Source organism: Hemitrygon akajei, chromosome 7 (assembly GCF_048418815.1).
Source record: "Hemitrygon akajei chromosome 7, sHemAka1.3, whole genome shotgun sequence".
In the NCBI taxonomy this organism is placed as follows: Eukaryota; Metazoa; Chordata; class Chondrichthyes; order Myliobatiformes; family Dasyatidae; genus Hemitrygon; species Hemitrygon akajei.
The window spans coordinates 9,390,238-9,462,326 of NC_133130.1; the positions used below are offsets into that span (position 1 = coordinate 9,390,238).

The following is a 72,089-nucleotide window of genomic DNA, read 5'->3' on the forward strand; positions in this document are numbered from 1 at the left end:
GACTGCTGAACAAGGACAGTCAATTCCCCTGCCACACCACCTGTGGCTTAACTTCATAAGGAGCTCGGGGAAATTTACCATGTCACCAGACTCTCGCAAATTTCTGAGAGCATTCTAACTGGTTGCATCACCGACTGGTATGGAGGGGCCAATGCACAGGATTGCTTTAAGTCGAAAACAGTTGTAGACTCAGTCTATCTGCACTACTTATTTTGTAACTCATAGTAATTTTATGTCTTTGCACTGCACTAATGACACAGAAGGTTAGAGAGCTATGGGTAACCGTAGGTAATTTCTTAAGTACATGTTTGACACAGCATTGTGGGCCGAAGGGCCTGTATTATGCTGTAGATTTTCTATGCTTAACAGGAAGGAGTCAATAACCCGACTGGATGTTTTTTATAGACCACCAAATAGAAACAGAGACATCGAGGAACAGAAAAAGAGAAACAGATTCTGGAAAGGTGTAATAATAACAGAGTTGTTGTTGTGGGAGATTTTAATGCATAAATATGACCTTCATGGAAGAGTCATCAGAAGAAAACCCTTCCTGCGTCCTCACCAGAAAATTCAGGGTTAGAAGTAAGCAAAGAACATCTAAACAAGCCTGATGCATTGTGGAAACAAGTCCTGTGGACTGATGAAGTTAAAACAGAACTTTTTAGCCGCAATGAGCTGTGTTCTCCTCTGGTCCATGTGCCTCGCCCAGCCCAGGAGTACTTTGCCCAGCCCGGTGCTGGGGTTCCCTCATCCGGTGCTGGGGTTCCCTTGTCCCATCCAGGAGTCTCTCATCCTGTCCTGTGCCTCTCCTCGTCCTGTAGCCATGTCTTGTCCTCGCTGGGTTGTGGAGTCCGAGCCCGAGTCAAGTCCCAGGTTCTGGGTCCTTGTCCAGTCTCTGGCTTGGAGTCCAAATCCAGGCTCCTAGTTCCCAGTTCCGTGTCCTGGTTCCGCTAGCCTTGTCAAGTCCAAGCCCAGGGCTGGAATCCTTGTCTCGTCCAGAACCTGTGTCGTGTCCAGCGTCCTTTCTTCCCCAATTTCCTTGCTTCCTTCTCACATCTAGTCCTGTTCCTGGTAGTTCAGTGTCTGTGTCGTGCATTTGGGTCCACTCCCAATGCCCCTCCATATGACAGAACAGTCCAACCAGACTTGGACCCAGCGACACAGACACTGTTGTTTAACTCTCGCTATCCTCTCTCCTGTTGAATGACCCCCAATCACCTGTGTCGCCCATAGTCTTGGGAAGCATTTTGGGTTGCCAGGAGGCTCCCATAGAGCGGGGATACTGCCATGGTCCGGCTCATGAACTCCGCATTCTGGTTCACGGTCCGGTCCGTGTTCCTTAATCCCGGTTTTCCGGCTTTCCCCAGTTTCTGTTGAGGCAGCTGATTCTCGTTTGGACTGGCTTCATAAATAGCATCAGGATTCAGCCTCTGGCTGCAGGATTGTTCCTGTCCTAACTCCCTGTCTGTATCGCTTCCCTTCATCTTCCTCCTGGAGCTTTGCCTCGCCTCACCTTGCTTTCCCTTGCCTCACCTTGCTTTCCCTTGCCTGGAGCCTTGCCTCGCCTCACCTCGCCTGTGTTTGGAGCCTCACCCTGTTTGGAACTGTCTGTCTGTGTCCATGCCTTCGCTAGGTAGAGCCAGCCATTTTGCCTCTACCCAGTGTTGGTACCCAGTGCTATCGTGTTTGCTGTTGTGTGCTGGGGCAGCAGGCTGAGGGTAGCAGACACCAACAGAATCAACAAACTCATTTGTAAGGCCAGTGATGTTGTGGGGGTGGAAATGGACTCTCTGACGGTGGTGTCTGAAAAGAGGATGCTGTCCAAGTTGCATGCCATCTTGGACAATAACTCCCATCCACTCCATAATGTATTGGTTAGGCACAGGAGTACATTCGGCCAGAGACTCATTCCACCGAGATGTAACACTGAGCATCATAGGAAGTCATTCCTACCTGTGGCCATCAAACTTCACAACTCTTCCCTTGGAGTGTCAGACACCCTGAGCCAATAGGCTGTTGCTGGACTTATTTCCACTTGTCACAATTAACTTAATATTATTTAATTATTTATGGTTTTATATTGCTATATTTCTTCACTATTCTTGGTTGGTGTGGCTGTAAAGAAACCCAATTTCCTGAGGGATCAATAAAGTATGTCTATCTGTCTGTCTGTCTGTCCATGTGCCTCGCCCAGCCCAGGAGTAGATGTGAGAAGGCTTAATAGAGATGGTGATAGCCCCCTGACTAACCAAACTTAAGAAATTTCATTTGGGTAGATGCTGCACTATATGTCCCGTTACAAATCAGTACCCTGAAATAACAAACGGTACACAACATATGATTAACAAAATGCTGGTGGAACACAGCAGGCCAGGCGGCATCTATAGGGAGAAGCACTGTCGACGTTTCGGGCCGAGACCCTTCATCAGGACTAACCGAAAGGAAAGATAGTAAGAGATTTGAAAGTAGTGGGGGGAGGGGGAAATGCGAAATGATAGGATTTCATCATTTCAGAAACTGTCTGTGCACACAAAGTTGGAGCTCACGCAGTTCAACGGTTCTTCTTCTACCAGCGATCTCCCCTGAGCATCGCCAACCTTCAGACTCCTGCTCCGAGTCCACCCTGTCCGGCGGCCTACCAAATTTCTCCATTAGTGTCTTCTCTCTTCATCTCTCTCTCTCTCCCTGTGGCAAAAACCCATGAAATCAACTGCTTCCAGAATCACAAGACACAGCCACATTTCTCCCATTGGATAGCCACTGAATTCCAAAGTCCCGTTATCTCTACTAATAACACAGACGTTGCTGCTACAGAGAAACCATGACCTTAACAGTGGAACATTACATAGAAGGCCATAGTAGTGAAACCTTACAGCATGTTACAGTCAGATCTATCAGTATTACAGTGGAGTAAAGGGGATTACAGAGGCATCTGAGAGGATTTGTTTAAAGTTGAGTAGAAGGTGCAGGAAAGATACATTCCAAAGATGAAAATGGGAGGACAAGACAACCATAGCTGACAAGGGAATCACAATGACAGCATAAAAGCAAAAGAGATTGGCACATAATGAAGAAGAATTGACCATTCTCAGAACTCGCAACCAATCTTCGTTAACAAAAGTTCTCTCTCCCAACCTTGTTTAATCTTTAGTGAGAAGTTATCTTCTTGTAGTAAAAGTAAATTATAAATTATACCAATAGAACCTCTTACTAAAAGATTCATATTCAAAATAGTATCCAACTGATCATATATGGAAACTTAGATAAGTATTTTTGTAAAAAAAATTCTAACCTGAAAATATTGCAAATAGTGTGTATGAGAGAGAGAATATTTGCTAATTAACTCTTCAAAAGTCATCAATCGACCATTACAAAATAAATCTGCAAAAAAGATCCCCTTATTTCTCTATAGTAGAAAAATAGGATCAGTTTTTGAAGGTTTAAATACAAAAATCGATATAGAGAGCTAGACAATTTAAATTGTTTAAAATTTTTTAAAAATTGTGAAACTGAAACCAAATCCATAAGGACTGTTTAATAACAGGGTAGAGAATTAAATTTGGAATTTTAGAGAGTTGTAAAGGTAATGGAGCTTCTAATAATGAGGTTAAATGAAATTGTTTAATAGCTTTTAATTCCAAATCAATCCAAGCTGGTTTTTGGCTCTTGTTGAGCCAATATAGCCAAAAACATAATTGTCGAATATTAACAGCCCAATAATACAATCTTAAATTAGGAAGTGCACGTCCACCATCTTTTTTAGATTTTTGTAAATGATACTTATTAATTCCTGGTCTTTTATTGTTCCGAATAAAGGACAAAATAATAGTCAATTTGATCAAACATTTTTTTTGTTAAAAATATAGGTATATTTTGAAAAATATATAAAAATCTAGGTAAAATCATCATTTTCATGGCATGGATACTACCAATGAAAGAAAGTGTAAGTGAGTTCCATCTAGAAAATAATTGTTTCATAAAGGCCATTAAAGGAACTACATTAGCCTTATAAAGATCTTTATATTTTTTAGTAATTATAATACCTAAATATTCAAAAGAATTAACAATTATAAATGGAATATCGTTATATATGAAACAGGAGCATTTATTGGAAACAATTCACTTTTATTTAAGTTAAGTTTATATCCTGAAAATTTTCCAAAATCATTTAGTATTTCCAGAAGATTAGGAATAGATTCTTCAGGGTTTGAAATATAAAACAAAAGATCATCTGCATAAAGGGTGTTACGTACCCGTGGGTATTTTGTACTTGTCACGTGACAGTGGTGTTGAAGCTATACTGGACTTAAGGTAGTGGTCTTGTGATGGTGGAGTGACGTCATTTTCCTGCCAGTAGAGGTCATGTGATAGGTATTTTTACAGGGTATAAAAGGAGGACCCCTCCCTGTGAGGAGGAGCAGTTCGTGGCTGGATTTGCCATTTTGATTCCATGCCACTGCGTGGTCCAATATTATGACGCAGTTTGGTTGTACAATGGAGTTTTATTTAATGCCTACAGTTGAAAAGGTCATTGCCGGCAGTTTCTTTATAATACGGCCAGTTAAAAATCAGTGGAGAGTGAAGATCGGAGTTTGGCAGCTAAAAGATCGAGGGAAGTCGATTTCGACGGTGAAACCGGTTCGACCTTGTTTGATCCTCATTCGGAAGGAATTCGTTGGCTGTCCCTATGTTAATCCCTGCAAAATGTAGCAGAAAGGGTTTGGGTACAGTTCTGTCAAGGAAAGGTCAGTGCCTTTAAGCCGTTTCATTTTCATCTTCATAAAGTCTCCGGGGAAAAGTATAGTTCAATTGGGAACCACAACAACACGACGTGAAAGAGAATTTAAATCATCTAAGAAGTCTCTCCTTTAATGGACTGTAAGCATTTTGAACTTTTGCAGTACTACTTTGAAGAACTGTTTTCGCAACATCGCTTTAAGAACTGTTTTCGCTTTATTCCTTTAAGAACTGTTTAAGCTGCTGCACAGCAGCTGATTTCCGGTTACAATAGTGTTTGTTTACTTTTGGGGGTTTGTTTTTCAGTGTTTAATAAACGTTTTGTTTGTTATAAAAACACCTGCTTCACTTATATATTTATTGTTGCTGAATCCGTCACAAGGGAAATCTGATATATAGTCCCATTTATAGAGATACCATGAATATTTTTAGCTTCATGAAGTGTTCTGGCCAAAGGCTCCAGTACAAGATTAAATAATAAAGGGCTTGATGGACATCGCTGTCTAGTACCTGGTGAAAGTGAAAAATAAGAGTACCTAAGATTATTCATAATAGCAGTAGCAGTAGGATTCTTATAGATCATTTGAATCCATCTGTTAAAATTATTACCAAAACCAATCTTTTTGAATACCTTTAACAGATATGTCCACTCTATCAAAAGCCTTTTCTGCGTCGAGAAATAACACATTGGGTTTTCTTAGATAGTGAAGAATATAGAAAGTTCATCAGTCTCCAAACATTGGAGAGAGAATTACGGCCTTTAATAAAGCCTGTTTGATGCATAGAAATAATTGTAGTTAAAAAGTAATTCCAAAACTGTTAGCCGTAATCTTAGAAAGAATTGTGCATCCACATTTAGTAATGAAATAGATCTATATGATGAACATCCAGTAGGATCTTTCTCTTTCTGAAGGATTAAGGAAACAGAAGCTTCATAAAAAGAAGAAGGTAAATTACCCTTCTCAAAAGATTCATGAAATATTTCCAAAAGATAAGAAGAAAGTAATTTTTCAAAATTTTTGTAAAAGCCTACTGAATAGCCATCAAGTCCAGGAGCATTACCTGATTGCATTGACAACATAGCTTTCTGAATTTCATGCTCAATAATTGGAGCATCAAGCATCTGTTGATATTCAGCAGTAATTTGGGGAAATTTAATCTTATGTAAAAAACATTTAATACAAAAAATCTACGAAACTGGAACCAAATTTTTAAAGTATGTTTAACAAAAGTGTTCAGAGCTTGTCTACCTATTCTGGAGAGCAAAAACAGAAGGGGAGCTCCTAATAAAGAAGCTAACAAAAACCCCATTACTGAATTTTCCTTCAACTGTAACCATGAAGGGCAAATTTGATCATCTATATCATAAATCCAAAAAGTAATATAACAAATATTAATTGCCCAATAATAAAGTCTAAAGTTTGGTAAGACCAGTCCTCCATCTTTTTTTAGTTTTTGCAATAAAAGTTAATTCACTCTAGAGCTCTTATTATTCCAAACATAAGACAAAATCAGAGAATCTATTTTATCAAAAAATGTTTCTTTTTTAAACCATCAACTTTGGATAAGGATTTTTTAACATGGAAAACTAAGGAAATAAAAACCTTTTTAGATTTGTTTTTACAGGACTGTTTAATGTCCTTTTTGCAGTTAATGGATAAATATGACATCTCTAATACACATTTTTTCAGATCATTACAGGTTAGGAATTTTTTACGCGATTTTTTACCGAATTACCCCTTGGCCTGCTCTTTAAATTTGGCTTATGCTATTTTTCAGCTTAAGCCTTTTCAAAAACGATTAATAGCTATCATTTATAAACAGTTAATGAATGCTCGCATGATGCCTGATGATAGGGTTCAACACATCTGGGAAATAGAACTACAACATTCACTTTCAGATAATCAATGGAGTAAAATTTATTACCTAGTCAATAATTCATCTATCTGTGCACGCCATACCTTAACTTAGATTAAGATAGTACACAGGGCCTATATGTCCCAAGATAAATTGGTGCATAGTTTTCCTAATATAAGCCCTATTTGTGACAGATGTAACACAGAAGTGACTACTCTAACTCATATGTTTTGGTCATGTATAAGCTTAAATAATTTTTGGAGGGATGTGTTTGGAATATGATCTAAAGCTATAGATATGGATGTTCAACCCAATTCACTTACAGCAATTTTTGGAATTATTCCAGAGGAAGCAAGCAAAGTGTCTGCTTCCACTCAACATGTGATAGGCCTTTTCAATTTTACTGGCTAGGAGAGCTATCTTGCTATACTGGAAAGACTCTAACCCACCTACTGTTTATTATTGGCCATCCTCCATTATCTCATGTCTAAGCTTGTAGAAAAGTCGAAGCCGGACATTTGATACATCTTTTAATTTTGAACAAGTCTGGCGAACCTTTATTCAATATTTTCACATGATTTAAATTATTTTTTATTTATTTATTTTTCCTTATTCTCTTTAGGGAAAATCCTTCTGTGTGAAGGTTTGGAGATGACTGGAAGGATGCTTTACTTTTCTCTTTCTCTTTTTTCTAATTTTATCCTCAAATGGACTGCCCAATCTTTCTTTTCCTTTTCTTTTGTTTTAGTTTAGTTAGTGGTGTTTTTTTCCCCTATTATCAAATAAAATTTCCAATTTTTTTTATGAGTGTTATGAGGAGTTGCAGTTTTTTGACTATATTGTATATATAACAGCGTACCATTTTACCTATCTGATTTTGACAATATATACTTTCTGTTTCTTTATTGCTGTTTATATGTCTTTTGTATTATCTGTTTGCTAAACTTCTCTTCTGATTTGTATATTTTTTATTGGAAAATCAATAAAAAGATTGAAATGAAAAAGTCATTCATTTTAGAGGAATCTGCAGGAAATTGAGATTTACAAAAATCAGAATAAAAATCCTGAAAAAATATTATTAATGTCTTCATGTTTACTTACTGAATCCCCATTATCTTTACAAATCTTTAAAATTTGTCTTTTAGCCCTAGCTGCCCTTAACTGGGAAGCTAAGAGCTTATTATTTTTATCCCCAAAAATATAAAACTGACTTTTCAAGTTAAGCAAATATCCTTCAATAGGATAAGTTAATAATAAATTACGTTGTGATTGTAATTCCACTCTTTTAAACAAATCAATATTTGGAAAGGTTGCATTGATGTTATCTAAATCTTTAATTTTTTTAGAAATTTTATCTAATTCCATTCTTGTCTGTTTCTTCAGTTTAGCTATATATGAAATCATCTGAGCATGTAAATAAGCTTTTAATGTATCCCAAATCACTAACTTTGAAATGTTTCCTGTATTATTAAGGAGATAAAACTCCGTTAACTGAGTTTCAATAAACTCAACAAATTCTGAACTTTGTAACCGATGTTCTGGGAAGCACCAAAGTGGTCTTGTAGAAGCATCATCTTTCAGTTCAAATACTAGGTTTAAAGGAGCATGATCAGAGATAACAATTGCATCATTTTCATATTTCTGAACATTAAATAGAAGTCGAGGGTCACTGTCCCCTAGATGCTCACCCTCTGAGAGATCTGTGACCTGACCTGGTTTGTTACCTAATACTAGTTCTAGTACCCTAGTTGGCCTGTCAACATACTGTGACAGGAATCCATCCTGGACACACTTAAACTCTGCCCCATCTAAACCACTGAAACTAATCAGGTACCAATCAGTATTAGGGAAGTTAAAGTCACCCATGATAACAACCATGATAGCACCGTTCCAAAATCTGCCTCCAGATCTGCTCCTCAGTATCTCTGCTACTACCAGGGGGCCTATAGAATACTCCCAATAGAGTACCTTCTCTGTTCCTGTTCCTGACTTCCACCCATACGGACTCAAAAGGGGATCCTGCTACATTACCCACCCTTTCTGTTGCTGTAATAGTATCCCTGATCAGTAATGCCACCCCTCCTCCCCTCCCCCCATCTCTTTTAAGCACTGAAATCCAGGAATATTGAGAATCCATTCCTGCCCTGCTGCTAGCCAAGTCTCTGTAATGACCATTACATCATAATTCCATGTATGTATCCAAGATCTCAGTTCATCACCTTTGTTACTGATGCTTCTTGGATTGAAGTAATGCACTTTAACCCTTCTACCTTACTCCCTTTACACCCTTTATTCTGCTGCTCTTTCCTCAAAGCCTCTTTATGTTAGATCTGGCTTTACTCCATGCACTATACTTTCAGTTCTCACATGACCTTTATCCTCCTCCAGCTCACTATCTGCTCTAACACTCTGGTTCCCCTCCCCCTGCAAATCTAGTTGAAACCCCCGGAGCATCACTAGCAAACCTTCCTGCAAGGATATTAGTGCCCCTCCAGTTCAGGTGCAACCCGTCCCTTCGGAATCGGTCCCACCTTCCCTGGAACAAGGCCCAATTTTCCAGAAATGTGAAGCCCTCCCTCCTGCACCCTTAGCCATGTATTTAGCTGCATTATCTTACTATTTCTAGCCTCAGTAGCATGTGTCACCGGTAGCAATCCTGAGATTGCAACCTTGGAGGTCCTGTCCTTCAACTTTGCACCTAACTCCCCTTGTAGGACCTCCTCCTTCTTCCTATCCATGTCATTGGTCCCTACATGGACCACGACATCTGGCTGTTCACCCTCCTTCCTGAGAATACTGAGAATTCGATCTGAGATATCATGGACCCTGGCACCAGGGAGGCAACAGACCATCTGGGATTCTCAATCTCTCCCACAGAACCTCTTATCTGTCCCCCTAACTATTGAATCTTCTATTACTATTGCTCTCCTCTTTTCCCTCCTTGCCTTCTGAGCTGAGGGTCCAGTCTTGGTGCCAGAGACGTGACCACTGCAACTTTCCCCTGGTAGGTCATCCCACCAATGGTATCCAAAATAGTAATCTTATTATTGATGGGAATGGTCATAAGAATGCTCTTCCTGTCTAGTCCCCTTCCCTCTCCTGACAATCACCCAGCTACATATCTCCTGACTTTTGGGGGTGACTATCTCCCTGAAACTCCTGTCTATTTCTATTTCTGCCTCATGAATGATCCAAAATTCATCCAGCTCCGGCTCGAGTTCCCTAACTTAGTTTGTCAGGAGCTGCACCTTTTACAGGTATAGTCATCAGGGACAATTGTACTCGCCCTGACTTCCCACATACTGCAAACAGAGCTCCCAACTGCCCTAACTGCTGCCCCCATTACCTACTTCTAAGTTAATTAGATTAATTAAAGGAGCTTACCTGACCTTTTGAGGATATTTAAGGAGTAAAAGTGAGGATATCGGACTGCTAGAAAATAATAGTGCAGAGGAAGTAATGAGGGACAAAGAAATGGCAGATAAACTTATTAAGTATTTTGTGTCAGTCTTCACTGTGGAAGACACTGCCATGATGCCAGAAATGTGAGTGTCAAGGGGAAGAAGCAAGTGTCACTGCTATTAGGAGAAGATGCTTGGGAAGCTGAAAAGCCTGAAGGTTGACAAGTCACATGGCCAGATGGATACACCCCAGGCTTCTGAAAGAAGTAGCTGAAGAGATTGTGACAATATTAGTAAAGATCTTTCAAGAATCTCTAGATTCTGGAATGGTTGCTGAGGATTGGAAAATTGCAGATGCCACTCCACTCTTTCAAAAGGGAGGGAGGAGGATGAAAGAAAAAAAAAAAACTCAGTTCACCTCACTTGGGTGGTTGGAAAGGTGCTGGAATCTATTACTAAGGACGAGGTTTATAATCCTTAATTGTGAACCTCATCCTGAATAACTGGCACTGGATAAAATAGAGAAATGTGAGCATGGATTTCTAGAGAAATCATTCCTGATAAATCTGTGGAATTCTTTGAGGAAATAGCATTCAAGATGAACAAAAGGGTATCGACTGATGTCATGCAGTTGATTTTTCAGAAGTCCTGTGACAAGGTGCCACACATGAAGCTGCTGAACAAGTTAAGACCCCATGATATTACAGGAAAGATTTCAGCATGGATAAAGCATTGGCTGTTGGCAGGAGGCAGAGAGTTGGAATAAAGGGAGTCTTTACTGGATAGCTGCTGGTGACTAGTGGTGTTCCACAGAGGACTGTGTTGGGACTGATTCGTTTCACATTATATGTCAATGAATTGAATGATGAAATTGATGGCTTTGTGGCTAAATTTGCTGGTGATACAAAGATACATGGAGGCAGGTAGTGTTGAAAAAGCCAGGTGTCTGTAGAAGGACTTAGATAACTGGGGAATTGGGGAAAGAAGTGGCAGGTGGAATACATTTTTCAGGAAATGTCTGGTTATGCACTTTAGCAGAAGGAATAAAGACATGGATTATTTTGTAAATGAGGAGGAAATTCAAAATCAGAGTTGTAGAGGGACTTGGGAACCCTCGTTCAGGATTCCCCAAAGTTTAATTTGCAGATTGAGTTGGTAAAGATGGCAAGTGTAATGTTAGAATTCATTTTGAGAGACTGGAATACAAAAGCAAGGATATAATGCTGAGGCTTAAAAAGCACTTGGAATATTGCGAGTGCTTTTGAAAACCCTGTCTGAGAAAGGATGTGCTGGCATAGGAATACGTCCAGAGGAGGTTCGCGAGAATGATCCAGGAAATGAAAGGGTTAACATATGAGAAGCATTTGATGGTTCTGGGGGCCTTTATTCACTGGAGCTTAGAAGTATGAGGTGGGATGATATTGAAACCTATAGACTATTGGAACGTCCAGCTTGAGGGGATGTTTCCTATAGTGTGGAAGTCCAGGACCAGAGGCCACATCCTCAGACTGGAGGGCCATCCTTTTTGAATAGGAAGGAGGAATTTCTTTAGCCAGAGGGTAGTGGATCAATGGAATTCATTGCCATAGGCAGCTGTGGAGGCCAAGTTATTGGGTATATTTAACGTGGAGGTTGATAGGTTCTTGATCAGTCGGTACGAAAGGCTATGGGGAGAAGGCAGGAGAATGAGATTGATCAGGATAATAAATCAGTCATGATGGAATAGTACAGCAAACTTGATGGGCTGAATGTCGTAGTTCTATTCCATGGTCTTATGATCTTATGAGAATATGAAACCATTTCTCAGACAGTTGTAAGGATGGGATGAAGCCAGCACAACATTAAGAATTTTAAATCATTTGGGGGTGGGAGCCAATGTCGGTCAAAGAGGACAGGGGTGAACTTGATTGGATTTAAGCTCCTACGTGGTCTGCTGCAATGAGTTCCCTGGGCCTATGTGGAGCCCCAGAGAGTGTTGGGCTCACAGGTTCTTAAAGCTCCAGCGTGGTCTCCACATCCACTCTGTAGAGGTTTATCGCCATTTGAAAAGTTTCAAGGAGGTCAACTATCACTCTTCTAAATTCTGGTGAGTCGAACTCCAGAGGCGTTAAACGCTCCTCATATGACAAGCTGTTCAATCCTGGAATAATTTTTGTGAACCTCGTTTGAACCCTCTACAGTGTCAGCACATCCTTTCTAAGATAAGGGGGCTCAGAACTGCTCACAGTATTCCAAGTGAAGCCTCACCACTGTTTTATAAAGCCCGAAATCAATGTTAACATTGCATTTGCCTTACTCACCACCAACACAACCTGCAAATTAACCTTTAGTTAATCCTGCACAAAGACTCCAAAGTCCCTTTGCACCTCTGATTTTTGAATTTAACTCTTTTTGGAAAATAGTCCGTGCTTTTATTTCTTCTACCAAAATGAATGATCATACATTTCCTGACACAGTGTTCCATCTGCCACTTCATTGCGCATTCTCGTAATCTGTCTAAGTCCTTCTACAGCTTCTCGACTTTCTCTCTACTTCCTTTCACTTTCACTCTGTGTTCACAATGGCATATTGAGTCAGGCTTTCATATTTATTTATTTATGCCCCTTGTCAATTTATATGCTTCTAATTGAGTCGTTTCCTTTGCCTCTGATGCTCTAACGAAAACAATACAAATTTGTCCAATATTCTTTTGGCTAACACTCTCTAATCCAGGTAATATCCTGGTGAATCTCTTCTGCAGGTTCTCAACATGTCTGCAGGGTGTGGAGACCCTTACCCTACATTCTGCCCATCAGAATCCGTATGTCGGGTATAAAGGGTTTACAGGGAGTGGAGATCCTTACCCTACATTCTGTCCCATCAGAATCCGTATGTCGGGTATAAAGGGTTTACAGGGAGTGGTGATCCTTACCCTACATTCTGTCCCATCAGAATCCGTATGTCGGGTATAAAGGGTTTACAGGGAGTGAAGATCCTTACCCTACATTCTGTCCCATCAGAATCCGTATGTCGGGTATAAAGGGTTTACAGGGAGTGGTGATCCTTACCCTACATTCTGTCCCATCAGAATCCGTATGTCGGGTATAAAGGGTTTACAGGGAGTGGTGATCCTTACCCTACATTCTGTCCCATCAGAATCCGTATGTCGGGTATAAAGGGTTTACAGGGAGTGGAGATCCTTACCCTACATTCTGTCCCATCAGAATCCGTATGTCGGGTATAAAGGGTTTACAGGGAGTGAAGATCCTTACCCTACATTCTGTCCCATCAGAATCCGTATGTCGGGTATAAAGGGTTTACAGGGAGTGAAGATCCTTACCCTACATTCTGTCCCATCAGAATCCGTATGTCGGGTATAAAGGGTTTACAGGGAGTGAAGATCCTTACCCTACATTCTGTCCCATCAGAATCCGTATGTCGGGTATAAAGGGTTTACAGGGAGTGATAAGGAAGACCGTCAATGATGAACTGCAAGCCAATATCTGGGAACCACAGCACATGGATAAGATCGTCACTTCACTGCTCTTCAATCTACAACAGGTGGAGGAAACCGACAGGTAAGCCATTCTCTTCCTCTATCTCAGCCGCACATGAGCAGGAAGCCATAGAAGCAGAATAAAGCTCTTTGGCTCATCGAGTCTGCTCCACCAATGTGGTCACCTTACCACTCCGAACTGATCACCATTCTCTATCTCCAAATCTCTGTCATCTACCACCAAAATAGGAACTCCTTGTTGATTAAATTCACTTTAACTTTACAAACCTCAAAGCTTCAGTCTAATCACTCATCCAGTTTTCCAGACAGACTCATTCAGAAGTCTGAGATGCAAAGGGACTCGTGCAGAATTCACTGAAGGTTAATTTGAAGGTTGAGTTCATGGTAGGAAAGGTAAATACATTGTCAGCATTCATTTTGCAAGGATTAGAATATAAAAGGGTCGGATAACAAGGCTTTGGTAAGGCACTGATGAAACCTCATTTCCGGGAGCTGCTGGGTAGAGCTGCCTACGGTAACATCAAGAATGCTATCAAGCCATCAAGATCTAGGAATAACAGTGCATAGTTCCCTGAAGGTGGAGTCTCATGTAGATAGGATGGTGAAGAAGGCTTTTGGAACGCTGGCCTTTATAAATCAGAGCATTGAGTACAGAAGTTGGGATGTAATGTTAAAATTGTACAAGGCATTGGTAAGGCCAAATTTGGAATATTGTGTACAGTTCTGGTCACCGAATTATAGGAAAGATATCAATAAATTAGAGAGAGTGCAGAGACGATTTACTAGGATGTTACCTGGGTTTCAGCACTCAAGTTACAGAGAAAGGTTGAACAAGTTAGGTCTCTATTCATTGGAGCGTAGAAGGTTGAGGGGGGATTTGATCGAGGTATTTAAAATTTTGACAGGGATAGATAGAGTTGACGTGAATAGGTTGTTTCCATTGAGAGTAGGGGAGATTCAAATGAGAGGACATGATTTGAGAGATAGGGGGCAAAAGTTTAAGGGAAACACCAGGGGGTATTTCTTTACTCAGAGAGTGATAGCTGTGTGGAATGAGCTTCTTGTAGAAGTAGTAGAGGCCAGTTCAGTTGTGTCATTTAAGGTAAATTTGGATAGGTATATGGACAGGAAAGGAGTGGAGGGTTATGGGCTGAGTGCGGGTAGGAGGGACTAGGTGAGATTAAGAGTTCGGCACGGACTAGGAAGGCTGGAATGGCCTGTTTCCGTGCTGTGATTGTTATATGGTTATATGGTTAAGCCTGTTTTAATGTATGCGTTCATCAGGCCAGGCAAATCGTTACTCAGAGAACCGCATTACCATAAATACCTCCTGTACCCCCTCCTTGTTGGGAGCAGTGAGAAGAGGGCATGATCCTAATTTCATGAACGATGCTGCTTATTTGAGACATTTCTATTTGAAGGGGTCCTGGATGTAGATGGGGGTGGTGGCTTATACCCATGATGATGCTGGCTGAATGATGAGCATCGTTTCAGAAAATGGCCAGTTCCTCCGTCTCAGATATTCTAGAATACAAGAGCAGGGATATGATCCTCCAGAAGGCATAATGACAAACTGCTCTTAAAAGCCATCTTGTAGGCACTTAACAAACTCACTCTCTTGAGATCCATTACCAGCCTGATTTTCCCAGTCGACCTTCATGTTGAACTCTCCCATGACTATCATATCATTGCCCTTTTGAGGTGCCTTTTCTATTTTCCATTGTGATTCACGTCCCAGCTACTGTTAGGAGGACAGTATATAACTGCCATTAGGTGCATTTTAACCTTGCGGTTTCTTTTCTCAACTCTCAAGATTTCAACATCTTTCAATTCTATGTCACATCTTTCTACTGATTTGATGCCATTCCTTACCAGTGGAGCCACGCCATCCGCTCTGCCTACCTTCCTATCCCTCTGATATAACATGTAACCTTGAACTTTCAGGTCCAACTACAATCACCCTTCAGCCATGATTCTGTGATAGCAACAACATCAACCCTGACCCTTTGTAACAGTGCAACAAGATCATCCACCTTATTTCCTTATACCCCGTGCATTGAGATATAAGACTTTGAGTACGGAATTTGCCATCCTTTTTGATTCTGCATCCCTAATGCACTGGTAGTCTGCTGTCTGCAAATTTTTCTTAACATCCAGCTGCCCGTACTGACAGTCTGACCGCATGCAATTTTTGCTTTTTTACCATCTGTCCAATCCTGAGTCCCTTCACTCTGGTTCCCATCAGAAAATACTTATTCAATACTACAGTAAAAATTAATCACTCAGAAAACTGTTCTTCAAGCAGAACAAGTCTCAAGTCAAGTCACTTTTATTGTCATTTCGACCATAACTACTGGTACAGTACACAGTAAAAACGAGACAGTGTTTTTCAGGACCATGGTGCTACATGAAACAGTACACAAACTACACTGAACTACGGAAAAACAACACAGAAATAAAACTAAACTAGACTACAGACTTACCCAGCACTGCAGAAAGTGCACAAAGCAGTGCAGGCATTGCAATAAATAATAAACAAGACAATAGGCACAGTAGAATCATACTTTGAATAGCCTCCAGAGGCATATTAAACTGTTATGCATATAAAGGCTACTCTAAAGTGCAAGCAGATAATTAATTGTTAAACTGTAAAGAACTGGACAGTTAAACAGCCAGATCGAACATATATTTTCAGTCAGTGTCGTGGGGTTTTAGAAATCTAACTGAAATGATCACCAAATCTGAAACCATCTCAGTGAATCTGTAACTCAATGAGTACATGATGTCCTGTAACTCAGGGCTACAGACCAAAGTGGGATTAGTGTAAAGCCTCCTTCTAGACAGAACGGCGTCAATCTGTGCTGCAACTGTCAATGATGGTGTCGATTTACTCTGCTCACATGGTCCATCTGTAAAACAGAATTCAGGATCGACAAAAATGTCAAAAGCAGCAAACTTCATTTATGTAGCATCTTGAACACATCCTAATGTATTTCATAAGAGACATCAGCTCAGCTGGTGGAGGTGAAGAAGCTGTTCCTGAAGCATTGAGTGTGCAATTTTTGGCTCCTATACTTTCTGAATGGCAGCAATGAGAAATGGGCATGTTGATTACAGTAATAGGCAGATGCAACAGGAGCGTTCCCATGCAGGTCTGACAAAGAGCCTGAAAAAGCAACAAGCTTTTTGATGGGAGTCTTTGTTAGTGTACTGCACAGATGTAACAGGAGTGGTAAAGATTTTCGATGAGAAACCCGGTCTCTGTAGAAAAGTGGTACAAACTAGACAAGCAGTCATCGTCAGAGTGGCTTGAGGCAGAGTAGTAAGGCTTTGGCTCAACAAGGGTTCTGTGAGAACAGGCAGAGCTAATGTCCAAGATTTTTGCTCCCAGTATGGATGAGAATGGGGGCTGTAGGAAGGATGAGCACCTAACTGTAGCACCGTATTTCAGGGAGACATTCAAGCAGGGGAGAGAAGATAAATGTACTGATAATTAGGGGTAGTATAGTCAGGGGAATAGATAAAGCTCTCTTTCATGAGGATAGAGCATCCCAAAAGTTGTGTTGCCTGCCTGGTGCCTGGGTTTGGGACATCTTATCTCATCTGCAGAGGAATATTCAGTGGGAGTTTACCACTCCTATATAACAATATAACAATTACAGCACGGAAACAGGCCATCTTGGCCCTTCTAGTCTGTGCCGAATGCTTACTCTCACCTAATCCCACTGACCTGCACTCAGCCCATAACCCTCCATTCCTTTCCTATCCATATACCTATCCAATTTTGCTTTAAATGACAATACCAAACCTGCCTCTACCACTTCTACTGGAAGCTCATTCCACATAGCTACCACTCTCTGAGTAAAGAAATTCCCCCTCATGTTACCCTTAAGCTTTTGCCCCCTAAGTCTCAACTCGTCCTCTTGTTTGAATCTCCCCTACTCTCAATGGAAAAAGCCTATCCACGTCAACTCTGTCTACCCCCTCATAATTTAAAATACCTCTATCAAGTCCCCCCCTCAACCTTCTATGCACCAAAGAATAAGGACCTAACTTGTTCAATCTTTCCCTGTAACTTAGGTGCTGAAACTCAGGTGACATTCTAGTAAATCTTCTCTGTACTCTCTCTATTTTGTTGACATCTTTCCTATAATTTGGTGACCAGAACTGTACACAATACTCCAAAGTCAGCCTTACCAATGCCTTGTACAATTTTAACATTACATCCCAACTCCTATACTCAATGCTCTGATTTATAAAGGCCAACATACCAAAAGCTTCCTTCACCACCCTATCCGCATGAGATTCCACCTTCAGGGAACTATACACCATTATTCGTAGATCACTCTGCTCTACTGCATTCCTCAATGCCCTACCATTTACCATGTATGTCCTATTTGGATTATTCCTACCAAAATGTAGCACCTCACATTTATCAGCATTAAACTCCTTCTGCCATTGCTCAGCCCACTCTTCTAACTGGTCTAAATCTCTCTGCAAATTTTGAAAACCTACTTCATTATCCACAAAGCCACCTAACTTAGTATCATCTGCATACTTACTAATCCAATTTAGTGAGAATGAGCAGTACACCAATCCTCTAGCACCATCCCCATTTCTAATGACATTTGAAATATTTCTGTCAGAGCCCCTGCTATTTCTACACTAACCTCCCTCAAGGTCCTAGGGAATATCCTTTCAGGATCTGGAGATTTATCCACTCTTATATTCCTTAAAAGCACCAGTACTGCCTCCTCTTTAATCATCATAGTTTCCATAACTTCCCTACTTGTTTCCCTTACCTTACTCAATTCAATATCCTTCTCCTTAGTGAATACCGAAGAAAAGAAATTGTTCAAAATCTCCCCCATCTCTTTCGGCTCCACTCATAGCTGTCCACTCTGATTCTCTAAGGGACCAATTTTATTCCTCACTATCCTTTTGCTATTAATATAACTGTAGAAACCCTTTGGATTTATTTTCACCTTACTTGCCAATGCAACCTTGTATCTTCTTTTAGCTTTTCTAATTTCTTTCTTAATATTCTTCTTACATTCTTTATATTCCTTGAGCACCTCATTTACTCCATGCTGCCTATATTTATTGTAGATATCTCTCTTTTTCCTAACCAAGTTTCCAATATCCCTTGAAAACCATGGCTCGCTCAAACTTTTAACCTTTCCTTCCAACCTAACAGGAAGATAAGGATTCCGCACCCTCAAAATTTCATCTTTAAATGACCTCCACTTCTCTATTACATCCTTCCCATAAAGCAAATTGTCCCAATCCACTCTTCTAAATCCTTTTGCATCTCATCAAAGTTAGCCTTTCTCCAATCAAAAATCTCAACCCTGGGTCCAGTCCTATCCTTCTCCATAATTATATTGAAACTAATGGCATTGTGATCACTGGACCCGAAGTGCTCCCCAACACATACCTCCATCACCTGACCTATTTCATTCCCTAGCAGAAGATCCAACACTGCCCCTTCTCTAGTTGGTTCCTCTATGTATTGCTGCAAAAAACTATCCTGCACATATTTTACAAACTCCAAACCATCCATCCATTTTACAGTATGGGCTTCCCAGTCTATGTGTGGAAAATTAAAATCACCCACAATCACAACCCTGTGCTTACTACAAATATCTGCTATCTCTTTGCAAATTTGCTCCTCCAATTCTCTCTCCCCATTAGGTGGTCTATAGTACACCCCTATAAGTATTACTACACCTTTCCCATTCCTCAATTCCACCCAAACAGTCTCCCTAGATGAGCCCTCTAATCTATCCTGCCAGCGCACCGCTGTAATATTTTCTCTGACATGCAATGCAACACCTCCTCCTCTTGTCCCTCCGATTCTATCAAACCTGAAGCAACAATATCCAGGAATATTTAGATGCCAATCACACCCCTCCTGCAACCATGTTTCACTAATAGCTACAAGATAATATTTCCATGTATCAATCCATGCTCTAAGCTCATCCACCTTTCTTACAATGCTCCTAGCATTAAAATAAATGCATTTAAGAAATTCTCCACCTCTTCCTCTCTGTTTATCTCTAACAGTACAAAGAACTTTACTGTCTTCTTTTTCTTCCTTCTCCCATACATCTGTTTCTACATTCTGGTTCCCCTCCCCCCTCATATCTACAAAAGTAGTTTAAATCCACTGGAGCCTCTCCAGCAAACCTACCTGCAAGAATATTTGTCCCTCTCCAGTTCAGATGTAAACCGTCCCGCTGGAATAGGTCACATCTTCCCTGGAAAACTGCCGAATTATCTATAAATCTGAAGCCCTCCCTCCTGCATCATGTCTTCAGCCACGTGTTGATCTGCACTATCTTAATATTTCTAAACCCACCTGCACGTGGCACTGGAAGCAATCCTGAGGTTGCTATCCTGGAGGTGCTGTCCTTTAACTTGACACCTACTCCCTAAACTCACCTTTCAGGACCTTCTGACTCTTCCTACCCACATCATTGGTCCCTATATGGACCACGACATCCGGCTGCTCACCCTTCCTCTTGAGAATACTGAGAACTCGATTTGAGATATCGCGGACCCTGGCACCAGGGAGGCAACATACCATCTGGGATTCTCGATCTCTTCCACAGAACATCCTATCTGTCCCCCTAACTATTAAATCCCCTATCACTACTGCTCTCCTCTTTTCCCCCTTCCCTTCTGAGCTGAGGGTCCAGTCTTGGTGCCAGAGATGCAACCACTGCAGCTTGTCCCTGGAAGGCCATCCCCATCAACAGTATCCAAAACGGTATACTGATTGTTGATGGGAACGACCACAGGGGTGCTCTGCTCTTCCTGTCTATTTCCCTTCCTTCTCCTGACAGTCACCCAACTACCTGTCTCCTGACTCCTAGGGGTGACTATCTCCCTGAAACTCCTGTTTATTTCTGCCTCTGCATCCCGAATGATCCGAAGTTCATCCAGGTCCAACTCCAGTTCCCTAACTCAGTTTGTCAGGAGCTGCAGCTGGAAGCACCTTTTGCAGGTGTAGTCATCAGGGACAACTGTGCTCACCCTGACTTCCCACATACTGCAAATGGAGCACTCAACTGCCCTAACTGCTGCCTTCATTACCTACTCCTAAGCTAATTAGATTAATTAAAGGAGCTTACCAGGCCTTACCTCACCTGGAGTGAAGCTCGTTCTCAGCCTCTGCTCGCTATTTAAATTCTCCCGCTGCCTCACGCGCTTGCGCAGTTATGCCCCGTTCAAACCTCACCGATTGTTGCGATTGTTGCATTCTGTAGCAACACTCCTGTTGCATCTGTGCAGTACACTAATCAAAGACTCCCATCGAAAAGCTTGTTGCTTTTTCAAGCTCTTTGTCAGACCTGCATGGGAATGCTCCTGGTGCATCTGCCTATTACTGTAATCAACATGCCCATTTCTCATTGCTGCCATTAAGAAAGTATAGGAGCCAAAAATTGTACTCTCAATGCTTCAGGAACAGCTTCTTCACCTTCAGATTTATGAACAGACAATGAAACCATGAAGACTACCTTACTGATTTTTCCTTGTTTTGCACTACTTATTTAATTTCATTTTTTATATTTTTATAACATTCTTTGGATAATAATAGATTTTAGTTATAATTTTATAGATTTATAGACCAATAGAGTGCAAAGACCTTCTGCTGCAAAACAAAAAGTTTCATGCTATACGCCAGTGATTTTAAACCTGATACTGATTCTGGTTCATTCTGTTATCTTCATGGATACAAGGAATTTCATTGCACCCTGGTGTGAATGACAATAAACTAATCTGACCTGACATGAGCTGAGCTGATGTCACTTGTCAAGTACGTTAGGATGTGTTCAAGATGCTATATAAATGAAGTTTGCTGCTTTTGACATTTTTGTCGATACTGAATTCTGTTTTACAAACGGGCCATGTGAGCAGAGTAAATCGACACCATCATTGACATTTACAGCACAGATTGACGCCGTTCTGTCTATTGTGATACAGAAGGAGGCTTTACACAAATCCCACTTTGGTCTATAGCCCTGAGTTACAGGACATCATGTACTTACTGAGTTACAGATTCACTGAGACGGTTTCAGATTCTGGGATCATTTCAGGTAGATTTCCAAAACCCCACTACACTGACTGAAAATATATATTGGATCTGGCGGTTTAATTGTCCAGTTCTTTACAGTTTAACAATTAGTTAACTGCTTGCACTTTAGAGTAGCCTTTATATGCATAACAGTTTAATATGCCTCTGGAGGCTATTCACAGTATGATTGTGAAAGATTTGCTCTGCTTGAAGTGAAGAACAGTTTTCTCAGTGATTAATTTTTACTGTACTATGGAATAAGTATTTTCAGATTAGATTATTATAATCAATAGATTTAAATGGATTTTTTTTCTTATCTCTGGCTATAAATGAAGCTGTTTTATGCTTGGTGTCATCTTTAGTTTCTCTGTCCTTCAAGGGTTGTTTGTTCCAACTACCCCTTTTTTCCATAAAACCACCAGATATAGGGGCAGATATCTGATATATATAGCATTTGGCCCATCGAGTCTGCCCTGCCATTTCATCACGTCTGATCTATTTTTCCTCTCAGCCCCGAACTCCTGCCTTCCTCCCCACTTCCCTCATCCCCTTATCACTTAGTGCCCTGTCCAATCAAGAATCCATTAATCTCTGCCTTAAATATACATCCAAACTTGGCCTGCACAGCTGCTTGTGGCAACAAATTCTACCCATTCAACACTCTCTGGCTGAAGAAATTCCTCTCCATCTCCGTTCTAAAAGGATGCCCTTCTGTTCTGATGCTGTGTCCTCTGGTCTTAGAGTCTCACATTAGAGGAAACTTTGTCTCCCCATCTACTCCAGCAAGACCTTTCGCCATTCAACAGTCACATCTCATTCTTCTGAATTCCAGTGAATACTGACCCAGAGCCATCAGTCTTCATATAACAAGCAGTTCAATTCTGTAATCTTTTTCATGAAACTCCCTTGAACCCCCTCCAGTTTCAGCACATATTTACTCAGATAAGTGGCACAAAACCACTCGCATACTCCAAGAGAGTGCTTTATAAAGTCTCAACATTACATCCTTGCTTTTATATTCTAGTCTTCAGGTGCCCGTCAGGACTGTGTTCTAAGCCCCCTCCTTTACTTTCTGTATATCCATGACTGTGTCATCACCCAGCTCTTCTCCAGCTCTGTATCCCTTTTCCAATCAACTTTCCAGCTCTTAGCTTCATCACTCCCCCTCCTGTCTTCTATCATTTTGGATCTCTCCTTCCCCACCCCCCCCCCACTTTCAAATCTCTTTCATTTAGTCCTGACGTGGGGTGTCGGCCGGAAATGTCGACTGAACTTCTTCCTATAGATGCTGCCTGGCCTGCTGCGTCCACCAGCATTTTGAGTATGCTGCAGTTGTTAGCGATTTCATTAAAACTGGTGTGGATGAGTGTGTGCCCGGCAGAATGTGTTACTGTACATTCCCAAACCAAAAGCTATGGATGAACCAGGAGGAACATCATCTGCTGAAGGCTAGATCTGTTGCATTTAAGTCTGGTGACCCTGGCCTGTACCAGAAAACCAGGTATGATTTGCAGAGAGCTATTTCAAGGGCAAAGAGACAACTTCAAATGAGGTTGGAGGCGTTGTCGAATGTACGACAACTGGCTGTTGCACTGAACGAGACAAACCCATTTGCAGGACACAGGCACGGAGATATAGTTAGGATGCAGACGTGAACAGCAAACAGGCGGGAGAGCAGGAAGGCAGGAGACAGGCAGAATTTATCTTGACACAGAGCGTAGGAAGTGAAACGGCAGACAAAACTCTTCTCAGCATGGAGAGATGGAGTTTTTCAGGCAACCCTCAGAGCTGAAATAAAACTTTAGAAGACTTATCTTATGCAGAGAAGCTGGGTTTCACAGGTAAACCTCAGAACTGGAGTAAAACTTAGAAAACTCACCTTGACACGAAAAGACTGAGTTTCACAGGTAATTCTCGGTACTAGATCAAAACTTAGAACACACACTCCTAAGCGGCCGGGAATCGGTAATTACCACACAGGCAAAACTGACGAACTGGCAACTAGTGGTTGTAATGCCGGGGTTCGTATGCTGCAGGTCTTGCTGGAAACCAGGTGTGTCGTCATCAAATAGAATCAGGAGCAAATGGGAAATTAATCATCGGAACCATGGCACAATCAAAGGAAATTAGGAGAAAATAGGGAATTAACGATCGGGACCGTGACTGAACCCCCCCCTCCCCCCCCCCAACAGGAGCCTCCAGGTGAACCACCAGGCTTGTCCAGATTTCTTGATGGAAATTATGGATGAGGGAAGGGTCCAGGATGAAAGAGTGGGAATCCAGGAGCATTCCTCCAGGCCGTATCCCTCCCACTCGACCAGGTACTGGAGGCCTCTGCCTCGGCGGTGCACATCCAGTATTCACCAGATGGTGTACTCTGGGTAGTTGTCAATGATCCGGGCGGGTGGAGGGAGTTCAGCGGGAGGGCACAAAGGGCTGACAGACACAGGTTTCAATTGGGAGACGTGGAACGTGGGACGAATGTGCATGGATCCGGTCAGTTTGAGTCTGACCACCGAGGGGTTGATGATACTCTCAATCTCAAATGGTCCCACGTAGCGAGGGGTGAGTTTCTTGGGTTCATTCTTAAGGGGGATGTCTTTTGACAAGAGCCAAACCTTCTGCCCAGGCCGATAATTGGGTACAGATGTTTGATGGCGAACAGCAATCCTCCGGTTGCAGTCAGCTGAGCGGAGCAGGGCTGCGCATGCATCCTTCCAGGTTTTGCGACACTGGCGGAGATGGGCCAGAACTGAAGGCACAGCAACGTCATCTTCATGTGCAGGAAAGAGAGGGGATTGGTAACTGAGGGAGCATTCTGAGGGAGATATTCTGGTGGCTGTGCTGACCAGGGTGTTGTGGGCATACTCGACCCAAACAAGATGGCTGCTCCAGGATGACGGATTGTTGGCAGTTATGCAGTGCAGTGCTGCTTCCAAATCCTGGTTTGTTCGTTCCCTTTGACCGTTAGTGTGCAGATGGAAGCCGGAAGACAGGTTTACTGAGGCTGCAAGGGGCTGACAAAAAGACCTCCAGACCTGAGAGATGAACTGGAGGGCCCTGGTCGGAAAAAATGTCAGAGGGAATTCCATGGATGCAGAAGACTTGATGAACAAAGAGGTCGGCTGTCTCATGGGCCGCAGGGAGTTTAGGAAGGGCTACAAACTGCACGGCTTTGGAGAAGCGGTCCACCACACTGAGTACGGCAGTGTTTCCATGTGAAGGGGGTAGTCCAGTAATGAAATCCAGCTCAATGTGAGACCAAGGGCAGCTAGGGACAGGTAGGGGACGAAGCAACCCAGCAGGTGGTTGATCAGAAACTTTTCTGAGGGCACATACAGAACAGGCAGAGATGAAGGAACAGGTGTCAGTGTCCATGGAGTGCAACCAGAAATGTCTCTTCTAGAAGGGACAGAGTTCGATCGATTCCGGGATGGCAGGCGAAACGAGAATTATGCCCCCACTGGAGAACCTGAGACTGAACAGAGTCAGGCACGAAGAGGCGACTGGGGGTGGGGGGGGGGTGGCATCCATTGCCTGAGTCAGGTTGAGTCTGTTGGGCTTCTTTGACTATGGACTCGATCTCCCAGGTGAGGGAAGCCACCACACAGGATGGTGGAAGGATGTTCTTGAGGTTGGGAAGGCCCTCCTCGGAGACATATTGACGAGAGAGAGCATCGGGCTTCCTGTTCTTGGACCCCGGACGATAGGTGGCTGTGAATCTGAAATGGCCAAAAAATAATGCCCAATGGGCTTGGCAGGAATTCAGATGTTTGGCGGTTTGGATTGTATGCGAGGTTCTTGTGGTCTGTCCAGACAACGAATGGATGTTCAGCTCCCTCCAGACAGTGCCTCCACTCCTCCAAAGCGAGTTTGAGGGCTAGTAACTCCTGGTTCCCTATGTCGTACGTAGTTCCATTCAGCGGGGGATAGATGGCAAGAAAAGAAAGCGCAGGGATGGAGCTTTTGGTCTGGGCCGGAGTGTTGGGAGAGGTCCACTCCCACCCCAGAGTTGGAAGCGTTGACTTTCACAATGAATTGGCGGGAGGGGTCAGGTTGGACCAGGATGGGAGCAGAGGTGAAACACCTCTTCAGCTCCGAGAAGGCTGAGTCCACTTCGGGGGTCCAGTGAAAAGGAGAGGTGAGTCGAGTAAGGGGCGTTGCCTCCCAGCTGTAATCCCCCATGAAGTGATGATAGAAGTCTGCGAACACCAGAAATTGCTGGAGCTGCTTGAGTGTTGTGGGTTTTGGCCACTCCACCACGGCCTGGATCTTTTCGGGATCCGCCCTCACTTGCCCGATCTCGACGATGTGCCCCAAGAAACTGACGGAAGGGACATGAAACTCACACTTCTCAGCCTTCACGAATAGTTTGTTCTCCCAAAGCCTCTGCAGCACCTGATGGACATGGTGGGTGTGTTCCTGAAGACTGCGGGAGAAGATTAAGATGTCATCCAAATAAACAAAAGCAAAACAATTACTAATGTCCCTAAGGACATCGTTTACCAAGGCTTGGAAGATGGCAGGGGCATTGGTGAGACCAAAGGGACCAAGAGGGGTGTTGAAAGCTGTTTCCCACTCGTCTCCCTCCCTTATCCAGACCAGGTGGTAGGCACTTCATAGGTCCAACTGAGAGGAAATGGTGGCTCCGTGAAGGGGCTGGAAAGCAGAGTTGATAAGGGGCAGTGGATTCTTATTCTTTATGGTGATGCCATTCAGGCCACGGTAGTCAATGCAGGGGCTCAGTGAGCCATCTTTCTTCCCCACAAAGAAGAAACCTGCGCCTACAGGGGAAGATGAGGGTCGGATAATGCCAGCCGCCAGAGAGTCATTTAGGTAAGCCTCCACTGCGTCCCTTTCTGGCCGGGACAGGGTATACAGCTGACTGGTGGGTAGAGGGGCTCCAGGGAGAAGGTCAATTGCGCAATCGCAAGGGCGGTGTGGAGGCAGGGAAAGATCCCGTTGTTTGCTAAACACTTCACCCAGATTGTGATATTCTGCTGGAACCTTGGAAAAGTCAGGGGTTTAAGCAGCAGACAAGGTCGTGGTGAATTCTACTGGGGAAAGGGCCGATTGTAGACAGGTGGAGTGACAGAACGAACTCCAGCTGACCATCTTCCCGGTGGACCAGTCAATGTGGGGGTTATGGCGGTTTAACCAGGGTTAACCAAGACCAATAGGAGCAATCTCCAGAGTCGTTCTGTGGGGGAAAGGCGGTTCCAGGTTCCATCCCAGCTGCTTGGGTTCCTCTCCCGGAGCGGTGGAAACGGCCGAGCTGGGAGCTACTCTAGGGGCAGGAGGAGGAGAGAGCTTTGTTCTGGTGGGAAGCAGTAATGTGTGCCGTGGGGTGGCCACAGGTGGCGTATGACCCATTCTTTCTCTATGGCGTTCTCGGAGACGATTGTCCAACGTGCTGACAAGGGAGATAAAGGAATCCAGGCTATCGGTGTCATCTCTGGCCGCCAACTCATCTTTCGCCATGTTGCTGAGACCATTCCAAAAAACCACCTGGAGTGACTCATCGTCCCACCCCGTGTTGACCATTAACGTCCGGAACTCCACGGAATATTCTACAACACTGCGCGAGCCCTGGTGGAGAATGAGTAGATACTTGGCAGCGTCTTTACCATGGACAGGGTGGTTAATGATCTGCCTCATTTCCGTGATAAAGGTGGCAAAAGAAGAGCCAGTATCCGGTTGATTATCCCAAACAGCTGTGGCAAACGCTAAGGCACTTCCTCGCAACAACCGCATGATGTAAGCAATCTTTGACTTATCCGTGGAGTATGTGGTCGACTGCTGTTTGAAACACCAAGGGGCCCTGAAGGAAGGCCCGGCACTTCCCCAAATCCCCAGCGTAGTGTTCTGGTTCAGGTACGTCAGGTACTGCTGCCTCTTCCTAATCATATTATATCTCTCCAAATGTTCATAAATCCTGCCTCTCAGGATCTTCTCCATTAACTTACCAACCACTGAGGTAAGACTCACTGGTCTATAATTTCCTGGTCTATCTCTACTAATAGATATGGTGGAGGAGCAGGTAGTGTTGGGGAAACAGGTGGAATGCAGAAGGACTTAGCCAGATTAGGAGAATGGGCAAGAAAGTAGCAATGGAAATACAATGTTGGAAAATGCATGGTCATACACAGTAGAAATAAATGTGCAGACTATTTTCTAAAAGGGGAGAAAATCCAGGAATCTGAGCTGCAGGAAGCCCTTGTTCTGAACACCCTGAAGTTTAACTTGCAGATTGAGTTGGAGGTAAGGAAGGCAAATGCCATGTTAGCATTCATTTCAAGCGCTCTAGAATACAAGAGCAAGGGAGTGATGCTGAGGCTTTATAAGGCACTGGTGAGGCCTCACCTTGAGTATTGTGAACAGTTTTGGGCCCCTCATCTTAGGAAAGATGTGCTGGCATTGGAGAGGGTCCAGAGGAGATTGACAAGGATGATTCCAGGAATGAAAGGGTTATCATACCAGGAATGTTTGATAACTCTGGGTCTGCACTCGCTGGAATTCAGAAGGATGAGGGCAGGGTCTTGTTGAAACCTTTCAACATCTGAAAGAGTTGAAAGACAGAGTAGATGTGGAAAGGATGTTTCCCATGGTGGGTAGAGTCTAGGATAAGAGGGCATAGCCTCAGGACAGAGGGGCGCTCTTTCTAAACAGAGATGCCGAGAAATTTCTTTAGCAATAGGGTTGAGGAAGAGATAGAAAAAAAAATTAGCCATGATTAAATGGCAGAGCAGACTCAATGGGCCAGAAGGCCTAATTCTCCTCCGACGTCTGATAGTCTTATAGTCTAAATAACACCAGACTAGACATGAGCAGGCATCATCCCTGATGAACATGCTACTGTTTTGAAGCCCGAGAATATTTTATCATTTGATACAAAATACTTGTTAATTTCATTGCTCCCCATTACTACATCTCCAGCATTATTTTCTAGCAGTCCAATATCTTCTCTCACTGCTTTTTCACACTTTGTATCTGAAGCAACCTTTGGAATCCTCTTTAACATTATTGACTAGCTTACTTTTGTATTACATGTTTACCTTCTTAATGAAGTTTTTGGATTCCCTTTGAATGTGGTGTAGCCTATATCAGTCAGATGGGAGGCACAGTGGAAGCTTCCTAATCCTCTAACTTCCCACTAACCTTTGCTCTATTATATGCACTCTCTTTGGCTTTGACTTCTTTTGTGAGCCCCTGTTATTTCATTTTCCCTTTAAAATACTTCTTCCTCTATAGGATGTATGTGTATATCCTGTGCCTTACAAATTGCTTCCATTCCAAAGAGAAATTGCAGCCATTGCTGCTCTGCCGTTATCCCAGACAGTGTTCTTTTCCAATCAATTCTGTAATTCCCTAGCTCCACTGTACTACTGATACATGGGACATTAGTTTCTCTTCTCAAATTTCAATGTGAATTTGATCTAATTATGATGACTTACCCATTGTAATCTGTAGCCCATATCCTTACGACTGCTTCAAAGGTTTCAAAGGTATATTTAATATCAGAGAAATGTATACAATATACATCATGAAGTACTGTTTCCTTACAACCATGAAAGCAGAGGAGTGCCCACAAAGCATGGATGACAGTTAAACATTAGAACCCCAAAGTCCCCACAGCTCCCCTCCCTCCTGCACGTAATTGGCAGCAAGCCCCTCCCCCACTGGCAAAAAAAGCATCAGCACCCACCACCGATCACTCAAGCATGAGCAAAACAACAGCAAAGGCACAGACTTGCAGTACTCCAAAGACTACTTGTTCACCCGCTATTCAACATACCCCATTCCATGTCACATGTAGCACCTGTCTCAGTTGTGCATCATGTTCTTCCTTGGTGGAGCCCCCAGCCAAAGATGTCATTCGTTTATATGAAGGATATTCACGGGAAGTTATGGACCTGCGGTCTAAATTTGTTCCAACCATGAAGATAGCATATGAAAAGGGATTATTCCCATCACTTCAATATCTAGCCCGATTAAAATTATTTCCCAATGATTTGACTCCACCTGTTTTTCTGGACTCAAAGAGGCACTGGACTATGTTAACTCTATTTTGGTTGTAGCCGAGGTTTGAATTGTTCAAGGTCTGCAGAATAATTGTTATTTCGGAAAGAAGGTAAGTTTTGAAGATTTCTGATTTGCTTAAGATATCCTTTGATCAATCGACCATTCAAAGAAGATGTAAACTTTTTGATGTGAATGATGAATGGCTTTTCCGAAATCTGTTTGGTCTACTGAGTGAATTAACACATCAGACAGGTTGTTCGATTATTTGTTTTTATTCTCCTTTTTTCATTAATTAAGTGAGAGTTTTCATAGTTCATAACGACTTTTTCTTATATATATATATAGTCGGGAGTGCTTAGTAGATAGCTTTTTTTCTAAAAACAGGCGTGTAAATTAAATGGAAAATGGTGCTGATTTTTCTTCATTAGAGATTACATAGGCATTTTTTTCTTTGTGTAATTTTATTGTTTTGGAATTTTTGAAGATTGTTTCTGCATTCTCCAGCTGGTTTTTAAGGATTAAGTATAAACACTTATTTTCTCTGAACTTTTATGCCGGATATGGGGAAGCGGATGTTGTAGAGAAATACTGCACAGTACAGGCCCTTTGGCCCATGATGTTCTGCTCTCCTCTGAATCTGCTCCATGATCAATCTAATGCTTCCGTCCTGCAGAGAATTCCATTCATCTTTCATTATGAGCCTATCTAGGAGTCTCTCAAATGTCCTTACTGTGTCTGCCTCTATGGCTACCTATGGCAGATCTTTCCATGCACCCACTGGTCTATGACTAAAAAATAACATCTCTGAGATCCCTATACTTTCCTCTAAGCACCATAATATTGTGCCCCCTCGTATTAGCCATTTCTGCTGCAAATCCATTCCATGTTTTAATGATTACTCAGCCTCACCAGTGTCCATTGTTCCAGAACAATAATACTCTGTAAAGCAATGGAAGACATCAAAGTAAATTGATATTTAAATTGCATATATATTAGTTAGAAGCAAGGCATCTAAGTTGGCAGAAGAACCAGTTAACATAACTTGATAGGGTGGTGTGTTGTTTTGTAGTGTCTGGCTTTTTATATTTAGCAAAACATTTTTTCTCCTCTGCAGGGTTTTTCTATTTTAAGGCCGTATGGATTTTTTTTTTGTAACTGGGGGGAGGAATTAAGGAAAGCTTTTAAAATCACTATTATAAAATGTGCAGCTTGCAAATTCTCTCTCTTTTTTACTCTATGGGGACGCATTTTGGCTTTTTTTTTTGCCGAATTTTGGGCTTTTCTGGGTGGTGGGAGGATTGGGGTTAGTTTTGAGTTATAGGATTAACTGTAGGAATAATTTTAGTTATCTCTTTTGTAATTTTTTCCCATTACGGTGTTCCAGAGCATGACAAAAATAGACAACAACAGACAAACATGCTCTAGTTCTTTCAGATCATGTGCCTTTAAGCTTAGCTTTTGAATTGAATGATGTTTTTATTGCAAATTTGCCTTGGCGTTTTCCAGAAAATTTATTACGAAGTTCGGACTTTGTCAAGTTTATTTGAGACTCAGATAAAAGATTATTTTCTTTTTAATAATATGGGAGATGTGTCGAAATTGATTATATGAGATACACTTAAGCATATTTGTGCGGTCAGATAATTTCCTATTTAGCTAAGCTTAAGAAACAGACAAAAATAGAGTTAGATAAGATTTCCAAACAAATTAAAGACTTGGATAATATTTATGCAATCTTTCCTAACATTGATTTATTCAAACAAAGAGTTGAACTCGAGTCACAACATAAATTATTATTAACTTATCCTATTGAAAGAAATTTGGTTAAATTGAATAGTCTATTTTATGTGTTTGCAGATAACAATAATAAGCTATTAGAATCTCAATTAAAAGCAGCTAGAGCTAAAAGACAAATTTTAAAAAATCATAAGGGAGATGGTAGTTTAGCAAGTAATTATGAAGATAATAAAATTTTTCAAGATTTTTATATTGAACTTTATGAATCTCAGTTTCCAGTTGATTCTTCTAAAATGAATGCCTTTTTACAAAAGATTGATTTTCCTTGAATCTCTGTTGAAGATCAACAAATTCTTGATGCTCCTATTACTGAAAATAAAATTCAGAAAGCTGTTTTTTCAATGCAATCTGGTAAAGCTCCTGGACTGGATGGTTATTCTGTAGGATTTTATAAAAAATTTGAAAAACTGCTTTCTTCATATATGTTGGAAATGCTTAAAGATATGCTTAAAGCTCTTATAGATAGCGGGGTCAAGGGATATGGGGAGAGGGCAGGAATGGGGTACTGATTGTGTATGATCAGCCATGATCACAGTGAATGGCGGTGCTGGCTAGAAGGGCTGAATGGCCTACTCCTGCACCTACTGTCTATTAAAGATTCTTTTTTGATAGGAGAGTTACCTCCCATATTTTATGAAGCTTCTATTTATTTAATTCTTTAAAAAAATAGCAACCCTACTGATTGTGCTTCAGATAGATCTATTTCACTATTAAATAGGGATGCTAAATTTTTTTCAAAAGCAATGGCTAATCAGCTGGAGAATATTCTAGCTAAAATTATCTTTCAAGACCAGGCAGATCTTGTAAAGGGCTGTTATTCCTTCTCTAATGTTTGGAGACTGTTGTGTTATATTTTCATCCTTTTCTAAGTCTCCTCAATGTGTTGTCTCTCTCGATGCTGAAAAGGAATTTGACAGAGTTGAATGGAAACACTTATTTAATGTTTTAGAGAAATTTGGCTTTGGTATTAATTTTAATAAGTGGATCAGAATGATACATAAAAGCCCGATTGCTACTGTTATTACTAATAATTGCAGATCTCCTTTTCTTTGGCTTTCGCAGAGTACGAGACAAGGATGTCCATTAAGTCCTTTGTTATTTAATTTGGTGCTGGAACCCTTGGCTATTGCACTTTGTGAAGCTAAGGATATTCATGGAATTCTCATAAATGGGATTGTTCATAAGTTCGCCCTTTATGCTGACGATCTCTTAGTTTATATTTCGAATCCTGAGGAATCTATTCCTAGTTTATTGAAAATATTAAACGATTTTGGAAACGATTTGATACACCAAATCTCCTCAGACACCCAATGAAATATAGTCACTGTCTTACCTTCTTTATACCTGCATCAATATGTTGGGTCCAGGTTAGGTCCTCAGAGATATTGACACCCAGAAACATGAAGTTGATCTCTCTCTCCTCTTCAGATCCCTCTTTGGTGTGTGTTTTCTCATCCTACCCTTTCTGAAGCCTACACTCCGTTTTTTGGTCTTACTGACATTGGGTGCAAGGTTGTTGCTATGACACCACTCCAGAGGGCATACAAGCTCCAGCTTGTACGCCCTCTTGTCACCATCTGAGATTCTGCCTACAATGGTGATATCATCAGCAAAATTATGGATGGCATTTGAGCTCTGTCTAGCTGCACATTCATGGGTGTAGAGAAAGTAGAGCAGTGGGCAAAGCACACATCGCTGATCGCAGGGGAAAGGACAAGGTGAACTCGAAGCAGTTCAGAATGGTTCCCTATCCAAAAGCAAAGGGAGCACGAGCATGACACATATTTTCTGGCTCAAATGGTCTACCCTCAAGAGTGGTGACTGGCAAAGGATGATCTAACTTGGAAATTGAGACTCACCTTTGTCAGACCACACCCAGATCTAAAAAATTACCGGTGGAACTGCAGTCTAAAAAATACCTGAGGGGCCGGTTCCTTGTGGTCCTGGCCAATAAAGAGAGCAAATATACCCCAGATGTCATAGAACTAGGAGGTAACTTTGTAGCTGTCTCTCACCAGAGACAGCTACAAAGGACTAAGAGGTAACTTTTGAACAAAGTTTGCCCTCTAGCAGATGGCCCTTGGATTTTCCTGACTTCTACAAAAAAGTCAAAAGTGTCCAGCATCTCTGCCATAAAGTCCCAGTCCTTCCCCGTCTCCCTCCTGCACTCCCCCTCCCCCTCCCTCTCTCTCTCTGTCCCTCACTCACATACCCTCTCTCTCTCACCTCTCTCCAGGGGTCAATTGTTTGCAATGGACATTTGCAATGAGGTACTTAGATGAGTAGAAAATGTGGGTGAAGATCAGAGTTAGAAGTGGTCATATCTGGGGAATTTACCGCAACACTCTCGCTGGTGTTCTGACATCCAATTATCAAGTCGGATAGCTAAGTTAATTAGTCCATCCAGATCCCGAACAGCTTCATGCTCCGCCAGTTCACCCTTGAGCTTTTAGAACATAGAGCACAACGAGGTGATGAGAAGGTTTATGAGCACTTGGAAAAACATAGTCTGACTTTGGGATAGTCAGCATGGCTTTGTGAGGGGCAGCTCATGTCTCATGAGCCTGAATGAATTCTCTGAGGATGTGACAAAGCACATTGATGAAGGTAGAGCTGTGGCTGTGGTGGACTGTATAAGGCTTCTAGTACAGCGTTTGATAAGGTTCCCTTAGTAGGGTCAATAAGAAAGCTGGGAGGCACGAGATCTATGGGATCTTGGCAACGCAGATGAAAAGAAGGCAGAGGGTTCAAAAGTTCAAAGTGCATCCATTGTCCAAGTTTCTATACCATATTCAACCTTAAGATTCATTTTCATTTTTGCAGGTCCACAGGAAAACAAAGAAATACAATAATATCCACAAAGAACGGAACAAAGACTGACTGACGTCCAGTGTGCAAAACGGCGCCGTAACCGCCTTCACTCACCTCAGTGCTGGACTGCGGTCTCACTTTCGGGTTCCCTGTAGTTCATGTTCTATGTATTATTTGTTCATTATTTTATTATTGACATGATCTGTCTGCTTTTACACACTGGACTTTCATGAATTCTATGCATTGTGATGCTCTGGGGGAGGGAGCGTGGTCAACAGCCCGCCCTGTATTTCTAATGACCAGCATTGTTTATTGTTTTGTGTTAAAATGTGGTCGAGGGATTACAGTGGGAAGTTCATTCATTTGTAACATTTTAAGTTCAATTAAACAGTTATTGGCTTGTGTATTTGTGGGTCACCCTAACTGTAATTGTAAGACCATAAGACGTCGGAGCTGAATTAGGCCATTCAATCCATCGAGTCTACTCTGCCATTCCATCATGGTTGATCCTGAGTGCCACTCAACCCCATAAATCTTCCTTCTCGCCATAACATTTGATGCCCTGACCAATTAGAAAATAATCAATTTTCACTTTAAATGTACCACTGGCCTTGGCCTCCACTGCAGCCTGTGGCAGAACATTCCACAGATTCACTACTCTCTGGCTAAAAAAAAATCCTCCCTGCTTCTGTTCTGAACAGTTGCCTCTCAATTTTGAGACTGTGCCGTCTACTTCTGGACACCCCCACCTAGGAAACATCCTCTCCACATTAACTTTATCTAGTTCTTTCAAGATTCAGCAGGTTTCAATCTGATAACCCCGCATTTCTTCTAAATTCCAGTGAGTACAGGCCCAAAGCTGCCAACTGCTCCTCCTATGTTAACCCCTTCATTCCCAGAATCATCCTTGTGCACCTCCACTGGATTCTCTCCAATGACAACACATCTGTTCTGAGATATGAGCCCCAAAACAGTTGACAATACTCCAAGTGCAGCCTGACTAGTGTCTTATAAAGTCTCAGCACTATCTCCTTGCTTTTATATTCTATTCCCCTCGAAATAAATGCCAACATTGCATTTGCCTTCTTTACCACAGCACAACCTTTGAATTAACCTTCTGGTCGTCTTGAATGAGGACTCCTAAGTCCCTTTGCACATCTGATGTTTGAATTTTCTCCCCATTTAGATAATAGTCCACACTATTGATCCTTTTACCAAAATGAATTACCATACATTTCCCAATATCGTATTCCATCTGCCACTTTTTGGCTCATTTTTTTGAATTGTCAATGTCCAGCTGCACCACTAGTTACTGAATAAGGCCCCCTTTTATTCCCATGCACTGCCTCCTGCCTGTCAGCATTTCCTCTATCCCCGCAGTATCTGTCCTGTGGTGCCACGGGATTTTATCTTGTTATGCAGCCTCGTGTGGCACCTTATCAGATACCTTCTGAAAATGCAAGGAAATGACATGTGACCAGGGTGTGTGATGGTTCCCTCCCTGGTCTATGAGATGGAGCTGCTCTATCTCTGGGTCATGGTGCCCGGTCTGTTTTAATGTTTATCACAATAAAACTGTTGTTGAGTTTGATGAGTTTCCTTGTCTGTCGATATGGACCAAATGCTTGCCACTGTATTTGTTTTCCTGTGGGGGCCTACAAGAAAATGATTATCAAGGTTGTGTATGATTTACTTACTTTGTTAATAAATTGTACTTCGAACTTTGAACTTTGAAGCCAGTCCAGGATCCCGATGGTTTAAAGACGGACCCAGCGCGTTCTCTCACCTGTCTCCTGTCGTCTACTCCAAGGTGCGGTATCTGTATTCATGAGAGCGAAGGTTGCTGAATTGCTAGTTTGTTTAGACCGTTCAAAAGTATGTTTCTCAAAGGGAAAGTACAGGCTGTGATTTGTAGTGATGGTAGTTCACAAGGAGATTATCTAGTAGAATATCTGATAGTATTGTGAGCTGCCGCAGTTTGGTGCTATACACCACCACACAGTACTGGACTGACTTCACAGCCTGTGGACTTGCTTTCCAGGTCCCATCAGTTCATGTTCTCACTGTGAATTGTGAGCACTTTTCTGAGCTGCCATACATTGGCGATATGAATCGCAACGCCAACTTGCATATATTTTTGTGGTGTTCGCCTGGAGGTCGGTGACCGGTCGTTTTCCACAGGGATCTGTTCTGATTTTCCTGCTCTTTCTGATATTTATAAATGATGGGGCTGAAGAAGTGGCAAACTGTGTTAAAACATTTACAGATGACATGAAGATTGGTGTGTTGTGGATAGAGTAGATGTTTGGCATAAGTTACAACAGGACTTTGATAGGTTGCAGAGCTGGGCTGAACAGTGGCAGATGGAGTTCAACCCAGAAAAATAGGAAGTGTTTGACTTTGGATGGTGGAGGGTTAACGGCCGGATTTTTGGGAGGTTGGATGAACAGAGGGATCTTGTTGTCCACGTCTATAAATTTGCTGCCTGAATCAAAAGAGTTGTTAAGGAAGCATATGGTGTGTTGGCCAGTAGCTTGAGTTCAAGAAACTCAAGGTGGTGTTGCAGCTCTATAAAACCCTGGTGAGGTCACACTTGGGGTATTGTGTTCAGCTTTAGTCGTCTCATTGTAGGAAGGATTTGGAAGCTTTAGAGGGTGTGCAGAGGAGATTTACAAGGGTGCTGCCTGGATTACAGAGCATGTCTTATGAGGATAGGCTAATCAAGTTGAGATTTTTCTCTCTGGAGTGAAGGAGGGTGAGAGGTGACTTGAGAGGAGTGTACAAGATGATAAACAGTATAGATGGGGTGAATAACCAGAGCCATTTTTCCAGGGCAGAAATCACTTAACCAAGAAGGCATGATTTTAATGTGATTCACAGAAAGCATAGGGGAGGGGTATCGGAGGTTTTTTTTACACAAAGAGTGGTGGGTGTGTGGAATGTGTCACCAAGGGTGGTAGTAGGGGCAGTTACAATCGGGTGATCTAAGAGACCCTGCGATGGGCAGCAGGATGATAGAAAATTACCGGGTGATGTTGGAGGGCAGGGTTAGATTGATCTTGGAGTAGGTTAAAATGTTGTTACCACAGGTGGGCTGTAATATTCTCTGTTACTCACTCTCTGTCAGTGAGAGGGGTCTCTGAGGGAGCTGGATTAACATTCATTGTGATATGGCACTGGAAGTGGGGTTCACTGAGGGAGCTGGATTAACATCAGTGGGGATACAGTAAGTGACACAGGGTGCTAGTTAGCAGGAGTCACTGACAGATAGTGTGAGGGAGCTCAGTTAATGTCAATCAGTGACACAGTACACTGGGGCAGAGAAGTTACTGATGGACATTGTGAGGGTGCTGGATTATCATCAATCGGAATACCATCAGAGACACAGAGTGCTGGAAGAGAGGGGTCACTGAAGGATGGTGTAAGGGTGCTGGTTTAATGTCAGTGGGAATACAGTCTGTGTCACAGGGCACTGGAACGGAGGGGTTAATGACGAATGCTTTATTTTTTAACCTCGTAGACACTGCTGATCCTGTCTTCTGCTTATGATGTGGCTGTCGATATGGAGAGTTCTCTTGCCTGTTCTGTTTACTCTGTGGGCTGTGTCTGGTGATTTGCTGAATTGCGTAATGGAAAAAAAATGCACCGATCTGTCCGTATTTGAGGAGATGATGGTAAGTTGCAGTGAAGCCAAAGCCTCTGTTGGCCACGATTGCAGACAATGAACACGGTGTGCCCCTGGTCCCAGACATTGACTCTTTATTCCCTCCCATAGATGTTGCCTGACTGACTGAGTTCCTGCAGACCCTTGTCTCCCCCAGGTCTTTTCTTCTCTCCTGAACTTTACATTTCCAATTGTCTTCATTTTAGTGCACCCCTCACCTGTGGATCTTCCCCCTTTCTTCACTTTCCTCCATGGTCCACTCTCCTCTCATATCAGATGTCTTCTTCAGCCTTCACCTTTCCCACTTATCACCTCCCAGCTTCCCACTTCACCCACCCTCCCCATCACCCCATCAGCCTCTGGCTTATTCTCCTACTTAGTTTGATTTCTTCCCTGTTCCTTTTACGTCCCCATGAAGTGTCACAGCCTGAAACATCGACTGATTATTCATTCCCATAGATGCTGCCTAGCTGCTGTGATGCTCCATCATTTTGTGAGTTTTGCTCGCGATCCCAGCATCTCAGAATCTCTTGTGTTGTTGGTATTTACTCTCAGGATTACCCTCATTGAACTGGACACTCAATACAAAGGTTGGGACATAATTTTACAGATGTACAGGACATTGGTAAGACCAGACCTGTGTGTTGGAAGCTTGGGATTTAGCTAGGGTGTGTGCAGAAGAAACCATGTTGCCTTGAGCAAAGGTGGCTGAGGGATAACCTTATAGAGGTTTATAATGTTACCAAAGGCATAGGAAGTCCATAAGATAGAGGAGCAGGATTAGGCCATTCAGCCCATCAAGCCTGCTCTGCCATTCCATCATGTCTGATTTATTGTTGCTCTCAACTTCATTTCCCCTCCTTCTCCCTTTGGTGTCCTGACTAATCAAGAAACTATCAGCCTCCACTTCCAATACCATGACTTTGCCTCCATAGCTGCCTGATGGAACAATTTCCACAGATTCAGTACCCTCCAGCGAAAGAGATTCTCACTGATCTCTGTTCTGAAAAGATGTCCTTGTATTCTGAGACTGTGCCCTCTGGACCTGGACTCTGCCAATATTAGAAACTTTCTCTTCACATCCACTCTATCTAGGCTGTTCAATATTTGAAAGGTTTCAAAGAGACATCCCCCCTCCTGCTCCTCATTCTTCTGAAATCCAGCAAGCCTAGATTCACATGCTATCAAACACTCCTCACATAGTAACCACTTTATTCCCAAAATCATTCTCGTCAATCTCCGCTGGACCCAGTCAGTTTTTTCCCAGGATGGGGAATCTATGAGTCTATAACTTGAGGACATAGGTTGAAGATGGGAAGGATAGGATTTTAAAGAGGACATTGGAGGCAAGGGTTTTTTTCCCTCATAGGTTGTGTTGGAAAACTGTAGGTTTAAGGAACATGTGGACAGGTATCTGGACGAGAATGGTTTAGTAGAATATTCAGTCAAACACACTGACATTTGTACAGGAACATGGCAGGAATGGTTTAGTGGGACATTATATCAAACAATGATAATTGGACAGGTACACAAACAGGAACGGTTTAGTAAGATATTAGATCAAATACAAGGACATTTGGACAGGTACATGAACAGGAATGGTTTAGACAATATGACATTGAGACATAGGAATTGAATTAGGCCATTTGACCCATCGAGTCTGCTCCACCATTCAATCATGGCTGATCCGTTTCTTTATCGCTCCTCAACCCTATTCCCCAGCCTTCTCTCTGTAACCGTTGATTCCATGGCTTCATGGATTGAAAGAACCAATCAATCTCAACCTTAAATACACCCAACAACCTGGCCTCCACAGCTGCCTGTGGTAGCAGATTCCACAAATTTACCACCCTCTGACTAAAGAAATTGCTCCCTATCTCTATTTTAAATGACACCCCTCTATTCTGAGTCTGTGCGTTCTTGTGCTGGACTCTCTCATCATGGGAAATATCCTTTCCATATCTACTCTGGTTTTGGCCTTTCAACATTTGAAAGGTTTCAATGGGATCCTGCCCTCATCCTTCTGAATTCCAGCGAGTGCAGACCCAAAGTCATCAAACATTCCTCATATGATAACCCTTTCATTCCCGCAATCATCCTTGTGATACTCCTCTGAATCCGACCCAATGTCAGCACAACTTTTCTTAGTTGAGGAACCCAAAACTGTTCACAATACTCAAGGTGAGGCCTCACAAATGCCTTATTGGACTTATAGACACAGCAACATATCCCTGTTCTTGTATTCTACACCTCTTGAAATGAATACTAACATTGCATTTGCCTTCCTTGCCACCAACTCAACCTGCAAGTTAACCTTCATGTTGCTCTGTACAAGGACTCCCAAGACTCTTTGCGTCTCAGATGTTTGGATTTTCTCCCCGTTTAGAAAATAGTCTGCACATTTATTTCTACTACCAAAGTCCATGACCATGCATTTTCCAACATTATATTTTGGTGGCCACTTTCTTGCCCATTCTCCAAAGCTTTTTCTTTCCACCTTGATATTGTTCACTGGCTTGCTTTCATATTTCAGCTTGTCCCTTCTAATGAGTCTCTTAGTTGCTTTCTGTATGTTTTTATAAGCTTCCAAATCCTCTGTCTTCCCACTAATTTTTGGTTTATGGTATGCCTTCTTTTTCAGTTCTACATTAGGTTTAATGCCCCTTGTCAGACACGGTTGTACTATTTTGTCATTAGAGTATTTATTTGTCTTTAGAATACATCTATCCTACACCTTCCTTATTTTCCCCAGAAACTCAGGCCATTGCTGCTCTGCTGACATCCCTGCCAGCAGCTCCTTCCAATTTACTTTGGCCAACTCCTCTCTCATACCACTGTAATTTCCCTTACTCCACTGAAACACTGCTACATCAGACTTTAATTTCTCCCTATCAAATTTCAAGTTGAACTCAATCATATTGTGATCTCTACCTCCCTAATTGCTTCCATTTCATTACATAACATGCAATGCAGTATGCTCAATGACAAACCACCTTAAAAAGCCACCTCGGGGGATTCAACAAACTCACTCTCTTGAGATACATTGCCATTCTGATTTTCCCAATTGACCAGCATGTTAAAATGTTCCATGACTCTCTTAACATTTCAGTGGTTTAGCTAGATATTAGGTCAAGCACAAAGACATTTGGACAGATATATTGGCAGGAATCACTGAGTACAATATTAGATCAAACAGAAGGATCGTTTGACAGGTATATGGCAGGAATGAATTATTGGGATATTTGGTCAAACACAAAGACATTTGGACAAATATATTGGCAGGAATCATTGAGTACAATATTAGATCAAACAGAAGGATAGTTGAAACAGGAACAGTTTAGACCTCATGACCACAAATAAAGGAGCAGAAATAGGCCATTTGGCTCATTGAGTCTGCTCCACCAATTTCATCATGGCTGAACCAATTTTCCTCAAAGCCCCATCTCCAGCCTTCTCTCCGTATCCATTCATGCCCTGTCCAGTCAAGAATCTATCAACCTCTGCTTTAAATATATATAAAGACTTGGTCTCCACAGCTGCCTATGGCAAAGAATTCCACATATTAACCACTCTCTGGCTAAAGAGGTTCTTCCTCACCTCTGCTCCAGCACCATGCCTCTCTAATCTGAGGCTGTGTACTCTGGTCTTAGGCTCTCCCGCCAAAGGAAGCATCCTCTCTACAGCCACAATATCAAGGCCATTCATCATTCAATAGATTTCAATGAGATCACCGCTCATTCTTCTGAATTGTAGTGAATACATGCCCAAAGCCATCAGACCTCTTCATATGACAAGCCATTCAAACCTGGAATCACTTTCACAAACTTCCTCTGAACCCTCGCCAGTCTCAGCATATTCTTTCTGAGATAAGGGGTGCAAAACTGCCCACAATACTCCAAGTGAGGCTTTCTAAAATCTCAACATTACATCCTTGCTTTTATATTCTAGTGCTCTTGAAATGAATGCTAACATTGCATTTTCCTTCCTCACCACAAACTCAACCTGCAAATTGACCTTTGGGGGATCCCTGCACATTGATTTTCAAGTCCCCTTGCACCTCCGTTTTTTCATTTCCTCTCCATTTAGAAAACAGTCAGCCCTTTTACTAGCAAACACGAGGAAATCTGCAGATGCTGGAAATTCAAGCAACACACACAAAATGCTGGTGGAACACAGCAGGCCAGGCAGCATCTATAGAGAGAAGCACTGTCGACGTTTCGGGCCGACACCCTCGGTCAGAACCCTTCCATTACTTCGACCAAAGTGCAAGCCCGAACACTTCCCGACATTGTATTCCATCTGCCATTTCTCTGCCCATTCTCCAAATCTGTTGCAGTCCCCTTATTCCCAAAATGCTTGTGGAATGCAACAGGCCAGGCAGCATCTATAGGAAGAAGTACAGTCGACGTTTAGGGCCAAAACCCTTCGTCAGGACTAACTGAAAGAAAAGATAGTAAGAGATTTGAAAGTGGGATGGGACGGGGAAGATCTGAAATGATAGAAGATCAGAGGGAGAGGGGTGAAGCTAAGAACTGGAAAGTTGATTGACAAAAGGGATACACAGCTGGCGAAGGGAAAGGATTATGGGATGGGAGGTCTAGGGAGAAAGAAAGGGGAGTAGAGCACCAAAGGGAGATGGAGAGCAGGCAAGGTGTGATTGTGAGAGGGACAGAGAGAGAAAATGAAAAAAGGGGGAGGGATGGGAAATAAATAAATAAATAAACAGATAGATAGATAGATAGATAGATAGATAAATAAGGGATGCGGTATGAAGGGGAGGGGGGATTAACGGAAGTTAGAAAAATCAATGTTCTTGCCATCAGCTTGGAGGCTACCTAGACAGAATATAAGGTGTTGTTCCTCCAGCCCGAGTGTGGCTTCATCTTGACAGTACAGGAGGCCATGGATAGACATATCAGAATGGGAATGGGACATGGAATTAAAGTGTGTGGCCACTGGGAGATCCGACTTTCTCTGGCGGACAGAGTGTAGGCGTTCAGCATAACGGTCTCCCAGTCTGCGTCGGGTCACCTCACCTGGAAGTGACACTTCACCTGTGAGTCAGCTGGTGTGATATACTGCGTCCGGTGCTCCCAGTGCGGCCTTTTATTAGCCCCACCAGCCCCATTCTTCTGCCTGCTCTACATAACCCTGACTAATCCAGAAGCTTTCAAGTTCCACTTTACATATACCCAATGACCTGGACTCCATAGCTACTATGGCAATGAATTCACCACCTTCTGTCTAAAGAAATTCCTCCTCATCTCTGTTCTAAGAGACATCCTCTCCAAGTCCACTCTGTCTAAGCCCGTCTAGCACCATAGCATGCCCACAACAAATTAACCCTAATCCGTGCATTTTCGGAATGTGGGAGGAAACCGGAACACCCACACGGCCACGGGCAGAATGTTGAAGCTCCTTCCCGGCGGAGTTGGGAATTGAAGTGTAATTGGTGATCGCCATCATGTAAAGCGCTGTACTACTGTACTGCCCACTTTAACCGGTTTCAGATGCAGGGACATAGATTCTGCCTGGCCTGCTGAGTTTCTCCACAGATTTTTTTGTGCTACTGACACATCCAAGCAACTGGTCTCAGCCCGAAACGTCGACTGTACTTCTTCCTATAGATGCTGCCTGGCCTGCTGCGTTCCACCAGCATTTTGTGTGTGTTGCTTGAATTTCCAGCATCTGCAGATTTCCTCATGTTTGCTCCCTTTAGTCCCACTCTTTGCCTGCTGCCAATCAGCCACTGCTATATCCATGCAAGAATCTTCCCTGTAATATAATAGGCTCGTAACTTGAAAATCAGCCTCATATTTGTCACCTGGTCAAATGCCTTCTGAAAATCCAAGGACACATCATCAACCAGTTCTCCTTTGTCTTGTTTGTTCTTCAAAGAATTCCACCAAATTTGTCAGGCAATGTTTTTCCCTAGAGGAAACCATGTCGACAATGGCCTAATTTATCATGTGCCTCCAAGTATGCTGAGAACGCATCCTTAATAATTGACTCCATCATCTTCGCAACCACTGAGATCAGACTAACTGGCCTATAGTTATCTTTCTTCTGCCTCTACCATTTTGAAGAATGGTGTAACAATTTGGAATTTTCCAATCTTCCAGAACCATCCCAGAAACTAGCGATTGTTGAAAGATCATTACACATGCCTCCATGATCTCTTCCACCAACTCTTTCAGAACCTTAGGTTGTACACCTTCTGGTCCAGGTGACTTATCCATCTTCAGACATAGAAACATAGAAAGCCTACAGCCCACAAAGGCATGCCAAACGTCTTTTTACTATAGAAATTATCTACGGTTACCCAGAGCCCTCTATTTTTCTAAGCTCCATGTACCAATCCAGGAGTCTCTTGCTGACAGCCTATTCAATGCACACACCACCCTCTGCATAAAAAAACTTACCCCTGACATCTCCTCTGTACCTACCTACAAGCACCTTAAAGCTGTTCCCTCTCATTCTAGCCATTTCAGCCCGTTGAGAAAGACTCTGACTTTCCACATGATCAATGCCTCTCGTCATCACCACTGTCAGGTCACCTCTCATCCTCCGCCGCACAAGGAAAAAAGGCCGAGTTCACTCAACCTATTCTCATAAAGCATGCTTCCCAATCCAGGCAACATACTTGTAAATCTCCTCAGCACCCTTTCTATGGTTTCCACATCCTTCCTGTAGTGAGGCGACCAGAATTGAGCACAGTACTCCAAGTGGAGACTGACCAGGGTCCTATATAGCTATGACATTACCTCTCGGCTCTTAAACTCAATCGCATGTTTGATGAAGGCCAATGCACTGTATGCCTTCTTAACCACAAAACTCCATAGCAGTTTTGAGTGTCCTATGGACTCAGACCACAAGATCCCTCTGATCCTCCACACTGCCAAGTGTCTTACCATTAACGCTATATTCTGCCATCATCTTTGACCTACCAAAATGAACCACCTCACACATCTGGGTTGAACTCCATCTGCCACTTCTCAGCCCAGTTTTGCATCATATCAATGTCCCGCTATAACCTCTGACAGCCCTCCGCACAATCGATGAGACCCCCAACCTTTGTGTCATCAGCAAACTTTCTAACCCATCCCTCCACTTCCTCATCCCGGTCATTTGTTAAAATCACAAAGAGTAGGGGTCCCAGAACAGATCTCTGAGGCACACCACTGGTCACAGACCTCCATGCAGAATATGACCTGTCTGCATCCAATCTTCGGCTGCTGTGGGCAAGCCAGTTCTGTATCCACAAAGCAATGTCCTCTTGGATCCCATGCCTCCTTACATTCTCAATAAGCCTTGCATGGGGTACCTTATCAAATGCCTTGCTGAAATCTATATACACTACCTTTACTGCTCTACCCTCATCAATGTGTTTAGTCACATCCTCAAAAATTTCAGTGAGGTTCATAAGGCACAACTTGCCTTTGAAAAAGCCATGCTGACAATTCCTAATCATATTATGCCTCTCCAAATTTTCATAAATCCTGCCTCTCAGGATCTTCTCCATCAACTTACCAATCACTGAAGTAAGACTCACTGATCTATAATTTCCAGGGCTCTCCCTACTCTATTTCTTAAATAAGGGAACAACATCCGCAACCCTCCAATCCTCTGGAAATTCTCCCATTCCCATTGATGATGCAAAGATCATCAACAGAGGTTCAGCAATCTTCTCCCTCATCTCCCACAGTAGCCTGGGGTACATCTCATCCTGTCCCAGTGACTTGTCCAACTTGATGCTTTCCAAAACCTCCAGCACATCCTTTTTCTTAATATCTATAATCTCAAGCTTTTCAGTCCACTGTAAATCATCCCTACAATCACCAAGTTCCTTTTCCGTAGTGAATACTGAAGCGAAGTATTCATTAAGTACCTCTGCTGTCTCCTCTGGTTCCATACACACTTTTCCACTGTCACACTTGATTGGTCCTATTCTCTCATGTCTTTTCCTCTTGCTATTCACATACTTGTAGAATGCCTTGAAGTTTTCCTTAATCCTGTCCGCCAAGGCCTTCTCATGACTGCTTCTGGATCTCCTAATTTCATTCTTAATCTCCTTCTTGCTAGCCTTATAATCTTCAAAATCTCTATCATAACCTAGTTTTTGTACCTTTCATAAGCTTTTCTTTTCTTATTGACTAGATTTACAATAGCCCTTGTACACCACGGTTCCATACCATCCTGTCTCTTTGGAATGTAGCTATGTAGAACTCCATGCAAATGTCCCCTGAACGTTTGCAACATTTCTGCCGTATATTTCCCTGACAACATCTGTTTCCAATTTATGTTCCAAGTTCCTGCCTGGTAGCCTCATATTTCCCCTTACTCCACTTAAACTCTCTCCTAACTTGTCTGGTCCTACCCCTCTCCAATGCTATAGTAAAGGAGATAGAATGTGATCACTATCTCTAAAATGTTCTCCCACTGAGAGATCTGACACCTGACCAGATTCATTTCCCAATACCAAATCAAGTACAGCCTCTCCTCTTGTAGGCTTATCTACATATTGTGTCAAGAAACCTTCCTGAACATACCTACCAAACTCCACGCCATCTAAGCACCTTGCTCTGGGGAGATGCCAATCAATATCTGGGAAATTAAAATCTCCCATCATACCAACCCTGTTATTACACCTTTCCAGAATCTGTCTCCCTATCTGCTCCTCGATGTCCCTGTTACTATTGGGTGGTCTATGAAAAACACCCAGTAGAGTTATTGAGTCTTCCTGTTCCCAATCTCCACCCACAGAGACTCAGTAGACAACCCCTCAATGACATATCTTTTGTGTAGCCATGACACTATCTCGGATCAACAGTGCCATGCCCCCACCTCTTTTGCCTCCCTCCCTATCCTTTCTGAAACATATAAAGCCTAGCACTTGAAGTAGCCATTCCTGCCCCTGCACCATCCAAGTCTCTGTAATGGCCACAACATCATAGCTCCAGTTACTAATCCATGCTCTAAGCTCATCCGCTTTGTTCATAATACTCCTTGCAGTGAAATAGACACATCTCAAACCATCGGACTGAATACGTCCCTTCTCCATCACCTGCCTATCTTCCCTCTTGCACTTTCTACAAGTTTTCTCTATTTGTGAGCCAACCGCCTCTTCCTGCATTTCTTCTATTCAGTTCCCACCTCCCAGCAATTCCAGTTTAAACCCTCCCCAACAGCCTTTGCAAACTTCTCCATCACAATATTGGTCCCCCGGGATTCAAGTACAACCCGTCCTTTTTGTACAGGTCACGCCTGCCCCAAAAGAGGTCCCAATGATTCAGAAATCTGAATCTCTGCCCCCTGCTCCAATCCCTCAGCCATGCATTTATCCTCCACCTTATTCTACTCCTATACTCACTGTCATGTGGCACAGGCAGTAATCCTGAGATTACTACCTTTGTGGTCCTGCTTCTCAACTTTATTCCTAACTCCCTGTGGTCTGTTTTCAGGATCTCCTCCCTTTTCCTACCTATGTCATTGGTACCAATATATACCACAACCACTGTCTGTTCTCCTTCCCACTGCAGGATATCGTAGACGCAATCTGAAATATACCGGATCCTGGCACCTGGGAGGCAAACTACCATCCTAGTTTCTTTCTTGTTTCCACAGAATCGTCTGTCTGACTCCCTAACTATAGAGTCCCCTATCACTGCTGCCATCCTCTTCCTTTCCCTACCCTTCTGAGTCACAGGGCCAAACTCTGTGCCAGACGCGTGGCCAATGTTGCTTCCCCCAGGTAGGCCACCCCCCCCCACCCACCAACAGTACTCAAACAGAATTAATCATTGTTCAGGCTGGACAGCCACAGGGTTACTCTCAAGTATCTGAGTCTTGCCCTTCCCTCCCCAGACTGTTACCCACTTATCTGTCTCCCGAAGCCTTGGTGTGACTACTTGCTATACTATCCATCTATCAGTTCCTTTCAGTTTCCCAAGAACCTTCACTATAGTTATAGTTATAGTAACTTCACACATTCCATGCCCCCAATATCTGGAATTTCTACCATACTGTTAGTGTCTTACACCGTGAAGACTGATGCAAAATATTTATTCAGTTCGTCCTCTATTACATTGTTCCCCATTACTACCTCTCCAGCATTGTTTTCCAGTGGTCCAATATCCACTCTCATCTCTCTTTCACACTTTATGTGTAAGAATATTGATACTAGTTCCAACACTCTGACATTTGATGGGAACCATTTAGCGAGGTATTAGGTCAAACAGAAGGACATTTGGACAGCTACACGGATGGGAACTGTTTACACCATAAGACCATGAGATATAGGAGCAGAAGCTGGCCATTCTGCCCATTGAGGCCTCTCTGCCATTCAATCGGGCTGATCTAATTCTTCCAGTCATCCCCACTCCCCACACCCCATACCTTTTGATGCCCTGGCTAATCAAGAACCTCTCTATCTCTGCCTTAAATATATCCAATGACCTGGCCTCCACAGCCGCTCATGGCAACAAATTCTACAGATTTACCACCTTCTGAATGAAGTAACTTCTCCGCATCTCAGTTCTAAAAGGACGTCTTTCAATCTTGAGGTCATGCTCTCCTGTCCTGGAGTCACCTACCATGTGAAATAACTGCTTTATCTAATCTGTTCAGGCCTTTGAATGTTCAGAATTTTCCATTAGATCCCCCCTCATTCTCCTGAACTCCAGGAAATACAGCTCAAAAGCTGCCAGATGTTCCTCATACGGGAACCCTTTCATTACTAGAATCATTCCCGTGAATCTTCTCTGAACCCTCTCCAATGTCATTATATGCTTTCTAAAATAAGGAGCCCAAAACTGCACACAATACTCCAAGTGTGGTCTCACAAGTGCCTTATAGAGCCTCAACATCACGTCCGTGCTCTTATGTTCTATACCTCTAGAAATGAATGTCAATATTGCATTTGCCTTCTTCACAACTGACTCAACCTGGAGGTTAACATTTCAGGTATTTTACACAAGGACTCCCAAGTCCCTTTACATCTCTGCATTTTGAATGCTCCACCCATCTATATAATAGTCTGCCTGTATATTTCTTCCACCAAAGTGCATGACTATATGCTTTCCAACATTGTATTTCAACATTAGTTTAGTGAGATATTAGGTCAAACACAAGGACATTTGGACAGGCACATGGACAGGAATGGTTTTAGTGAGATATTACATCAAACACAAGGACATTTGGACACAAGGGTTTAATGAGATATTAGTTCAAATACAAGGACATTTGGACAGGTACACGGACTGGAACAGTTCCATACAATATTACAAGATTAGAAGGAACTTGTTTTGCCAGAGAGTGGTGAATCTGTGGAATTCATTGTCACGGGCAGCTGAGGAAGCAAAGTTGTTGTATGTATTTGAGGTGGAAGTTGATAAGTTCTTCATTAGTCAGGGTGTGAAAGTTTATTGGGGAGAAGACTGCTATGTAAAAGAAAAAAAGAGTCCACGCAGTGAACCTTGCAAGGATTCCATTTGTTAAGGTTACCTCTTTTTCCGCAAAGCCCAAGAGCATCATCCCAATTCAAGGCACAATAGTAGCATAGTCGTTAGCATGACGTTATTTCATTTTGGGGTGTTCTGGAGCTCAGAGTTCAATTACTGTACCATTCCATAAGGAGTTTGTAGGTTCTTCCAATGACAGTTATGATTTCCTCCAGGTGCTCTGGTTTCGTCACACATTCCAAAGATGTACTGGTTAGAATGTTAGTTGATTATTATAAATTGTACTATTATTCAGCTAGGGTTAAATAGATGGGAAACGGATTGCTGTGTTTCATGAGCTGAAAGGGCCTATGAGAGGAAGTAGGAATGCAGGGAGCCGAGTCTCTGTACATCTTCCCCCTGAAATGCTGGGTTCTCTCAAGGTCCTCTTATTTCCTCCCACAGTCCAAAGACGTAGTGGTAGGTTAGTTGGTCAGTGTAATAGTTGTACCGTCAGTAGGATAGGGTTAAATTGGGATTGTTGCGGTTTCTGGGTGGTGTGGTCAAATGGCCAGAAGGACCATTCTGTGTTGTTTCTCTAAATAAATAAAAAACACACACTCTCAACAGTTTAGGAACAGCTTCTTCATCTCCGCCATCAGATTTCTGAATGGTCCAAGATCCCGTGAACACTACCTCACTAAATGGCTCTTCTTGACATTATTGATTTATTTTGTATCTATTATTGTAACTTAGTCTATTTTTATGTGTATTGCACTGTATGTTTGCAGCAAAACAACAAATGTCAGTGATCATCAGCCTGATCCTCACCCACTTGTCCTGACCTATTTCCGAGGAGAAGGTCAAACTTACCTTCTGTCCAGTAAAAGGCCACGATATATTGGCCGAGGAAACATTGTTGAACAAAGTCTACCCAAACTAAGCCTTGAGCACTATGGCAATCCCAGACTCGGTTAGGAAAGTTAAAAGCTCCACCATCAAAAGCCAATACTTCTTGCAATCTCCCTGCTCTAATTTCTGTTGGTCATTGGGGCTTGCAGTACAGCCCCAAAAAGGTGATAAGCAGAGAGCCAAAGAACACTACAGCACGGAAACAGACCATTCAGCCCATCTAGTCCATACTGTGACACCAGAAGAAGACGCATCATACCAGACCATAAGGACAGTCGTTGAATCATTACTGCACTCGCCCCAGTCTGTTTTATCCCTCCTGAGGCCTAAAGGCCTTGATAGAGTGGATGTGGAGAGGATGTTTCCTATAGTGTGTGTGTGGGGGGGGGGGGTGTTCTCGGCCCAGAGGCACACTCAGAATAGAGGGACATCTATTTAGAACAGAGATGAGGAGAAATTTCTTTAGCAAGAGTGTGGTGAATGTGTGGACTTACTTGCCACAGGTGGCTGAGGAAACCAAGTCACTGAGAATATTGAGCCTCCCCTCCATGGACTCTGTCTACACATCTCACTGCCTCAGTAAAACAAACAGCATCATCAAAGATCCTACCCACTCTGGACAGAAGATACAAAATCCTGAAAGCACATCCCAGCAGGCTCAAGGACAGCTTCTATCCCATTGCTTTCAGATTCTTGAACAGATCTCTTGTACAATAAGATGAACACTTGACCTTGCAAACTACTTCGCAATGGTCGTGCATTTTATCTCTTACCTGTACAGTATTGCCTCTATAGCTTTTATACTCTATTCTGTGTGAGACTCACCGAGTCATAGATAAGTACAGCACAGAAGCAGGCCCTTTAGCCCAGGGGTGTCAAAATCATTTTAGGTCACGGGCCAGATTGAGCAAAATGCAGCTTCATGCGGGCCGGATCAGTCGGACGCGTGCAAACGCAGCTTTCGTTGCCTCCGTTTTTTCAGCCTGCTCTCATGTGTCTCAGTCTCTGCTATATCTACAAAGTGTTTCACTTTACAAATTCCATTTCTTATGAAGAAGACTGCCGAATAAACACTAAAAACCCTGAAAACCTGGTACCTGAATAAACTCAGCATTAGCCATATCATACGCCATAGGCGCTTCGATTACTGGGGCCAGCTTTAATAGTAATTAGATATTATCTCACAGGCCAAAGATAATTCCACCGCGGGCCGAATTTGGCCCACGGGCCTTGAGTTTGACATATATGCGCCCATCTAGTCCATTCCAAAACCATTTGCCTACTTGCACTGGGACCATAGCCCTCCATACCCCTTCCATCCATGTACCTAACCAAACTTTGCAAATGGTTGACATTGAGCTTGCATGCATCACTTGTGCTGGTAGCTTCTTTCCACACTCTTACAACCCTCTGAGCAAAGAAATTTCACCTCATATGCTTCTTAAATGTCTCACCTTTTCAAGCTTAACCCATGACCTCTGGTTGTAGCACCACACAACCTCAGTACAAAAAACTGTTAGGGGGGAGGGGTTAAGGGGAGGGGGGCTGGGTAACACATTTTTTTTTCTCATACACATTTATTCTGTAAATTTGAAAACAATAAAAAAAAGTTTTAAAAAAACAAAAAAAAACCTACTTGTATATACGCAATCTATAACACTCATAGTGTAGCAAACTCCTATCAAATCTCCTTTAAATCTTCTACATCCTGAAGAATGCTGTCCTAACCCATTTAATCTTTCCTTATATCTCAGGTCCACCAGGCGCGACAACATCCTTGTAAATTTACTCTGTACTCTTTCAACCTTGCTTACATCTTTCCTGTAGGCACGTAGGTAACCAAAATTGCTTACAATGCTCCAGATTAGGAGTTCATTATACAAGATTATACAAGTTGAACATAACATTCCATTTCCTGTACTCGGTACATTGAGTTATGAAGGCCAATGTGCCAAAAGCTTTCTTTCCGACCCTATCTACCTCTGACACTATTTTCAATGAAATATGTACCTCTATTCCCACTTCTACCACACTCCACAGTACGCTTCTCTTCTCTGTATAAGACCTTCCCTGGTTGGTCCTACTGAACTGCAACACCTTGCACTTGTTTGCATTAAATTCCACCTGACATTTTCAGCCCATTTTTCCAGCTGATCCAGATCCCTCTGCAAGCGTTGATAGACTTAACTCACTGTCCACTGCACCCCAATCTTTACTTCATCCATAAACGCGCTGATCCAGTTGACCACATTATCATCCAGATCATCAATATAGATGACAGACAACATTTGACCCAGCACCAATCCCTGCGGCACACCACGAGCCACTGTCCTCCATTCAGAGAGGCAACCATCTGCTACCAGTCTCTGGCTTCTCCCACAAAACCAATGTCTAATCCAATTTACTACCTCATGCTGAATGCCGAGTCACTGAAGCTTTTTGACCAAACTCATATCCGGGACCTTCGCAAATGTCTTGCTGAAGTGGATGCAGTCAACACCCAGTGCCTCATCACACTGCGTAATGATCTGATCTAGATGAACAGTTTGCAAGAGAAGATTTTCACTGTATCTACGTATATGTGTCAACCAATTCCAATACACCTCTCACTTAAACTGTGCCCTCACTGCATCATAACAGGTTCCTCTTGTCCATACCAAACACCCCATACAACCATATCCAGAACTTCATTCTTTGTCATTTCCACCATCATCACAAGCACACTTTTAGTTCCTCCCTCCACCCCACTCCCTACTTTCTGCTGGGATTGCTCTCTAGATGACTCCTTTGTCCAATATCAAGTTTTCTTCCTAAAAGTTTGCTGGAAATGCAATGGGCACTACAGTGTTGAAAGTGATCTTTGTTTTCATTTGTCTGCAGGTATGTATCGATGGCTGCAAAGCAGCTAACCCCAATTAAAAAAGGCAATATAAGATGGAACATTTCCGCCAGGGAAAACCACATGGAAAACGGAAGCAGAAGAAAAAAACGGGGGAGGGAGGATCCGTGAACAATGTAATTGACAAAGACGATTAATATGAAAACTATTTTCGGCAAGATGTTCAAACAGACCAGGCATTGGAAGCGCAGTGGGCAGGGATATAACCTTGACAAGGCACCCAGTTCCTGGAAAGCATAGAGACCAGCCTCCTTGATCGGAACTTAATTATCAAGGATAGCCAGGAAGTCAACCCTTAGCACCAGTGATGGAGCTGAGTGAAAAAGCTAGCTGGGTGTAAAAGATGGGACCTGCCATCAATGTATTAATTGAGCAATTGGTAAACTGAAAAATAAAGTTATTCTTTGCAAAAGAACACAGTCTTAGCAGTGTCTGCTTACCTCTGTTAGTTCATGACCTTGGTGTGAAACATGACAGCACAAGTAGTGCAGAGCACTTGGCCCCTCCAATCCTACCCCCATTCACCAGGCCCATGAATGATCTGTACCATAAGATCACAAGACTATAAGACATTGAAGCAGAAGAAGGCCATTTGGCCCATCAGGTCTGTTCCACCAGTCCATCCTGGTGACTTATTATCCCTCTCAGCTCCATTGTCTTGGCTTCTCCCTGTATCCTTTGACGTCCTGATTGATCATGGATCTATAAAGCTCTGCTTTAAATATACCCACCCCAGTAACCTGACCTCCGCAGCTGTCTGTGGCAATGAATTCCACAGATTCATCACCCTCTGGTGTAATAATTTCCTTACGTCCCCTCAGCCAGGTCTCAACTCCCCTTCTGCGCCAGTGGCCATTTTCCTCTCCTGTAAAATTCAATCACTGAACAACCTATCGCCCAACCTACAGCTGGTACTCAGCGAGAATGATTACTTTCAGGGTATCTCCTATCTTTTCCCATTGTGAAATATGCTCACCGATCTGTATCCAGTGTAGTCACCGATCCATAGAACAGGGTCGACCCATGACGTGCTGATTTAAACCAGACACCTCACTAATCAAATCCCTTCTGGCTGCACAATAGCCCTCTCCCCCCCCCCCAATCTCTGCACACCTGTATGACTTCTCTAAGATTCTGTTAAACACCACTATTGTTAATGGGCAAGACTCTCTCTTATTTCCCACCTCCCTCCATTTAATATCTCCTATCACATTTCATCTCGTTCAGCTCTTTGCCTCTTCCACCTATCACCTCCCAGATTTTCACATCATTCTCTTTCTCCCCTACCCCCACCTGCCAGCTCCTTTTCTCCCCTCTTCCCATACCCTTTTGTTCCGGCTTCTGTCCTCTTCTTTTCCAGTCCTGATGAAGAGTCTCAGTTTGAAATGCCGACCGTTCACTTCCATCCCTAGATGCTGCTTCCCTGCTGAGTTCCTCCAGCATCATGTGTGTGGCTTGAAAGTTCTGCAGAACCTTGTCAGTCTCTGCATAACTCACTGACCTATGAATTCAGTGCCCTGACTAAGATGATAAGGGGCATTGAACATGTGGATAGTCAGAGGCTTTTTCCCAGGGCTGAAATGGTTGCCACAAGAGGACACAGGTTTAAGGTGCAGGGGAGTAGGTACAGAGGAGTTGTCAGGGGTAAGTTTTCCACTCAGAGAGTGGTGAGTGCGTGGAATGGGCTGCCAGTAACAGTGGTGGAGGCGGATATGATAAGGTCTTTTAAGAGACTTTTGGATAGGTATATGGAGCTCAGAAAAATAGAGGGCTATTGGTAAGCCCTGTAATTTCTAAAGTAGGGACATGTTCTGCACAACTTTGTGGGCGAAAGGGCCTGTATTGTGCTGTAGGTTTTCTATGTTTCTAATAAATACAAGCATGCTTTACCCTTCCTAGCCACCCTAGCAACCTGTGTAAGGAGCGATGGATTTGAACTGTCAGAACCCTCTGTATGGCAACACTGTTAATGGTTCTGGCAGTAACTGTTCACTCTCCCTTTTACATTTTGTCTCAAGAAGTGCCACACCTCACACTTCAATCCATAGTCATACAGACAGAAATGGCCCTTCAACCCAACTGTTCCAGATTTTTTTTTTTTGCTTTCCTCCCTTCTTAAAGAATGGAGTGACGTTTGCTATCTTCCAGTCCTCTGGGACCATGCCAGAATCAAGTGATTCTTGAAGGATCATGACCAATGTATCCGTTATCTCTTCAGCAACCTCTCTCAGGACTCTGGGATGTTGTCCATCTAGCCCAGGTAACTTGTCCACCTTAAGACTTTTGAGTTTGCCTCGCACTTTTTCCTTCGTAATAGCAATGGCATTCACTCCTGCTTCCTGACACTCACAGACCTCCAGCACACTGCTAGTGTCTTCCACAGTGAAGTAAAGTAAAAAGCACTCATTAAGTTCATCTGCCACTTCTATGTTTCTGATTACTACCTCACCAGCATCATTTTCCTGTGGTTCAATATCAACTCTCACCTTCCTTTTACTCTTTATATAACTGAAAAAAAAATCTTTTGGTATCCTTCTTTATATTATTGGCTAGTAGGCCCTTACATTTCATCTTTTCCCATCTTATAGCTTTTTAGTTGCCTTTTGTTGGATTTAACTTCCCACTCACTTTTGCTACCTTATATGCCCTTCCCTTGACTTTTCGTAGTCCTTAACTTCATCAGCCATGGTTGACTACCTTAGCCATTTGAGAATTTTTTCCTCTGTGGGACTTATCTATCCTGTGCCTCGTGGACAATTCCCAAAATTTTCAGCCATCACTGCTTTGCCATCGTACACATCAGTATCCTCCTCCAATGCACCTGGGCAAGCTCCTCTCTCTCTCATGCCTCTGTAATTCCCTTTGTTCCATTGTGATACTGATACATGTGACTTATGCTTCTCCCTCTCAAACTGCAGGATGAATTCAATTGTATTATGATCACTGCCTCATAAGGGTTCTTTTATGTTAAACTCCCCAATAAGATCTGGGTTATTACACAACACCATAACGAAGATACCCTTTCCCTGAGTAGACTCATGAACAAGCTGCTTTAAAAAGCCATCTCATAGGCACTCAACATATTCTCCCTCTTGCGATTTGACACCAACCTGATTTTCCCAATCCCCTTGCATATTGAATCCCCCCATTACAATTATGTTGTTACCCTTATTACATGCCTTTTCCAGCTCCCTTTGCAAGCTCAACCCCACATTTTGGTTACTATTGGGAGGCCTGTATATGATCTCCATAATTTATTTTACCATTGCAATTTCTTAACTCTGCCCTCAAAGATTCAACATTCTCTGACTGTATGTCACCTCTTTTTAAAGATGTAATTTTGTCTCTTGCCAACAGAGCCACACTACGGCATGCGTGTTCCTGCCTGTCCTTTTGATACAAAGTATATCCTTTGATGCTAAGCTCCCAACTATGGTCTTCTTTCAGCCATGACTCAGTGATACCCATAGTGTCATACTGACCAATCCCTAATTACACCACGAGTTTGTCCACCTTATTTCGAATACTATGCATATTTAAATACAGCACCTTCAGTCCTGCATTCTTTGCCCTTTTGAATTTTGCCTCCGTGGTACAATTTAACTCTTTGCTCTGTCTGCATTTGTACCCAATCATTGGCTTGTCCTTCCTTACATTCATGTTACACCCATCATCTACTTGTAAACCTGTTGGCTCATCCTCAGCTCCATCATCCTGGTTCCCATCCCCCTGTCATATTATATTAAACCATATTTTATTAACGTGCTGGTGCGTGGCCAAGTGGTTAAACCATTGGTCTAGTGATCTGAAGGTCGCTAGTTCGAGCCTCAGCTGAGGCAGCGTGTTGTGTCCTTGATCAAGGCACTGAACCACACATTGCTCTGCAACGACACCAGTGCCAGGCTATATCAGCCCTTGCCCTTCCCTTGGACAATATCGTTGGCGTGGAGAGGGGAGACTTGCAGTATGGGCAACTGCTGGTCTTCCATACAACCTTGCCCAGGCCTTAGTCAACATCTAAATCGATGGACAGCCGAAGAAGATATTAAACCATTCCCAACGGCGCTAGTAAAATTTACAGCTTTACTATCCTACCTACCTACAATACCACTTTCAAGGAATTATAGATGTATCTGCATTCCCAGATCACCCTGTTCTACCACATTCGTCAGTACGCTACCGCTCACCGTGCAAGTCCTACCTGGTTTGTCAATGAATTTAAATTTGAATGAATTTGAGAGTGGCTCAGTGGCTCTGTCCTCTGTCAATGGTTCTCTGTTACACCCAGCGAGGCTGTGTTCAAAGGAATCCCATGACGGGGTACCTCACCTGAGCCGTGTGTGGTGTTTCTGGTGTCCGTCAGCCCCAAGTGGCCACGGATGGAGTATGGTGCAGAGAAGCGGGCTCGGAACACCCGGGTGGGCCCCTTCAGCTGCCGCCAGCGGGTCACTGCGTCATGCTGGGCCAGGATGTACGCTCGCATGGGTCCACTGCCAAGCAGAACAGAGGTGAGAGAGCGGGGTTAATGGCAACTTCTGTCCATGCCTGGGGAAAGGAGAGGATGTCTCACCTGGAATGAAAATAAACCCACCTGGCCATGAATTCCACAACTCATTGATAGAAGAATCTGTCTGAAAACAACAAACCATAAAAACATTCTTACATCAGTGATCAGAGACCAAGTCCAAGTAAGATCATAAGAAATAGTAACAGAATTAGGCCACTCGGCCGACTGCATCTGAATGCAATTTACAAGAATGATGCCGGGACTGGAGGACCTGACTTAAGGAATGATTGACTAGGTTAGGACTTTATTCCCCCAGAACACAGAAGGTTGAGGGGAGATTCAATAGAGGTAAACAAAATTATCAGGAGTTGAGATAGGAAAAATGCAAGCAGGTTTTTAGATGGAACTCCAACTATAGGTCATGGGTCAAGGGTGAAAGGTGAAATGTTTGAGACCATAAGAAATAGGAGCAGATTTGGAGTTTGGCCCATCGAGTCTGCTCTGCCCATTCAATCATGGCTGATTTCTTTTTCTTTCCCTGAGCCTCACTCTCTGGCCTTCTCCACTTAACCTTTGATGCTGTGTCCAATCAAGAACCTATCAAGCTCTGCCTTAAATGCACTCAATGTCCTGGCCTGCTCTGCTGCCTGCAGTAACAAATTCCACAAATTCACCACCCTCCGGCTAAAGAAATTTCTTTCCATCTCTGATTTAAATGGATGACCCTCCATCCTGAGGCAGTGCTCTCTTGTACTAGACCCTCCCACCATGGGAAACATCCTTTCCACATCTAATCTGTACAGGCCTTTCAACATTCGAAAGGTATCAATGAGATCCCCCCTCATCGTTCTGAATTCCAGCAAGCACAGATGCAGAGCTATCAAAAGTTCCTCATATGATAACCCTTTCATTCCCGGAATCATTCCTGTGAATCTCCTCTCTCTAATGCCAGCGCACCTTTTCCTAGATGAGCTGCTCAAAACTGTACACAATACTCAAGGCGAGACATCACAGTGCCTTATAAAGCCTCAGCATCTCATCCTTGCTCTTTTGTTCTAGACCTCTTGAAATGAATGCTCACATTTAGGAGGAACATGAAGGGGAACTTCTTCACAGAGGCTGACGTCTTCACTCTTGAGCTGCCAATGCAAATGGTGAATGCCAGTTTGCGAAAGTGGCAGAGGTACGGAGGGCAGAGGTACGGAGGGTTATGGTATGGAGGGCAGAGGTACGGAGGGCTATGGTACGGAGGGCTATGGTACGGAGGGTTATGGTACGGGAGCATGTTGATGAGATGAGGCAGTTTAAATTGTTCTGCACAGACTAGATAGACCAAAGAGCCTGTTCTCATTCTGTTCTTGACCCTATGACCTATGACTCTAAAGCGAAGTTTTGCACTGTACCTCAGTACATGTGGGAATATTCACCCAATTTACAGAACAAGCTCTGCTTTACTTAAGTAAGGGAGAAACAATTGGCCAAGATTTGAGAGAATCTCCAAAATCAGCAAATACTGGAAATGTGAAATAATTGCAGGATATATTCAGCAGGATAAGCCGTACCTACAAAGAGAGGAACAACCAACCTGAGACATTAGTCATTAATCTTCCTCGGTCTGCTGAGAGTCAAGAACACATTCAACTTCAGGCTTCCGGCTCCAGGATAAATTATATTTAAATAGTGACATAACAGTCCAAAAATAGATGTGAGAGGACTAGTTTTGGAGAACAGCCTCGGGGTGTCCTTGGTACTGTGTCACTGGGAGTGCAGGACTCTCACAGGGTTTTGCCTACACCACTCGTGATGGCACAGCCCTGACTCTGTTGGTCAGGTCAGATAGACCAGCGTGGAACAAAGTCGGCAGTCTGACAAATCAGAATCAGGTTTAATATCACTGGCATATGTCATGAAATTTGTTAGGTATAATAGTTAAATGAAATAAATAGTGAAAAAAAAGAAACAAAAAAGTAATGAGTTAGTGTTCAGTGGTTCAATGTCCATTCAGAAATCAGATGGCAGAGGGGAAGAAGCTGTTTCTGAATCGTTGAGTGTGCCAGCACCGGCAGTCACACACATCATCATGCACTCAGTTCTCACCTCCCGAAGCTGCACGTCCTTCTGTAGAATAACACTCCTAACCACTGAATTTAGCATCATACAAGTCAGTGACAATAATAAACCTGACACTCATTGAGTCATTGCAATCATTAACTTTGCTGCCCCCTCTCTTTTGAAATATGTATTGCAGTTAGTGCAATTATTCTTTAACAGTTTGTAAATTTAGAATCAGAATCAGCTTTAACACCATGGTATATATCATGAAATTTGTTATTTTGCTGCAGCAGTACATTGCAATATATTATTTTTAAAACTACAAATTATAATAAGCAATTGAAATAAGTAGTGCAAAAAGAGAAAGAAAAATAATGAGGTGGACAAGAAGAAGAGGTTTCTGAAATGTTATATGTGTGGCTACAAGCTCCTGTACCTTCTCCTTGATGGAAAAATTAAAAGAGGATATGTCCTGGGAGATGGTGTCCTTAATGATGGATGCCGCATTTTTGAGGCATCACCTTTTGAAGATGTCTTTGATGGTGGTGAGGTTAGTGCCAATGATGGAGCTGACTGAGTTTACAACTTTCTGCAGTGTTTTCTGATCCTCTGTGGTTGCCTCTTCATACCAGACAGCGAAGCAAACAATTAGAATGCTCTCCACGGTACATCTGCTGCTATCAAGATTTTGAACAGGCCTCTCACTCCATAAATTCCTGATCTCTGAGTCTATTAGTCATGCCATTATTCCTTATCTGCCTCTGTAAAGCAGCCAGCACAATCAAAGACCCCAACCACTCTGTTGATTCCCTTAACTCCCCTTTCCCATTGGAGAAAAATGCAAAGGATAAAAAGGTCTGGAGGTATGTACCACTGACTTCTGTCCCAGTTATATGACTATTGAACAGTCTCCTTCTACACGAAGATGGACTGTTGAGTTCACAATCTGCCTGGTTATGATCTTGCACTTTATTATCTATCTCCACTTTCTCTGTAACATTATATTTGGCATTCTGTTTATCTTCGTACTACCTTGTGTATGGAACAATCTGTCAGGATGGAATGCAAAATTATCTGCATACATGTTGCAATATTAAATCAATTACCCTCATCAGCTTGATGGGACAAGGGAGAATAATAGTTAGGCATGGGCTAAAAGGGCTGACGGATCTATTTCTCTGCTCTACTGCTCTATGATTCTATAAAGTTACAGGCTGTTTTGTTCACACCATACCTGAATGTTCTGCATAAAACCTTCGGGACTCTTCCTGACTCCATTTTAAGTATTTGTGCATCACAATGATGAAGCCGTTGTCCAGAGTCCTCTGATGGACAGCCTGTGAACGACAATCGGTGTTCGACACGATGGAGACATAACTATTGCAGTAATAAGGGTCGAGGCAGTGGTCCCATTGGAAAGGTCAAGTATGGGCTGAATTGAAACAGTGGGGCCCACCGGAAAGATCAGGTAGGGGCTCAATCAAAGCAGTGGAGCCCATTGGAAAAGTTGGGTATGGGCTGAATCAAAGGTTTTATAAGTACATTTAACATCAGAGAAATGTATGCAATATACACAGTGAAATGCTTTTTCTCCTGAATCGAGGCTGTGGGGCCAGATCTGGGATGTTTGAATTGGATTTGGTAGGGGTTGAATCAAGGCAGTGGATCCCATTGTAAAGATCGGGTAGGGGCTGAATAGAGACAGTGGGCCCATTGGAGAGGTCGGGTAGGGGCTGAATCGGGACAGTGGGCCCATTGGAGAGGTCAGGTAGGGGCTGAATTGATGCAGTGGGCCCATTGGAGAGGTCGGGTAGGGGCTGAATCGGGACAGTGGGCCCATTGGAGAGGTCGGGTAGGGACTGAATCAGTACAATGGGCCCATTGGAGAGGTCGGGTAGGGGCTGAATCGGGACAGTGGGCCCATTGGAGAGGTCGGGTAGGGACTGAATCGAGGCAGTGGGTCCATTGGAGAGGTCGGGTAGGGGCTGAATCGGGACAGTGGGCCCATTGGAGAGGTCGGGTAGGGGCTGAATCAGGACAGTGGGCCCATTGGAGAGGTCGGGTAGGGGCTGAATAAGGACAGTGGGCCCATTGGAGAGGTCGAGTAGGGGCTGAATCAGGACAGTGGGCCCATTGGAGAGGTCGAGTAGGGACTGAATAGAGACAGTGGGCCCATTGGAGAGGTCGGGTAGGGACTGAATCGAGGCAGTGGGTCCATTGGAGAGGTCGGGTAGGGGCAGAATCAGGACAATGGGCCCATTGGAGAGGTCGGGTAGGGACTGAATTGATGCAGTGGGCCCATTGGAGAGGTCGGGTAGGGGCAGAATCAGGACAATGGGCCCATTGGAGAGGTCGGGTAGGGGCAGAATCAGGACAATGGGCCCATTGGAGAGGTCGGGTAGGGGCTGAATTGATGCAGTGGGCCCATTGGAGAGGTCGGGTAGGGAGTGAATTGATGCAGTGGGCCCATTGGAGAGGTCAGGTAGGGACTGAATCGAGGCAGTGGGCCCATTGGAGAGGTCGGGTAGGGGCTGAATCGAGACAGTAGGTCTCATTGGAGAAGTCGGGTAAGGACCGAATTGAGGCAGTGGGTCTTATTGGGGAGGTTGGGTAGGTTGGGGAGGTTGGGTAGGGACTGAATCAGGACAGTGGGCCCATTGGAGAGGATGGGTAGGGGCTGAATCGAGGCATTAGGGCCTGGGATGCAGAGCGAATAAAAGGTGCAGGGTAAGGAATGGTTGAGATTCGGCCGATTTAAGCACTGGGCAAGATTGAAAAGACAAGAGACGCAATATTCACATAAAACATGAACATAAATTGTACACAGTATTACAAGAAACAGTAGTCAGAAGACATTATAAACACAAGATGCTGGAAACACTCACTAAATGATGTCTGTTGCTTGCTTTTTTAATTAACCCAAGAATAGTAAAAATAAAAGGTGCCACAGTTGTGTAGCGGTTATCACAACGTTATTATAGTTTGGGGTATCCCTAATCTTGGAGTTCAATTCTAGCACCCATGGAATGTGTGGGTTTTCCACAGGTGTTGCTGTTTCCTCCCACAATCCAAAGATTAGATGGCTAGATTCATTGGTTTTTGTAAATTGTCCCATGATTAGGTTAGAGTTAATATCATTTGTCAGGGTTTGCTGGGGCAGCTCAAAGAGCTGGAAGGGCCTTCTACATACAGAATCACTAAATATGTAAAATAAAATAAAAATGCTTGTGTGGGGGCGTTCTCATTGTGTCAGGTAGCATGTGTGGAGAGGAATAAACAGTTGACATTTCAGGCTAAGGCCCTTTATCAGATCTTGACAATTAAATCAAAAAGTAGTGTAACATGGTCATAGTGTTGCTATACTGGGATAATTACACTGGCTGGTTCAAGAACCATACATTTGAAGTGAAGTGGCTGATCTTGAAACTAGTGTTGTGGTACTTCAGGCGTCTGTACCTCCTGCTCAGTGAACGATGTTATGGCCTGGATGGTGGGGATCTTTGATGACAGATTTTGCCTCACTCCATACTGGGCAAGCATTTTTAGATGCAGCATTGGAAGTAAACTTATTATCAAAGTACATGTATGTCAACATATACTACTCTGAGATTCGTTTTCTTGAAAAAAAGAAATGATAATCATTAATAAATGAGCAATAAGATTAAGAGTCCTTGAAAGTGAGTCAGCGAGTTTTGGGACCAGGTCTGTGTTTGGACAGGTGAAGTTGAGTAAAGTTATCCCCTCTGGCTCAGAAGTCTGCTGGCTGTGGGATAATAACTGTTCCTGAACCTTGAACCTGGTGGCATGGGTGCTGAGGCTCCTGTCCTTTTTCTTGATGTCATCAGAGAGAAGAGTGGATGTCCTCAGTGGTGGGGATCCCTGATGGTGGATGCTGCTTTCCCACAACAGCATTTCATGTAGACGTGTTCAATGGTGAGAAGGCTTTACCTGTGATGGACTGGGCCGTATCCAGTACCTTTTTTAGGATTTCTTTATTCGAGGGCATTGGTGTTTTCATACCAGCCTGTAACGACACCAATTGATATATTCTCCACCACACACCTACAGAAGTCTGTCAAAGTTTTAGATCTAATATGGAATGCTCCCAAAGTTCTAAGGAAGCAGAGATACTGCGTGCTTTCATCATAATTGCCCTTGTGTGCCTGGTCCAGGGCAGATCCTCTGAAATGCTAACACTGAGGAATTTCAAGTTGCTGACCCTTTCCACCTCTGATCTCCCGGTGAGGACTGGCTCATGGACCTCCGGTCTCCTCCTGAAGCTGATATCTCCAGTTTCCGCCTCCTCTCGATGCAGGATATGGGGCTTGAAGTTACTAACACAGTGAGACTTGCTGCCCGCAACATTTCGAAGTTTCAGGGCTTTTAACTGAGATGATTCCAATGGTAACATTGATCTCTTTGCACCGTAATGGAACTTTCTTGTTTGAATTGTGTTCTTTCATGAGCATACTTGTACAAATGACAATAAACTCAACTTTGACATTCAGGGGCTGAGTGTCCTCTTCCTACCAGGGATTGGCCATAAATTTCAGGACAATTTTAAGTGGGGAATGAGCTGCCAGGGGTAGATTTGTAGAAGTTTGGACAAGTATGTGGATGAGAGGGGTGTGGAGGGTTAAGGTTCAGGTGCAGGTAGATGGGTCTAGGCAGAAGATCAACCTGTTTCTGTGCTGTAGTGCTCACCAAAGATTGGCTTTATTTGTCACATGTACATTAAAACACCGAAACATACTGCTTTATAAAATGGACGAATAGGAAAAGTTAGCGTCAGATCGTGGAGGTATAATTGAGCTCTGACCTGCAACCTATCCACGTTGAGATTGATTAGCAAGAGCAAATTAAGGGAAGGCAGGGGCAAGCACATCAGCCATCATCTGAGAAGACAGTTAGAGAGGTGATCTTGAGGTTTTAGATCTTCGAGATTCAGTCAGAGAAAGAAAGAAAAGAAAAGCTCGAGGTAAGTTTTTTTTGTCTTCCATTTTTGTATCTGCTCAGTTAGGACAGTTGAGATGCCAGGCAGAATAGTTGAATGTTTCTCTTGAGAGGTGTGGGAAGACAGAGAGACCACCCGAGTCCCTGAAGGCTACAGCTGTGAGAATTGCATCCAGCTTCTAGCAATCCATGTTAAGTTGCTGGAGCTGGAACTGGATGATCTCAGGATCATTTGTGAGGCTGAGGCAGGGTGAGAGATAGGACATAGAGAAAGGTAGTGACACCCAAGGTTCAGGACACAGGAGAATGGATGAGAGTCAGGGAGGGGAAAGGGGTTAACAGCCCTGTGGCCATCCCTCTGAACAACAGGTACGTGAAGAAAAATGACAAGCAGGATAGACGAAGGAGAATTGGTTGGTGTTGTGTACATGGATTTTCAGAAGGCCTTTGACAAGGTGCCACACATGAGACTGCTTAACAATCTATGAGCCCATGATATTATAGGAAAGATTCTAGAATGGATAAAGCAGTGGGTTATTGGCAGGAGGCAAAGAGTGGGAATAAACTCTCTATAAAGTCTCACTCTGCCTCAGCTTTACTGGTTGGCTGCCTGTGACTAGTGATGCTCCATCGGGGTTTGTTTTGGGTCCAATTCTTTTTACATTATATGTCAATGAGTTGGATGATGGAATTGATGGTTTGTTGCAAAGTTTGCAGATGATATGAAGATACATGGAGGGGCACATAGACTTCAGCAAGTACAGAAGCCACAGGAGGATTTGCACAGTTAGGAGAATGGGCAAGGATGTGGCAGCTGAAATATAGTGTCGGGAACTGTATGGTCATGCACTTTGGTGGAAGAATGGACAGAAAATACAAAAAACTGAGATGCAAAGGGACTTGGGAGTCCTTGTGCAGGATTCCCTAAAGATTAATATGCAGACTGAGTCTGTGGTGAGGAAGGCAAATGGGATTTTAGCATTCATTTCAAGATGACTAGAATATAAAAACAAGGATGTAATGATGAGACTTTATAAAGTACTGAGTGAGGCCTCATTTGGATGATTGTGAGCAGTTTTAGGCCACTTATCTTATAAAGGGTGTGCTGAAACTGGAGAGTGTTCAAAGGAGGCTCACGGAAATTATTCCAGGATTGAAAAGCTTGTCATATGAAGAACGTTAGATGTCGCTTGACCTGTATTCATAAAAAATCTGAAAAATATGGGGTAACCTAACTAAAACCTATCAAATGGTGACTGGTCTTAATAGCAAACACGAGGAAATCTGCAGATGCTGGAAATTCAAACAACAACACACACAAAATGCTGGTGGAACACAGCAGGCCAGGCAGCATCTATAGGGAGACGACGTAGGGTCTCGGCCCGAAACGTCGACAGCGCTTCTCCCTATAGATTTTGCCTGGCCTGCTGCGTTCCACCGGCATTTTGTGTGTGTTGCAGGTCTTAATCGAGTGGATGATTCCTATAGTGGGAGAGTCTAAGACCAGAGGACACAGCCTCAGAATAGAGGACTGTCCTTTTAGAATGGAGATGAGGAGGAATTTCTTTAGCCAGAGGGTTGTGAATTTGTGGAATCTTTGCCACAGGCAGCAGCGCTGGCCATCTTTATGTATATTTAAGGCAGAGGGTGATAGATTCTTGACTGGTCAGGGCATGAAGGGATACAGGGATTGAGCCTGAGAGGAAAGTTAGGTCAGCCATGATGAAATGGCAGAGCAGACTGGATAGGCCAAAAGGCTGAATTCTTCTCCAATATTGTATGTTCTTATGGTCTTGTATCACTTTGGATACTGTCAGGGGGAATGACCGATCAGAACAAAGTCACAGTGATCAGCATTGACTCAGAAGGGAAAGGGAAGAAGAGGCACGCTGTGGTGATAGGGGATTCATTAGTAAAGGGAACAGACAGGACATTCTGTGGAAGATTCCTGGATGGTATGTTACCTCCTGGGTGCCATGGTCTGGAATATCTCCAATCGAGTCCTTAGCATTCTTAAGTGGAAAGGTGACAGGCCAGAAGTCAAGGTTCATATAGGTACCAGTGATATGGGTCAGACAAGTGATGAGGTTCTGCACAGGCAATTCATGGAGCTAGGTGCTAAGTTAAAGGGACCTCCAGGGTTGATCTCAGAAACGCTACCCATGACACATGCTAGTGAGGCCAGAACTAGGAAGATTATACAGTTTAATACATGGATAAGGAGTTAGTGTAGGAGGGAGGGTGTAAGATGTTTGGATCACTGGGCTCTCTTCTAGGGAAGGTGGGATCAGAATCAGAATGAAGGTTTGCACCAAAACTGGAGGGGGACAAATATCCTTGTGGGATGATTTGTTGTTGCTGCATGGTGGGATTTAAACTAGAGTTTAGCAAGAGCTCATTAAAGGAAGGCAGGGGCAAGCACAGCAGCCATCGTCTGAGAAGACAGAGTTAGAGTGGTGATCTTAAGGCTTTAGCTCTTTCAGGCTTCAGTCAGAGAAATCTTACAACTTAAAGCTCGAGGTAAAGTTTTTTTTTCCCTTTCCTTTTTTGTATCTGCTCAGTTAGGAAATTTGAGATGCCAGGCAGGATTGTTGACTGTTTCTCGTGCAGGAAGTGGGAAGACAGGGAGACCACCCTTGCCCCTGATGACTTCAACTGCTAGAATTTCATTCAACTTCAGCTTCTTACAATCCCTGTTTAGGAACTGGAGCTGGAACTTGATAAACTTGGGATCAATCGGGAGGCTGAGGCAGGGTGAGAGATAGGACATACAGAGAGGTAGTTACACCCAAGGATTGTTACCCAAGCCACATGCTGGTGAGGCCAGAGCACGGAAGATTGTACAAGTTAATACGTGGCTGAGGAGTTAGTGTAGCTTGGGAGGGAATAAGATTTTTGGATCATTGGGCTCTCCTCCAGGGATCTGTACAGAAGGAATGGTTTGCACCAAAACTGCAGTGGGACAAATCTGGATCCGGTATTAGAGAATAAGACAGGGCATGTGACAAATTTGTGTAGGGGAACTCTTTGCATCCAGTGACCACAAGGCCATTAGTTTCAAAGTAAATATGCAAAAGTATAGGATTGGCCGACAGGTTGAGATTCTAAATCGGAGAAAGGTGCATTTTGAAGTGTGGATTGGAACAGGCTGTCTTCTGCAAAGTTCAAAAGTTCAAAGGACATCTATCATTAAAGACTGTAAATTATGCAGCCTTGAGATTTGTCTGCTTAAATGTAGCCACAAAGCAGGAAACTTGAAAGAACCCAATTAAAGAAAGACAAATACAAGATGAACACCTGATGCACAAGAGGAAAAAGCACAAATGATGCAAACAATTGAAGTGAAACACAACTTTCCGAACCAAATTGAGTCCTCAGATCTGAACCCCAGAGTAGGCCCAAGGCCTCGCTTACAGAAGATAAGCAAAGATATACTTGTAAACTAAAGGGGGGGGGGGTTGACCTTCAAGGATGAAATTTAGAGAGTAAAATGTTTTGTTACATCTGTCATAATAAAAGGTAAAGATAACAAGTGTAGGGAGCCTTGGTTTTCAAGAGATATTGAAGTCCTGGTTAAGAGAAAAAAGGAGGTAGCAGATATAGGCAACTAGAGACAATGAGGTGCTTATGGAGGACAAGAAATGCAAGGGTAAACAAGAAAGAAATCAGGAGGACTAAAAGAAGGGTTTGAGTTGTTCTGGCAGACAAGGAAAAAGAGAATCCTCAGGGAATCTACAGGTATGTTAAGAGCAAAAGGATTGCAAGGGACAAAATTGTCCTCTGGAAGACCAGAATGGTAATCCATGGGTGGAGCCAAAACAGATGGGGGAGATCTTAAATTATTTACATCTGTATTTACTCAGGAGATAGATCGCAAGTCCATAGAAGTAAGGCAAAGGGGCATCAACTTCATAGGCCCTGTACAAATTACAGAGGAGAAGGAGTTTGCTACCCTGAGGCAAATCAGGGTGGATAAATCTCCAGGGCCTGAGAAGGTGTTCTCTTAGACCCTATGAGACACAAGTACAGAAATTGCCAGTGCCCTGACAGAGATATTTAAAACATTCTTAGGGATGGGAGGTACCAGAGAATTGGAGGATAGCCAATGTTGTTCCGTTGTTTAAAAAAGGCTCCAAATATAAACCAGGGAATTATAAGCCAGTGAGTCTGACATCAGTTATGGGAAAGTCTTGGAAGATATTCTAAACATTGGATATATCAGTATTTGAATAGACATGGACTGATTACGGATAGTCAGCATGGCTTTGTGCATGGCAGGTCATGTCTAACTAATCTTAGAGTTTTTCGAGGAATTTAGCAGGAAAGTTAAGGCAAGGCTGAGGATGTTGTCTACATGGACTTTAGCAAGGCATTTGACAATGTCCCACATGGGAGGTTGATAAAGAAGGTTCAGTCGCTTAGCATTCAAGGTGAGGTAGTAAATTGAATTAGTCATTGGCTCTGTTGGAAAGCCAAAGGGTGGTAGAAGAGGATTGCCTCTCTGACAGGAGCTCTGACAAATGGACTGCTGCAAGGATTGGTACTGGGTCCTTAGCTGTTTGTCATCTATATGAATTATCTGGATGATAATTGAATTTTTTGAAGTAGTTACAAGGAATGTTAACGAGGGTAAGGCAGTGGATGTAGTCTATATGGACTTCAGCAAGGCCTTTGACAAAGTTCCACATGGAAGGTTAGTTAAGAAGGTTCAGTCGTTAGGTACTAATGCTGGAGTAATAAAATGGATTCAACAGAGGCTAGATGGGAGATGCCAGAGAGTAGTGGTGGATAATTGTTTATCGGGATGGAGGCCGGTGACTAGCGGGGTGCCTCAAGGATCTGTTTTGGGCCCAATGTTGTTTGTAATATACATAAATGATCTGGATGATGAGGTGGTAAATTGGATTAGTAAGTATGCTGATGATACTAAGGTAGGAGGTGTTGTGGATAATGAGGTGGGTTTTCAAAGCTTGCAGGGAGATTTATGCCGGTTAGAAGAATGGGCTGAACGTTGGCAGATGGAGTTTAATGCTGAGAAGTGTGAGGTTCTACATTTTGGCAGGAATAATCCAAATAGAACATACAGGGTAAATGGTAGGGCATTGAGGAATGCAGTGGAACAGAGAGATCTAGGAATAACAGTGCATAGTTCCCTGAAGGTGGAGTCTCATGTAGATAGGGTGGTGAAGAAGGCTTTTGGAACGCTGGCCTTTATAAATCAGAGCATTGAGTACAGAAGTTGGGATGTAATGTTAAAATTGTACAAGGCATTGGTAAGGCCAAATTTGGAATATTGTGTACAGTTCTGGTCACCAAATTATAGGAAAGATATCAATAAATTAGAGAGAGTGCAGAGACGATTTATTAGGATGTTACCTGGGTTTCAGCACTTAAGTTACAGAGAAAGGTTGAACAAGTTAGGTCTCTATTCATTGGAGCGTAGAAGGTTGAGGGGGGATTTGATCGAGGTATTTAAAATGTTGAGAGGGATAGATAGAGTTGACGTGAATAGGCTGTTTCCATTGAGAGTAGGGGAGATTCAAACGAGAGGACATGATTTGAGAGTTAGGGGGCAAAAGTTTAAGGGAAACACGAGGGGGTATTTCTTTACTCAGAGAGTGATAGCTGTGTGGAATGAGCTTCCTGTAGAAGTAGTAGAGGCCAGTTCAGTTGTGTCATTTAAGGTAAAATTGGATCGGTATATGGACAGGAAAGGAGTGGAGGGTTGTGGGCTGAGTGCGGGTAGGTGGGACTAGGTGAGATTAAGAGTTCGGCACGGACTAGGAGGGCCGGAATGGCCTGTTTCCATGCTGTGATTGTTATATGGTTATATGGTATATGATTATGTGGTTAACTGACACCAAGATTGGTGTGTAGTGGACAGTGAGGAAGGCTATCATAGCTTGCAGATGGATATGCATCAACTGGAAAAATGGGCTGAAGAATGTCAGGTGCTGTTAAGTGTTACACTAACTGCAATGACACAATGCCTCCCAATAAAAGTCTCTCTGACTCTATGACCACATTTCTCAAGTTCAAGTACATTCCCACCTGCCTGCACATACATACGACCAAATGAAACACCGTTCCTCTGGAACACCGTGCACCATCAATACATCTATCGCACACACTAACAAAGTATTACAACAAAGAAGTTAACAAAATATAATTCAGAATGCTTGTGAAAACACACAAACAGTTAACAGCTCAGTGTCCTAGTGAAGAGATTGCGATGTTGTTAAGGTATCCATTAGACTCAGCCTAAGGAAGAAGCTGTTACCTAGTCTGGCCATCCCGGTCCTAATGCTTCTGTGCCTCCTTTCTGATGGTAGTGGGTCAAAGAGATCGTGAGTTTTAAGTGGTAGGGATCCTCAACAATGGTTCAGGCCCTTTGTCCAAAACGTCCCTGTTTTGCCAGTGGGGGGGGAAGTTTGAAGTTCTCACTCCCGTTTGCACAATTTGTTTTTTTGCGCGTTGAGGGTATGGTTAATGTTCTTCTTTTAACACCTTTGTGGTGTTCTTTGTTTTGTAGCTATCTGGAGAAGACAAATCTCAGAGTTTCATACTTTCATAATATATTAACCTTGAATCTTGAAATGTCACAAATAGGAGGGAGGGAGACCCCGGTGATCCTCTCGGCTGTTTTCACTATCTTCTGTAGGGTCCCGTGTTGTAATGCCTTGCAGCTCTGTACCACACAATTATGCGGACAGCCAGGGCACTCTCAATGTTGTTCCTCTAGAAGGTTTGTAGAATGGGGGTGTGGGTGCTGCACACTTCAGTCTCCTCAGTAAGTGTAGATGTTGCTGTGTCTTCATAACTAATGGGGTGTTGTGAATCCAGGTTAGATTGTCCATTATGTGCACACCAAGGAACTTCGTGCTCTTCACTCTCTCTACGGCAGAGCTATTGATATGCAATGGAGTGTGGTTTACCTGCATATTTCTGAAGTCCACAATGATCTCTTTTGCCTTGTCCACACTGAGACTTGGGCTGTGGTTCTCTCACCATTTGACAAACCTTTCTACCTTCTGTCTCTATGCTGACTCATCACTGTTGCTGATGAGACTGTTGTCCCATCAGTAAACTCGATGTGTGGATTGAACTGGATCTGGCAGTGCAGTCATGAGTGTGAACAGCGGAGGGCTGAGTGCATGTCCTGGGGCGGGGGGGGGTGGGGAGGGGGTCACCAGTGCTCAGCGTGATGGAGCTTGAGATGTTGCTGCCAACTCAAACTGAATGGAGTCCCAGATCCAGTTACAGATAGGGTACTGAGTCCAATCTCAATGAACCTATCTGTGGCAATGAATTCACCACCCTCTGTCTAAAGAAATTCTTCCTCATCTCTGTTCTAAAGGGACATCCTTTGATTCTGAGGCTGTGCCCTTCAGTCCTAGAATGCCCCATTATAAGAAACATCTTCTTCATGTCCACTCTGTCTAGGCCTTTCTAGGTTTCTGGCA

General features: G+C 43.1%; 2 long non-coding RNA genes across 2 annotated transcripts; both read left to right on the forward strand.

Annotated features, from left to right (window-relative positions):
- Window positions 1-29,296: 29,296 nt before the first annotated feature.
- Window positions 29,297-34,865, forward strand: LOC140730210 (uncharacterized). Its single transcript, XR_012099533.1, has 2 exons — window positions 29,297-29,702; window positions 34,214-34,865. It is a non-coding gene; the product is annotated as an uncharacterized lncRNA (long non-coding RNA).
- A 1,101-nt stretch (window positions 34,866-35,966) lies between these two features.
- LOC140730211 (uncharacterized) lies at window positions 35,967-53,451 on the forward strand. The gene is made up of 3 exons (XR_012099534.1): window positions 35,967-36,011; window positions 37,722-37,875; window positions 53,096-53,451. It is a non-coding gene; the product is annotated as an uncharacterized lncRNA (long non-coding RNA).
- The last annotated feature ends 18,638 nt before the right edge of the window (window positions 53,452-72,089 follow it).